Source organism: Psammomys obesus, unplaced genomic scaffold (assembly GCF_907164565.1).
Source record: "Psammomys obesus unplaced genomic scaffold, mPsaObe1.curated_primary_1811, whole genome shotgun sequence".
NCBI classification, from domain to species: domain Eukaryota; kingdom Metazoa; phylum Chordata; class Mammalia; order Rodentia; family Muridae; genus Psammomys; species Psammomys obesus.
In genome coordinates, this window is record NW_026590681.1 from 4442731 (window position 1) to 4514819 (window position 72089).

The following is a 72089-nucleotide window of genomic DNA, read 5'->3' on the forward strand; positions in this document are numbered from 1 at the left end:
AAAAATGAAAGTTTAAAAGCTGAGATTTTGATGGAGAAATCTGGGGGGGTGGGCTTTGAGTTTCATAGCCTGGCCTCTCTTTCTGCCCTCAACCCTTGACTCCTGTATGTGGAAGAAGTGTGATCCCTCTGCTTCCTGATCACCAGTCAGATCTCACACTCCTGCCTCCATGCCTTCCCTGCATAACCAACTGTATCCTCACCGGATCTGTGAGTTAAAGTAAACCCTATCTCCTTCAAAGGGAGACATAAAATTGGAAATACGTTGGGAAGTATCACAGAGGTAAGAAACCCCCCTCTTTTCAGCAAGACTGCATGTGGGTAACACAGACAGACACAAATGCATCATTCCTGATGCAATGTGGGCTCATCTCTAGTTTATATATATGCATGCCATCTTCACTTAACCCTATATATTTACATTCATGGATGAAAGTGTGACACATGTGCGTGTAAGCTCAATTCCTCTGTGTTTTGTGTCCAGATTTCGCTATGTCTTCAGCAATAAGGTCTTACCTTCAAGTTCTGGGAGGAAACAGAGTGCTTCATCAATAGTCTGTGTTTTGTGAGTCTCTGACACCCTTAGCTAACAGCTCAAAGGGAGGTTTTATGTCCTTGGCATTGGGATCACTAGAGAGCTACTCTCTGTTTAAGCAGGTGAATATTGCCTGTCTGGAGAGAAATGCAACCCTGTGCAGCTCATCTCATTGTTCCATGCTTCCTTTTATCTTCAGATGTGACTTGAACCTGACACTAGTGCTAACTGCATGGCATGTGATAAAGATCCTATTCGGGATACAATATATGCTTGGTAAAGGACACTCACACTTATGACAAATTATATTCACTTAAAATAACACCACAGACATGCTTATTATCACATCATTTGTAAGTCACAAACTGCATGGGCAGACAGCATTTTGCATTGTTTGACTTTGCTGCTGAGACTGAGAAAACCCCAAAACATCAATAGCTCTAAATATAAGTTCATTGTTGCTAGGCAGTATAAATGACTGTCAAGAGGAATGAACTACCTAGCTACTCTCAAATAAGGCAGGTGTGAGCCTCCTAGAGATCTAAGTATGATTTCTAATGGGAGAATGAGGAAGTATAACTGAGACTCATTACAGATAGTGTTAGGGGCACTGGTAAATGAGAACTGCTACTTATAGGAGACATAGCTTGTTAAAAGAAAAAAATGACTTCCACAAAGACATATTTCCTTTATTATGTGGCTCCAATGTTCGCAGAGGCTTACAAAGACTTATTATTAAACAAAATATCTGTTATAAACCTGACTTAGTTTAGACTTTCAGAACAATGATTTTAAAACATTACAGAAAATGTATGGTTTATATTTTTACTGAAAAAGTAAAAATTAATGATTATGACATCAACAATTTGAAGTAGGTACCCAAAGAGTTAGCTTCAGTCCCCTTGATTATCAGTTGGGAGCATAGTGTCACTCACGGTGTGGCAGCATTAACTCCCTGCCCTTCTTTTCTGAAGATAGTTTTATCTCCAATATACTATGTTCAGTCAGAGTCTAACGGTACATGTACCTGCAGGAGGGGATGGAATTCTGAATACAACTCATGTTCAAAATGTTTGAACAGCTGCAATATCTTTTGTTTGTTTTTGAATTTTTTCAAGACAGAGTTTCTCTTTGTAGTCTTGGCTCTCCTGGACTTACTTTGTAGACTAGGCTGGCCTTCCTCTCTCTGCCTCCCCGAGTGCTGGGATTACAGGCGTGCACCAACACACCCACCTGAACTGCAATATCTTAAGGCTACTACTCAGCTCTGTTTTTTTTTCATTATTTCTGGAACTTTCAGATTGCTGGTTTCCATGGGCCACTTATGTCTGCATTAATTTGTCTCAAGGGCAACATCAATATTTCTCAGCAAAGGAGGAAACAGAACACATGATGCAGAGCTTCCAACTCTGTGTGAAGCTCAGTACATATTGGAGCTGTGCCCTGGTTGGTTCATTGTTTCTGGTCAGTATGACTCGGCCTCTTCTATTACTGTCATACAAGGCTCTGGAGACACAGTGTTACAGTGCATTTTTTTTTTACTTCCTTACTGTCTTCGTTTGGTTAATATGTTCAGCTTTGGTCCTTAAATTTGCTGATCAAATCGTGGAGGGAAATTTTTATTAAATGCAGAAAGGACACTATTAATGAGCAGCTACTATGTGCACTAGGGTATGCACACAGGTGTTGTTTCATTAATCCTCTTAAGAGGATAGAAGTAAAACTCTTTAGCCTATTTTGGAGATGACGAAGAACTTGGTTCAGAGGAATTTGCAATGATTAGACTCCTCAGTGTATGCCGAACTTAGAAAACACTGGCCCACCATCCCCAGGGATTGATGCTGGAGCAAGTCCTCACAGCAGACTAGGAGCAGGAACAGAGAAAACCTGGCACATAGAGGCGGACTCGATAGTAAATGGAAATAAGAGGCTGAGGTTTGAAGCAGTACCAAAGCCTTAAATCATCACTAACTATTACGTGAGCGAGCAATCTCCCTCTATGTCCTCTAAGCTTCATCTGTGTGTGACTGTTGCGAAAGGATAAGGAGAGATGTCAGTTGAATAAGAAAAAAAGGACCAAGTTCTTGATGGGACTGATACCAATAAGAGGTGTTCAACAGTCAGTTTTAAATTACTCCATTTGAAAGCATGCTTTTATCAAGGTTTGGTTAGCACCAAAGGTTTATTTTTCTATTTAGTTTTCTTCCTTTTCCTAGATGTGTGCTTTAGTTTTAATTATATCATCTTTATGGATATGTAGTTGAAAAGGATGAAACAACATAAAATTTAAAATTTTTAGTATATTTCTATTTTTTCCTAATATAGGAAAAAAAATAGAAATTTTCTCTCCAGAGCTATCAAATTGCAAAGATGAGTTCAGGGCAGTTGTGTGGAGAGGCTCCTGAGCCAGGTACTCTGCTTGCATCTGCAGGGTGTGGCTGTGTTATGGGGTTTGACTAACCAGAAGACAGCATAAACACACCTTTTACTTTGATTTCAGCATTGGAGAACTGTACTCTGAAACATCAGAGACTAAAGTATGGAAAGAGTCAATACAGAATAAGCAACAAAATGGTGTTACACCCATAAAATATTTTTTTAAGCAGTAGTCTATTTTTCTTCCTTTTACACCCAGCTTAAACCAAAGTTTTCATGGTTCAAAGTGAATCAGTTCTACACAGCTTGACACAATTTTATTTATGGATGAAAATGATGAAGTACTTTCTATGGGTTTATAAGAGGAGGGGAAGTTTTCATGAAGATACTGCTAAAACACTGATCACATGCTTTTTTGAAATTTTCAGTAATTCTGCTAATCATAAAAGCATTTTACCTTCATTCAACTAATGACTCTTCAAAGGGGTATAACCTGTATTCAAGATTCTTTTTGATGAATAAAGCAGTGAAAAGCTGTTTCTTTTCTAGGGCAAGGAGCATGTTGCATGAGAGAGATGGAAGATGAATGAAGTAAATTAAATCTGTGTACAGTGTGTTAAAGAACAGCTTCACAGAAGATTGAGATAGAGCCAAGGAGGAAGGTAGGTTTTCAGGAATGAGAAAACAGATTAAAGTTATACTTTCTAAAAACAGGAAAATCTGCATGTGCTGAGGAAATAATATTGTGGCTGTCCAAATAACCTGTAATTAATATAAAAAATAAAAATTATTTAAAAATGATGAAAGCAACAGAAACAGTCTTCTCCAGAGCACAACAATTTATTTTCTTATAACAGCCCTGAAAAATGTACACACAAGTAACACTATACAGATTGAGCAGGTTGTACTGAATATTTAGACATATATATATAACATTCATTATATATAATATAATATAATATAATATAATATAATATAATATAATATAATATAATATATTTATTGTATACAGTGTATGTACTATACATATAAGTATGTAAGAACAAAAAATGAAGAATAGAGGCAATAAATTTAAAAGAGAAAAAAAAAGTAAACTATGGAAGACAGAAGAGAAATCAGATGCCAAGATAGCCATTGACTGATGAGGGAAGAGAAGTTATGTAGACAGAAGAGAGTGTGCCCAAAAGAGAAAGAGTGTATATGTGAGCTCACCTAAGAGGCTAGATGATTATGGGGGAATGAAGAAAAGTTTACATGGCTTCTGTGATGTAAAGAGCACAGGTTAAAGGGCATGGGAGGAGATGAGGGAGAGAGAGTGGGACTGGGAGGGAATGAAGGAGGGAGTACACCTGGGATACAAAGTGAATAAACTGTAATCAATATAAAAAAATAAAAATTCTAAGAAGAATTAACCAAAAATGTGAGAAAAAAAGATTATTGGGTTCTAAAGAATGATATAAAGCCATTCTTTGATGAGGCTTTAGGAAGTCTTAGCACTCAAAGATTCTTATTGCAAAGCTTAATGGCCTGACTGCCCTTTTTCCCTTCATCTATCATGGTGGAAGGAGAGAACTAAGTCTCCTAATTTTCCTCTAACCACCATATGCGTACCAACATGCACCCAAACATATTCACACACAAAACATATACACATACATACAGACTTATCCATATAGGACAATAATTTGAATGCTTTGAGAATGATGATGTGATGTTTTTGATAATGATGAAGTAGTGAAGGCATAAAGTTATTGTGTAATTCAAATGCTATTTCTGTAACCATTCTCCCATATCTGGTTGCAGCTCTTGTTCTGAGACTCTCTAGTTTCAGTGCTATGTAAACATTTTCCCCAATTCTTCCCAGACATGCAAATAAAGCAACTTACATCCAATCATGGAACAGGAAGAGAATAGGCATGGACATCCTGCCAGCCAGAGGAAGAGGATTTAGAGGAGGAATTAAGGAACTGAGCCTTGGGCAAGGTCCATGAAACATCAGGAGAAGGAGCTTCAAATTTCAAGTATCTCTAGGATGTGCTGGAAACAAACCAGATTAGCTTGGAAGGGTAAGAGGTTGACTCTGTGTCCTCAGCAGGGAGCAAACACTCACCAGTAACATAAGTTGTTTCTCATTTAAAATTGTCAGGTGGACACAGTGGCTTACTGGCTCAGGTCTGTAAATGGAATCAGTCAAAGGATACTAGTGCTGTTTACTTCAGAAGCTGTTTGTAACTATGGTATTTCAGGACAGAGGCAGTGGAACACATCTTTGGAATAAAGGTAGACATAAGGAAATTCAGTAGAAAAAATGTATTTTCAAAACTCGCTGGTAACAGAGTTTCCTATATAATAAAAAATAATTTTAAAAACAAAAAGAAAAAAATGAATAGAGTAATACGAGTAGAGCTGCTATGAACAAGGCTGAGTCAATGTCCTTGTTGTATAGTTGAGCATATTTTGGGTATATGCCTAGGATAGGTCTAACTAGATCTTGAGGTAGCACTATTTCCAGTTTTCTGAGAAAGCACCAGATTGATTTCCAAAGTGCTTGTATAAGTGCACATTCTCTCCAGCAATGGAGGAAGATTCTCTTTCTTTAGCATGTGTTGTCACTTGATCTTAGGCATTCTTATGGGTATAAGGTGAAATCTCAGGATGTCCCGTAGTGGAGGAATGGATACAGAAATTGTGATACATTTACACAATGGAATACTACTGAGCTATTAAAAATACAAAATCATGAAATTTGCAGACAAATGGAGGGAACTAGAAAAGATCATCTTAAGTGAGGTATCCCAGAAGCAGAAAGACACACATGGTATGTACTCACTCATAAGTAGATATTAGCCTTATAATATAAGGTAAGCCTTATAATATAAGGTAAACATACTAAAATCTATACTCCTAAAGAAGCTAAACAACAAGGAAGACCCTAGGTAAGATGCTCAGTCCTCATTCAGAAGGGCAAATGCAATAGATTTCAGAAGTAGGAGAAGACAGGGAACAGGACAGGAGCATACCACAGATGGCCTCTAAAAGACATTACTGATCGAGGTATTGAAGCAGAAGCTGAGAGTCAGAGCCAAACTTTGAGCAGAGTGTAGGGAGTCTTATGAAAGAAGGGGTAGATAGAAAGACCTAGATGTGGCAGGAGCTCCAAAAGACCAACAGAGCCAAAAAATCTGAGCCCAGGGGGCCCTACAGAGACTGATAACTCAGTCAAGGACAATACATGGAGAGGACATAAAACCCAAGCTCAGAAGCAGCCTATAAACTCAGTATCAAAGTGGGGCCCCTAATAAGGCATACAGGGGCTTTCTCTATCATGAATTCAGTGACAGGCTCTCTGATTGCCAACTCCTCAGGGGTGTAACCTTACCAGGCCAGGAAGACAATGTAGCCAGTACTGATGAGACCTGATAGACTAGGGATAGATAGAAGGGGAGAAGTCACTCCCCTATCAGTGGACTAGGAGAGGGGCACAGGGGAAGAACGGGGGGTGGTTTGGAAGGAGATGAGGAAGGAAGCCACAGCAGGGATACAAACTGAATAAATTGTAATAATGACAATAATAAATAAAAATTTAAAATTTCAAAAACGAATAGAGTAATAAATACTGTTATTGTGTTGTGAAGCTTATTATTGAACAAATATAAATGAGTTTCAATTATTTGTGTGATAGTCAGATTAAGAGAGAAACTGAGAAACACAGTTTTATAAATATAACTATAACAGAGTGATCTCCCACAAAGAATTCCTTCATATGGAATGGAATTTTCAGTTCTTGAACAATATTTTGTCTACTATTGTTTTTATAAGAAGAATCACAGACTCTGATGTCAATCAATTTATAAAGCCTTCTGAGGTTTATAAGCTATCAGACTTTTTTCTATGACTTTTTCAAATCCCTTAAATCACAGTCTTGCCTGATGTAGCAGGCTTATATAAAGCATGCTAAACACAGCAAATATTTCTGCACATGCCTGTATGAATGATCCACTAAAAGTGAATGTTGTTTTCCATTTCTTGTCATATAATCATGTGTCAGAGAAAAGCTTACCAAAAGTCTTGAGCTTGTGTAGAGTTGAATAAACCATCCTCAGTGCCCCTGTATCTCTGGGCTCTTAGTTTATAGTAAATGACGTCTCTGAAAAGTCATGTCTGACAAAATTACAGTAGCCTTGAACACATCCTCATCCTGGAAGACATTTATACACAAAGCATTTGTGGATGCTGAATCTCGATTTTTAAGTTTTATAAATGAGTCATTTAACCTCTTACCCTTTAAAGATAGGAATAATTTGTTCACTGGACTATTTCACCCACTGAAACAGCTATTGGTGAGATAATGTCTACAAAATAGAATGACTGTCTCAAGGAAAAGCAATTTGCTACATTTTGATCCTAGAGCTGAAAATGAAACAAATGGAACCAGAGATGGGGCATGAAGGCAAATGTCTGTGAGTTCACAGATTTGGGAGATGGAAGCAGAGGGCAATGACTTCACCAAACTGGGGTATAAGGGGATGCATCTTGCCTACAAAAGGGACTCTGCTAATCTGTGGTTCCATAACAGTTGAAGGAAAAGGCCTTGTCTTGCTTGCATGTATTTCTGATAATTGTGAATATTTTCTAGTTACAGAGAAATCTGAAAAGGCCCACAAGCTGTCCCAGGCAAACAAAAGGAGAGAAACACTTAGAGGATCAATTAACTTTCCTATTCTTTTGTGAGTGATACTAGTGTTTACAAAGGTCATCAAGGTACAAATCCCTGTTCCATTCTGAAGTTCTCTAACAAATCTAATCACTTGCCAGAGCCAGTGAATGCTCTGACAGCTCACTGCACTTTTCTAAAGCTTCACTCTGCTTGAATGCCAGTATTGCCTTCTGAGTGTGGTTGGCATATCCTTGTAGCTAAAGCTGAGTGGTCCTATTTCTCTCTTTCATCTTCCATATAAAAACCATACGTCAGCCCTGTTGGCTGAACCCTGATGTTTCCATTAAACCTTTGTTTCACGGCTACTGTCACATAGTCTCTGACACACTATGCTGTGTTATTGAGCATTCAAACAGCGCATTTCAAGCCTTTGCCTTGTGTGAATCACCTCTTCTATGCACGTCTCTCCCTTGTGATCAGCAGTAGTGCTAAGACGCTACCACTCCTCCCAACCACAGCCATTGGGTAGATTTTCAAGTTTCTGTGTTTCATTAGCTTCTTTATAAAATAACTGTGGTTAGACACCCATATCCAAACCAGCAATCTGCTTACATGGAATTTGTATAAGGGAAACATTGGCCCAAACTAAGAAATCCCAGCCTCTTTTTTCAGTCCTGGCTTTTGTCTAAGTCATTGCATGTTCTTACAACTTATTTCTTTTCTTTAAATATTTCTTACTGTTTTCGCTGATGGTGGTTTCTACCTCCTCATTTTGACCTTTTTTCCCTCTATACACATGGCAATCTTAATGTGTTTGCAATTACAAATTTTACTAATTGTTTGTACATTGGATGATGACAGCAATTGAAAATAGATAGATGTTCTATTTGTGTGATTCTCTGAAAAGTAACAATTCTTAGTAGACATGTGTCGAAATGGGGTGGGGGGAGGCAGTGTTCCTGTTAATGTAATTAAGTTACCTAAAGGCAGTGTGCCAATTAATGTAATGAAATTGCCTATTAAAAATGTCTTCTTTTCTGGGAAATATAGAGTCCCCAAGATACAAAGAGATAGATGGCTTCATTTCCATATGTAATATAGCTTTCCAACTCATTTCCTTCATGGACATTAACAACCCTAATACTTTGTTCACCAGAAAATGCCAGATAATTTTCAGCATTCATGGCTTGACCACAGCACAAAACAGAGATGTTATTAATCTACTATTATACTGTGTGCCTCCACACTTTGGTAGCTAAGGCATTTGGATTTATTTTTCTTTCTTGTTTTTTATAAATTTATTTATGTTTTATTTACTTTACATCCTTGTTGTTACCCCATCTCTCCTTCCCTCCCAGTACCACCCTTCTTCTCTCTTCTCCCCTCGCCTATTCCTCAGAAAAGGGGAGCTCCATTTCCCACCCAGCTCAGTTCATCAAGTTGTATCAGGACTGAGCAAGTCTTCTTCCCCTGTGGCCTGGTAAAGTAATCCCACCAGGAGGAAGTGATCAAAAAGCTAGCTAGCGAGTCCTTGTCTAATACAGTCCCCACTTCCCTTACTAGGGAACACACATGAAGCCTAAGCTGTTCATTTGCTAGATCTTTGTAGGAAGCTTAGGTCCAGCCCATGCATGGTCCTTGGTTAGTGCTTCAGTCTCCACAGGCCCCTCTGGGCCTTTGTTAATTGGCTCTGCTGGTTTTCTTGTGGAGCTCCTGTCACGACCATATCATTTTCTCTTTCCTCCAACTTTTCCACAAAACACACTAAATGTGACACAGTGTTTGGCTATACATCTCAGCATCTGTTCTGAGACAATGCTGGGTAGAGTCTCCCAGAGAACAACTCTGTCAGGTTCCTGTCTGTAAGCTTAGAAGTTCATAGTGTCAGGAGTTAGAATTCTCCCTTAGAGTAGGTCTTTGGTCGGGCCAGGCATTGGTTGGGCATTCGCTTAATCTCCACTCCATCTGCCCATCATGTAGGCAGGGCAAATTTGGGGTCAATGTTTTTGTGGGTCAGTTGGAATTACTCTTCCTCTACTAGAAGGCTATTCTAGTTAGAAGCTGTCCTCTTCAGTCTCTATGGTTTCTGCTACTAGGCATCTCTGCTTGCCTGCTCCCATGTCCTCCTAGGAGCCCCTAACTTAGGTCTCCAGCTTGTCACAGAGATGCACCACTCCACCTTTCTTTTTTCTCTACAGGCCTTCTGTCCTTTTGCCCACACTTTCTCCAGGTCTGATCTCAATCCTCTTAACTCTCTGCGTACCTTCTCCTACCTTTTCCCTTCTCTCCAGCCACTATCTGTCTATTTCATCTCCCCTTCCAAATGAGATTTATGGATCCTCCCTTGGATCCTCCTTGTTATTTATCTTCTATGGGTCTGTGCCTCATAGTATGCTTATCCTGTACTACATGGGTGAAATCCCCTTAAAAGTGACTACATACCATGTGTGTCTTTCTTCATCCGGGTCACCTTACTCATGATGATCTTTTCTAGTTTCACTTATTTACCTGGAAATTTCATGATTTCTTTGTGTAGATGTGCCACAGTTTCTTTATTCATTCCTCCATTGAGGGACATCTGAATTGTTTCCAGATTCTGCCTATTACGAATAAAGCTGCTATGAACATAACTGAGCAAGTGTCCTTGTCATATGGTGGCACGTCTTTTGGGTATGTGCCCAGGAATAGTATAGCTGGGTCTTGAGGTAAAGCTATTCCCAATTTTCTGAGAAAGATCCAGACTGATTTCCAAAGTGATTGTACAAGTTTACACTCCCACCAACATTGAAAGATCGTTCCCTTTTCCCCACATCTTTGCTCGCATGTGTTGTCAGTTGAGTGTTTTTGATCTTACCCATTCTGACAGGTATAAGATGGAATATCAGAATTGTTTTGATTTGCAGTTCCCTGATGACTAAAGACATTGAACGTGTATTTAAGTGCTTCTACACCATTCAAGATTCCTCTGTTGAGAATTCTCTGTTTAGCTTTATAACCTATTTTTAATTGGATATTTGGTTTATTGGTATTTCATTTCTTGAGTTCATTATATATTCTGAGTATTAGCTCTTTATCAAATATAGGATTAGTGAAGATTTTTTCCCAATCTGTAGACTGCTGACTTTTTCTTTTGATAGTGTCCTTTGCTTTTCATTTTTTATCATGTGGTTTTTGGAAAAAGAAGGATGAGTTTGGGGAGGCATTGAAAATTATAGGAGCCCAGTTAATTTTCAAAATTAAGGACTGATGGAAATGACAGAATCTTCAACACTAGAGCAACACACACACACACACACACACACACTCAAGAAAACCCTGAAAAAACTAACAATAAATATATCTCATAAATACCAGAGCATAACTCAAGAACAGTGTCTGGTCCTATGGTGAGCATGGAGCTGCAGCACCTCTGTGAGCAAGGAGAAGAGAACCTGTCTTAGGAGACACTGGAAAAAAATGTAGAAATGACAGATGACCAAAGCAGATACTGAAACTTTCAAACAATACATGCAAAATAAATGTGCTCTTCACCTTAAATTTGCAGCTGTGTGTTTCCAGAACATCAACTCCTCACACTCACATGTCTGTGCAGGATGATACTGTGCTTCCACGTGTAATTCTTTTGCGTGCCTCAGTACACAGATTAACCTTACAGTACACAGATAATTTGTTACACTAAATTCTGAAGATAAGTTTCATGAGAAAATCTCTCTGTTCTCATTCAGCATAAATTAACACTTGATTTATGATGAATCCGCGATTAATTCAATTTTAGGATGCCAGACCATTGGAAGTAGAGCTCAGAAAGCACCACATACTAATTAACCAAAGAGTGTCCCACAGCTTTTGTGTTACTTGTTTCTGCATTCTTGTTTGGTTTGTGTTTCTTTCCTTGTAATAAATTAAATTCCTTCTTAGCTATTTTTCCTCTACACTAAGGTAGGTAACACAAACACTACAGAGGTTGTTAGGTCATAGAGGTGATTCAACTGGCCTGCCCTTAGGGGCCTTTAAGGTCCTGACAACATCTTATGTCACTGACCTGGGTCCTATGTCATCACCTGAGTCAGGTGCTTCAGATAAAAATCATCAGCCACTCCCACTTGCTTCCTCTCTCCTTTGATTTCTCCCCCAAGGGGCTCTTACCTTCCCCCTCTCTTCTCTCCATGCTCTCCAACCATCTTTCTCTGTCTCTTTTTCTTCCCACAAAATAAATCTCTTTATATTTAGATCTATGTGAGGCATTTTTAAAAAATGTATCATAACAGAGGTCACCATAGAAAGGCTCACTTAAACATAGAGTCAACTATTTATACAAACATTACATGCTACAAAAGATACAGAAAATCAAATGCTGCTAAGAGTATGAGAATAAGTTTTCTTCAGGGACTAGCTACTGACTAAATTATTCAATCCCAAGTATTCTACATAGGCACAATGCTAACTGAATGTGTATGTGTAGGCAGGGGTGTAGGTATATAGGCACACACACACACACACACACACACACACACACATATTCTTATGGATTGTTTAGTCATAAGGAAGAAGAAGGGACTATGAATTTGGAAGGAAGAGGAGGCAGGAATGGGAGGAATTGGGGATAAGTAGTGGGATACATGGAAGTGCAATGTTAATTTATGAATTCTCAAATAAAGAGAAATACCAGAAAAAATAAAAGTGAGTATTATAGTTAATTTCTCACCACAAACTGCTAACTAAAAAGTATTGAGGTGATTAAGTATAAAGTTAAAGTAATGTCAATCCAAAACACCATGTCAAGAGGAAATACATTTCACAAATGCATTTTTTTTCAGAAAGACAAAAATAAGGTGGAAAAACCCAAGGTGTACTGACATACTTGTAATCTCAGCACTTTAGAGAGGCAGGAAGATCAGCAGTTCAAAGCTAGCTTCCTCCACATGATTTTCAGGCCAACCTGGGCTATAGCAGATGCTGTTTCAAAAAACAAACTACTTGTTTGATTGAGTCAATAAATAAAAGCAATGATCCTGTATTCTCAGAACACTTTTAGTGTAAGAAAGATTACAGGAAAAGGATTTATGACATGAGATGATTAGATGCACACAAATAAGTGTAATGCTTCAGAAATGACCAAGTGTAACATGTGTGCACAGATGCCTGACTTATAAAACCCTTTAAATTTTCAGGAATATAATCTAAAAGCAAGTGACATCCAGTGAAATTAGCCTTCAGACTGAATTATTTTTTTTTTAATTTTAAAACAAAGTGATATGCAAATAAGGCACACATGATTCTGGGGAGCCAGTGAGGGAAACACTCAGAATCTGGGTTGGTGCAGTGAGGGATACTGCTCCTGGATTCTGGGTGGGCAATGAAGTGCACTCTTAGGTTTGGAGAGGGCGGTGAGGATTACTTTTGGATTCTGGGCAGGGTGTGACTTTAAGCTCGCAGTGGAACAGGTGTTCACAGGAGCAGTCAGGCTGTATCCCATATCACAATGCCTTTCTTGCAGTGTCTAGACATGCTGTTCTGTGTTCCAGCACCCCAGCACATCCCAAAGTGCCAGTGTTCATGTATTTATCAGCAATTTGTCTGTCTTACACTTGTCCACACTGATGTAAGTGCTCTTAGGAAACATGACTACGATTAGACTCAGCTCTGGTACATGATAGACAAGGAAAGTCAAAGCATTTTCAGTTTCAGATACTTTTTTAAATTTTATAGTATATAATCAGCACACAACTCTACTGTAATTTGAGCAATATCTGTATAATATAATCTTATTGTTTTAATTATTCTAAAATGATAATTAACTCCCAAGATCCAAATGAATAATGAAAAGTATAAAACAAAACAATGAAAAAGTAAAAAGGTGTATTTTGATGTATTTAATTAGAGGATATTTAGATTTACATAAAGTGAGATAATTACTCCTGATCATAAATTTTGAAAACCGAAAAATGTATTTTAACAACATAATGAAACCTATAGCCCGAACTGGTTGAATTAATAAACAATTATAAAAATAATGTGAAATTACACGCATTTAAAAGAATTCAGGGCCACAATTTTATAGAAGTGTTAACTGAGTTTGCTTGGGTGAGAGGAAATTAGTCATCTTGGAAACATACAAATGTAATACATCATGATTAACTAAACAATTCAATTAAGTAAAACGAATCACACTTACTAAAAAGAAAATTCACTATTAACAAAAAAATGACACATTAAAAAGATGTTGACACTATCAGTAATCAAATTAATATAAAGTAAAGCCACTACAATATATTTCTACATAATTACTATAGTAGATAATGCTAGAATTTGTCACCACATCTGACAAGAGCATGAAACTACAATGATTATGAAGCTTCACAAGATATATAAAGCAAAGGAAGAATGAAAAACAATTAGTCAGGCCCATAAAAGTCAATGTTCTATCATATGGTACAGGTAATTCACTTTTAAGACTAACTGGAAAGCGAAATACAGTACCTTGTCTATGCATGCATATAATATTTTTTAACATCTTTGTTGTGTGTAAATTTAAAAATGAACTAACTGTGCATTATAGAGAAAGTTGATAGCCAATGGTGTGTCTATCTCATGCTGCAATCTAGGGACTGCACTGCAGTGAAAACTGTCATGTCAGTATATAAACTAGTTACACATAAGCACATATACATAGATATACCTCAACAAGAATAAATTTAAAGTAATTTTGTTCTAAAAATATGCTTGAATCCAAAGCCTTGCATACTTGTAATTGTATTCATGCAAAATTCATTTTTATTGAAAATGGATTCTTATACTAGATATCTCAACCACAGTTTCTCTTCCTATAAGCTCCTCAGCTCCTTCCCACTTCATCTGCTCTCCCTCCTTTTCTCTTGAGATAAGAGCAAGCCTCCAAAATATAACAACCAAAGATGACAACACAAGGCATAAAAAGACAGGACAAAATGCCTCATACCTAGGATGAGTAAGGCAACCCAATAGGAGAAAAAGAGTCCCAAGATCAGGCAAAAAGAGTCAGAGACATACTTGCTCCCAGAGTTAGGGGTCCCACAAAATTACCAAGCTACACGACCATAACTTGTATGCAAAGGACCTAGTGCAGACCTTCAAAGATGCTTAGTGCTTTGGGATTTCATGAGACAGAAGAAAGCAGTAAAATATACAAGGTACTCTTCAGATTCCTTTAGCTGCAATGCACTTACTCATAGATACACATTTCAATCAGCAAATTATTTCTAACTTGTAAAAAAAAAAGTGTGTTAAAATCATAACTTAATACATATCAATATTTTTCATAACATTGATAATCAAATATATATTTTAGTATATATGTAATTACTATATATTATATATAGAAGCAGAACCTTCAAATATAACTACTACTCAATGAAATTGATTATATACAATAGTATAAAAATCATGTCCTAAGAGTTATTTATTATTCGAGAAAAAGAAAGAAGACTGAAGAGCTACACAATATGCTAGCTAACACATGCAGCATACTCTAGAAAATGCAGAGGCATTGGGATTAAAAAGATATATAAAAATGGACCAATAACTCTTAGGGAGGGTTTATGTTAATTTATGAAAAACAAAAGTGAACTCTTTAATGTGATGGAGGAATTTACATCGTTTGTACGAAAGGACTTACCTAACTGCATGTGACAAGAGCCATAAACCTACCCCTAGAAGATGTGGATTTTGTCAGTACAAACTTTACCATCGTAAAACTGTCTTGAAGACTTTTTGTAATCCTGCATTAACAATGGCTTTTGGGGCTGAAGAAATGACTCAGGGGGTTACAGCATTTTCTGCCTTTGCACAGGACTCTGGTTCAATTCCTAGCACACACACAGCTAATCACAATTGCCAGGTGATCTGATACCCACTTCTTACCTGCTTAGGCTCCTACCTGATTGTGGTACACATTGAGAAATCTGTATATAACATACATATAAAATAATTCAATATTAAATATCAAACATGCTTCACCCCACGTTTGCACACGTGTTCCTTTGTAATGGATCTCATGGTCACTTTGCTAAAACAAACAACAGATGGACTTTTAGCATCCTGTGCTACCTCCAGCATAATAGACAGTTCTTGATATAATGATTGCAGTAGAACTAAATATTGAGGTCTCACATCACACACCATTCTTCTTGCTCTTTTCCTTTCAAAAACAACAGTGCAAAGCCAGTTGTTCTAACCAGATCCAGTGAGTCTTGGTACAATCTCAAGGTGCATTCGGGGAAAATTGTCCAGCCTGTTTTCCTTTGCACAAAATAGCTCTTAAACTCTGTAATTTGCCAAAACCCCTGCCTTGAGTAAATGAACATTATGAGTAATGGAGGGCTGAATAATCTGAATCCTCCAAAGATAGTCATATCTCTCAGAGATGTTAGCAATATAGAGAAATGACTACAGGGCCATGACTAAGATTTTAAAATCTGTTGTAAATCATATACTCAGTGAGGATAATCTGGCAGTATAATTGTCTTCTTGTAACATAATTAATCTTTACCATCTAAGTCACTGTTCTATTGCTGTGAAGAGATACCATGACCAACGCTACTATAGTGTCAGGGTGAGTACATTATTGTCAAGGTGGGGAGCATGGTAGCATGCAGGCAAGTGCTGGAACAGTAGCTAAGATCTACCTCCTGATCCTGTGGCAAAGAGAAAGGGAGCCTGGGCTGGGTGATGGGCTTTTTAAATCTCAAAGCCCACCCACAGTGACACATTGTTGTTGTTGTTGTTGTTGTTTTGTTTTGTTTTGTTTTTTTTCCATAAGAGCCATACTTCATAATCCTTTCAAATAGTGCCACTCTGTGGTGACTATGCATTCAAATATATAAGCCTGGGGGGGGTTCAATTCAAACTGCCACAATCATAGCTCTTTTGATGTTTCAGGAACTTGGTAAATAGCTCCCCTTTAAGACTTGTATTGACCATCTACTCTGCACATTCCTCTTATAGGCTGCAATGTACAAGACAATACTTGTGGAATATACTGTATAGCTATTTCTTTCCATGTGGCATATTACATCATGAAAGCTGTCAGTGGGCTGATTAGACTCCAGAAGTTAATGATACTTAAAGGTTCAGAAAATGTAGAATTTTACAAGACTCTCAAAGCCTACAAGACTCCCAAAGAGGGGAACCGTAAGATCTGGAGAGGACAGGAACTCCACAAGGAGAGCAACAGAACCAAACAAATCTGAGCACATGCGTCTTTCCTGAGACTGATATTCCAACCAAGGACTATGCATGGAGATAACTAAGACCCTTGCACAGATGTAGCCCATGGCAGTTCAGTATCCAAGTGGGTTCCATTGTAATAGGAACAGGGACTGTCTCTGACATGAACTGATTGGCAGCTCTTTAATTACCTCCTCCTGAAGGGGAAGCAGCATTACCAGGCCACAGAAGAAGACAATGCAGCCACTTATTGACTAGGGTCAGAAGGAAGGAAAAGAAGACCTCCCCAATCAGTGGACTTGGGGAGGGGCATGCATGCAGAGGGTGGAGGAAGGGAGGGATTGGGACAGGAGGAGGGAGGGAACCACAGGAGGGATACAAAGTGAATAAAGTGTAATTAATAAAGAATTTTAAAAAAAGACTCTGAAAAGAAGGCAGTTTTCTGAATGATTACCTATGGTGTGTGGGCTTTCCAGGGATGTAGATATTTCAGAGTCAGCATCAAGCCTTAAGCTCCGACCCACATCTCTGGATCACTACAGACCTGCATGTGGCTTACTAAGCTGGATGAGGGTCAATTGCTTCTCTAGCTTGTGAGTGATGGGTATTTATTTGTTCATGTTTCCCAATATGAAGTCACACAACATTTTATACAAGTTCTTGAACATCAACATGAAAGTGGCTTGAGTACTGCTCTCAGTTTCCTTTGTCTATGCAGGTAAAGTGTTGGCCAAGGTTGCAGTTTGGTCTTACATATCATATTAAAATGGCCATTCCCATGATGTAGACAGTGTGACAGAGATGTTCACAGCATTGCTTCCTCCTACAGATCTTTGATGTGTTTAACAACACCTGGCTTATCTCAGAGGGTGAGCCAGAGTGAACAAAGATCAAACAGATCTTGATCTCCCTGAAGACTTACTTTAAGGTTTTGTGTGTCACTTGGATTTTTGGTTTGCCAGAAGCAGTCAACATTGGTCCATATTAAGCACACACTGAGGACACATTCTATGGTATGCATGGATTTATTGCAAGATTTAACTCTTCTGACTTGTGTGATTTTTCTTCATTGGGGAATATTATGATTTGAAATCTTAAAATTTTACACAGATATACCTTGACAATGAACCCTCTTGTTTTCTGTTGAATCAGAACTTGTGTATACACCAAAACACCTCTGAGGATCAGGTTGAGTCCAATAATTATCTAAGTGTGCTTAGAATTATCTATCTATCATCTATCTATCTATCTATCTATCTATCTATCTATCTATCTATCTATCTATCTATCTATAATTTCATTCACATATACTATATTAATATAATTTCTGTCTGATTTTGCACCACCATTTTCCACCATGTGCCTTCACCCTTTTTAAAATTCATCCTTTTTTAAATCATTTTCTTCTTTAATTATTATGTATATGTGTATATACATATATATGTAAATCTATTGAATCCATTTAGTTTTGGCCATGTTTGTTTATTGATGTCCATTTTCTCCAGATATGACTTTCCCTTTCCAAGCAGTCCCTGATTGCTTGTAGCTCTTCCTTTTAGGGTTAGACCTTAAGATATTTTGCATATCCACACTGGCATGATAATGTCATGATGATGTCATTATTTCGGGCTTGTTTAAATAGTCACATGGTTGACATTTCATGTGTGTAGCTAAGTCTAGAAGACACTATCCAGCACCAGGTATCCTGCTCCTCTGACTCTTAAAACCTTTTTGTTACCTCTTCTGTGATATTTCCTTGATCTATGACTACAGTGGTTGTATTGTAGATGTAGTAATTAGATTTATGAGGACTGGAAAATGGGAACAGACTTTAACAAAGGAGAGAGCAGGGAGGGTAATACAGAGGTATAAAGAAGAAGGAGAGATAAATAGCACTAGGCTATTTGACAAAGCCACAGGGAAACACATCATTTTATTCTTTGATTTTATAGTTGAGTTTAAGTTTAGTTATATTACACAGGGTTACAGAGCTTCCCTGAAGAGCCATAGACTATGTAACAAATCCCCAGTACCAAGTCTGCAAAACTGATTTGCTGGTTCTGGGCATTCAAGAGCTTCAGAACATAGTATAGACTATTGCCATTGTGTTTTGTTGCCTACCAGAAATTGAAGGTAAGACTCTATTCCTGAAAACACCACAAACTTTGTACTCAGGATTAGAGAAACAAAGATGGAACTGACATGGAATCTTCTTCCCTGAGGACTGTGATTCCTAGTACCCAAGGATGTTATATAAGTTTCCAATGGAAAAAAAGCAATTCATAGTCTAGGCATCTGGAATGCCTATGAATCCAAACAATGATCAGTCTGCAAAACATTTTCAAGGGTAAATTAGCCATTCTTATTTTTAATTTTAATAATTTTAACTAATTACAGTTTATTCAGTATGTATCCCAGATGGAGCCCAATCCTCCTTTGCCTCCCTTTCCTACCATCCCTCCCTCTTCTTCTCCTATGCCCCTTCCTCGGGTTCAATGATAGGGGACAGCCTCTTTCCATTCCATCTGACCCTAAAATATCAGGGTCTCAACAGGACTGGCTTCATGGGCTATATCTGTACAGGGGTTCTAAGTTATCTCCCTGCATGGTACTTGGTTGGAGTATCAGTCTCAGGAAAGACCACTGTGTTCAACTTTTTTGGTTCTCTTGCTCTCCTTGTGGACTTTCTGTCCTCTCCAGATCTTACTATTTACCACTTCTTTCATAAGATTCCCTGCATTGTACCCAAAGTTTGGCCATAAGTCTCAACATCTGCTTTGATAGTCTGCAGGGTAGAGCCTTTCAGAGGCCTTCTGTGGTCGGCTCCTAACTTGTTTCCTGTTTTCTTCTTCTTCTGATGTCCATCCTCTTTGCCTTTCGAGATGGGGATTGAGCATTTTAGCCAGAGTCCTTCCTCTAGATTGGTTTCTTTAGGTGTACAGATTGTAGTAGGATTATCCTATATTATATGTCTATATGAGTGAGTATATACCATGTGTGTCTTTCTGCTTCTGGGATAGCTCACTCAGGATGATCCTTTCCAGATCCCACCATTTACCTGCAAATTTCATGATTTCCTTATTTTTCATTGCTGAGTAATATTCCATTGTGTAGATGTACCACAATTTCTGCATCCATTCTTGAGTTGAGGTGCATCTGTGTTGTTTCCAGGTTCTGGCTATTACTAATAAAGCTGGTACAAACATGGTTGATCTCCTTGTGGAGCTCCTGTCCTCTCCAGGTCTTTCTATCTCCCCCTTCTTTCATAAGATTCCCCGCAGTCTCAGTATCTACCCTGCATGGTAGAGCCTTTCAGAGGCCCTCTGCAGTAAGCTCCTGTCCTGTTCCCTGTTTTCTCCCTCTTCTGATGTCCATCCTCTTTGCCTTTCTGATGGAGATTAAGCATCTTAGCCAGAGTCCTTCTTGTTTTGCTTCTTTAGGTGTACAGGTTTTAGTGTGTTTATCCTATATTATATGACTAATATCCATTTATAAGTGAGTATATATCATGTGTGTCTTTCTGCTTCTGGGATATCTCACTCGGGATGATCCTTTTCAGGTCCCACCATTTATCTGCAAATTTCATGATTTCTTTATATTTTACAGCTGAGTAATTATTCCTTTGTGTAGATGTACCATAATTTCTGTATCCATTCTTCAACTGAAGTGCATTTGGATTGTTTCCAGCTTCCTCATAAAACTGAAAAGCTTCTGTAAAGCAAAGGACAGTATCATCAGGACAAAACAACTGTCAACAGATTCAGAAAGGATCTTCACCAACCCTATATCTGACAGAGGGCTATTATCCAGAATATATAAAAAACTCAAGAGGTTAAAAAACAACAGATCAAGCAATCCAATTAAAAAATGGGGTACAGAGCTAAACAGAGAATTCTTAATAGAGGAACATTGAATGGCAGAAAAACACTTAAAGAAACGCTCAAAGTCCTTAGCCATCAGTGAAATGCAAATCAAAACTATCCTGAGATTTCACCTGACACCCATCAGAATGGCTAAGATCAAAAACTCAAGTGACAACAAATGCTGGAGAGGTTGTGGAGAAAGGGGAACCCTCCTCCACTACTGGTAGGAATGTAAACCATTAGAACCACTTTGGAAATCAATCTGGTGCTTTTTCATACAATTAGGAATAGTGCTACCTCAAGAGACAGCTATAGCACCTCTAGGCATATATCCATAAGATGATCAAGTATACAAGAACATTTGCTCAACCATGTTTGTTGCAGCTTATTTGTGAAATTGTTTCTTAAAACACAATTAAGCAAGGATTAATTGTTTACTTTAGTTATAATTATTTTGCTAAAAAATTGGAACCAATGGAACAGTCAAACTAACAAAAGCAATTATCTCCAAACAGTTATCTAAAAAAATCAATGTTTTATCATATTCATTAGGATGACATAGAAACTGATTCACAGCATTGATATCTTCTAACTCAACACTCCATCTATAACACTTCTGAGAACTTACATTCAACTAACATTGAATTATTACCTAGTCTTTTTTTAATATTTTTTTAATCAGTTATATTTTATAAACTCTGTATCCCAGCTGTATCCCCTTCCCTCATTCCCTCCCAATCCCACCCTCCCTCCCTCGTCTCTACCCTGTCCCTTTCCAAGTCCACTGATGGGGGGACCTCCTCCCCTTTCATCTGATCCTGTTTTATCAGGTATCTTCAGAACAGTCTGCAAAGTCCTCCTCTGTGGCCTATATGTTTTGTCACTCATAGTCTCTTATTTTCTGTTCTAAATGATCTTTCTGCAAGGAGTTCACTTTGCTTACCTTCAAGGAAACTTGTACTCATAATAGAGAGTACCAGCTAGTCATAAAAGCACTTTGTGAAAATTCACTAATTTCTCTGGAAGAACTAGTTGTAATAAAGTCTGTGCCCAGGGTGTCTCATAGTACCATGCTCTCTTTGGATGTTATTCTCTCTTGTAACTTTCTGTTTAGAATCCTGTATTATTCATTATTAAATTTCCTGAGATCCATAATAGGGATTAGAGATAATAAGTTATCATAAACTAATATATAGTGAATTAGGCAAGGCTCCTTATGCTCCTCCCAATGTTTGGCTGAGGGTCTTAGCATCTGTTTCAATCCATTGCTTAGTGGAGCCTCTCAGAAGACAGCTATGCTAGGTTCTTAATGGAAGGACACTGTTGTTTGAGGTTTCAGTCCTCCTGGTCAGGATAGCTTTTCTGATCTCCATGATGATATATAGAACTCCCTTTCCCCAACAGCCCTCCTGTTCCATGACCGATTTCATTTGGAGAGTATCTTTGTCTTTAGATTCAGATGTCCCTAACCACATTTGATATATGGCCTTTGACACAGTTCCTTGCTAGTTACTCCCCCCACCTTTTGCCTATAGGGTAATTAGGTACTGTGTTTCCATTCATATGATAGCATTGTGCTATTTAATGGAAATCAAGCATCCTTGAAGTATAATTATATACACCTATCCTTAGATCCCCCAACCCACTACTCAAAAGGTATATAGCCTTTGTTCTCTATGACCCCCAGTACTAAGAGTATCAAGTAGATCAGCTTGTAGCACTGGCTGACCTGGAACTCACAGAGATCTACTTGTTCCTTCCTCCTGAGTGTTGGTATTAAAACGTCTGTTAGTTTACAGCACCCTAGACACACTGTTCTCACTACTCACAGTCCATATCCTCTACAATGTACCCATCTGCAACTCTGCTGTCTTAGTTAGGGCTTGTATCACTGTGATGAAACATTGTGAAGAAAGGAAATTGCAGAGGGAAGGCTTTTTTTGGTTTATACTTTCAATTAATTGTTCATTATTAAAGGAAGTTGGGACAGGAACTCAAACAGGGCAGAAACCTGAGACAAGAGCTGATGTAGAAACCATGGAGAGGTTTTGCTTACTGGCTTGGATCTCTTGGCTTGTTCAATCTGCTTTCTTATAGAATAAAATCTACTACCACCTGCCCAGGGACGGCACCACTCTCAGTGGGCTGGGACCTCCTACATTTATCATCAATTAAGAAAATGCCTAACAGCTCCCAGGAGGAAGAAGCAGATAGATCTCTGTGTATTCCAGGCCAGCCAGTGTTACACAGTGAGATTCTATCTCAAACATATATAAACACAATTTAAAATATTATCCTGCTGTATTACCAGTCATGAAAGAAAAATCATATAAACATATCAATATGTAAAAAAAAAATCATTTTGACTAAACTTATGATCATTTCCAAATTAAGCCATTTGCAAACTAAAATAATAAGAGTATTTACTGAAGTCCAAACAAATTGTTGTTTTATATCATTCTTAAAAAGTAAGTAATACAAGGGACAAGATGGCGGCACCAGGAGAACACTGCTTCTGAGGAGCAGGACAACATTTTCCTTACGGCGACCAAGAGACTGAACTCTGGGCCCTAAAACAACAGCAATCATGTTTCCCAGGTGAGAGGAAACCCCTACGGCGTGGGAATCAGTTGATCCAAGCTCAGGTCCCCCACCCAGAACTCAGAAGAGATCCAGGGTCCCATAGGCATTAGGTCGCCAGACCAGAGCCACATGCCTGCTTGTCTTGATCATCTTCCCAGGCTGATCAGTGAGCACAAAAATCACCAGAGACTGGGAATCCAGGTGCAAGAAAACCCCACAGGGAAGGAAGGAAAGAGTACTGACTTGGGTCACCCAGTCTTTTCCTGGTAAAAGTCTCACAGACCAGTGGGTAAGAGCCGCCATCACTGAACTTGGCTCCAACCACGGGCACAGACAGTTGCTGCATGCCCAGCTTTCTGGCACAAACAGAGTTGTGTGTCCCAGGGCACCAAAGACTAGGAGTCACTGTTGGTAGAAATCCTCACAGGGAACAAAGCAAAGGGGATGGACTTAGGACACCCAGTATATCACTGGCAAAGGGCCGGCAGACCCGCCCAACCCAGGGACATGCTGTGCACCAGATAGCCTGCTGTTATCAGGATAGTGGTATCCACCTGCCACAGATTACTGCTTGGGTACTGGGACACAGAGGCCCAACCTCAGACCTACAAAAGCCAGGAATCCTGGAGATCAACCTCCTGATACTGATTCAAAGGGCAACCAGTTATCCCTAACAAAACTAACCAAACCACAGGACACACAGGTTATAGCAGCAGATCACTAAATTTACAGCAAGAAACCCAGAAGCAGGGCAGCTGTCTTCAGGACTTCTCCTGGTGAGAGCAGAGCCCTCTTGACTAACAAGGACCATAGTTACCATTCAGGTCTCTGTGCCTGAGGTGGGGCAGCGGCAACTCCTGAAAAACAGCAGCCATCCAGTGACTATACCCAAAAAGCTGAGAAGGCTTCCTTCAGGAAAAAACATCTTTCTACCAAGAGGATTCTGTCCACCACAGGATTCCAGAAACCACCACAAACTAACAAGTAACAACTAAGATAGCCCAATGGGTAGAGGACAGTGTAAAAGCTCAACCAACAAAAGACAGAGAAAAATGGCCCTGGACACCCTAGCATAATTGAAATTCAAGATGACCTAACATCTATGCTCATGAAGAAGATAACACAGAAAACAAATAGAATGCGTAAAGACCTAGAGGAAGATGAACTCAAACAGATTATGACCATCCATAAAGAAATAGAGGAAGATAAAAACAAACAGATTATGGCCATCTGTAAAGTAATACGGGAAGGTGCAGCCAAACAGTTTGTGGCCTTTAGAGAGGAAATGCTTAAATCACTGAATGAAATAACAGAAACAGAAGATTGTTCAAACAAACAGCTGAAGGAATTGAGGAAAAACAGGAAAATACATTCAGACAGGTGAAGGACATCAACAAAACAGCTCAAGATCTGAAGATAGAATTGGAAAAATTAAAGAAAACACAAATGGAGGAAATTGTGGAGAGAAAGAAATTAGGGAAGAAAACAGGAAATACAGAGGTTAGTATAACCAATAAATTATAAGAGATGGAAGAAAGAATCTCAGGTGTGGAAGATACATGTATCTTCCATGTAGATAGATGTAGAAGAAATAGATGTATCTGTCAAAGAAAATGTTAAATCTAAGAAATTACTGACACATTTCTTCCAAGAAATTCAAAACAACATAAAAAGACAAAACCTAAAAATAATAGGAATAGAGGAAAAAGAAGATTCCCTGCTCCAAGGCCCAGAAAATATTTTCAACAAAGTCATTGAAGAAAATTTCCCCAAATTAAAGGAGACGCCAATAAGAATACAAAAGCTCTAGAGAACGCCCAATAAATTAGACCAGAAAAGAAAATCTTCCTGCCACATAATAATCAAAACAGTAAGTATACAGAACAAAGAAAAAATACTAATAGTTGCAAGGAAAAAAGGCCAAGTAACGTGTAATAGCAAACCCATTAGAATCACACCTAAATTTTCAACAAAGACTATGAAAGCCAGAAGGGCCTGGAAGGATATCATACAGACCCTAAGAAAACACAGATGTCAGCCCAGACTACTATACCCAGCAAAACTCTCAGTCCTCATAGATGGAGAAAAAGAGATATTCAAAGACAAAAAAGAATTTCAAAAATACCTACACACAAATCCAGCATTACAGAAGACAGTAGAAGGGGAAATACAACCCAAGAAAACTACCTACTTTCAAGAAAACACAGGAAAGAATTAACCTCACTACAGTAAAACAAAAAGGAACCAAGCACACAACTGTATGACCACAGCCAACATCAAAATCAAAGGAGCTAACAGCCACTGGTCATTAATCTCTCCCAACATCAATGGACTCAATTCTCTAATAAAAAGACACAGACTAACAGAATGGATGCATAAACAAAATTCAGCAATTTTTTTGCATACAAGAAACACATATAAGTCACAAAGATAGACATTACCTGAGAGTAAAGGGTTGGAAGACGGCTTTCCAAGCAAATGGACCCAAGAAGCAAGCAGGAGTAGCCATTCTAATATCTGATAAAATAGATTTTCAACTAAAATTAATAAAAAGAGATGGGGAAGGACACTTCATACTCATCAAGGGAAAATTCCAACAAGAAGACATCACAATACTGAACATCTATGCCTCAAATACAAGGGCACTCACATTTGTAAAAGAAACATTGATAAAACTTAAACCACACATAGATCTCCACACATTAATAGTGAAACACTTCAACACTCAACACTCAACAAAGGACAGGTCAAGAAAACAAAAATTAAACAAAGAAATAATGTCTCTACCAGAGGTCATGAATCAAATGGACCTAACAGACATTTACAGAACCTTACACCCAAACACAAAAGAATTTACCTTCTTCTCAGCACCTCATGGAACGTTCTCCAAAATAGACCATATTGTTGGTAAAAAAGCGACCCTCAATAGATACAAGAAAATTGAAATAATGCCTTGAATCCTGTCTGATCACCATGGAATAAAGTTGGACCTTAACAGCATCAGAAATAGCAAAAAACCTACACACACATGGAAACTGAACAACTTGCTACTAAATGACAGCTGGGTCAGGGAAGAAATAAAGAAAGTAAAGTCTTTCTAGAACTCAATGAAAATGAAGACACAACCCAAACTTGTGGGACACAATGAAAACAGTGTTAAGAGGAAAGTTCATAGCAATAAGTGCCTTCAAGAAGAAATTTGAAAGAGCTCATTCAAGCAACTTAATGGCTCACTTAAAAACCCTAGAAAAAGAAGAAGCAGACACACCAAAAAGGAGTAGACGGCTGGAAATAATCAAACTCAGGGCTGAAAACAATCAATTAGAAACAAATAAAACAATTCAAAGAATCAAGGAAACCAAGAGCTGGTTCTTTGGGAAAATCAACAAGATTTAGCCAAGCTAACTAAAAGGCAGAGAGACACCATCCAAATAAAAAAAATCAGAATTGAAAAGAGGAACACAAAGACAGACACTGAGGAAATCCAAACAATCATTAGGACTTACTTCAAAAGTCTATATGTCACAAAATTTGAAAATCTAAACGAAATGGACAATTTTCTTGATTGATTCAACTTACCAAAGCTGAATCAGGACCAGGTAAATCAATTAAATAGTCCTATATACTCCAAGGAAATAGAAGCATTCATCGAAAGTCTCCCATCCAAAACAAGCCCAGATGGTTTCAGTGCAGAATTCTACCAGACCTTCAAAGAAAAGGTAATTACAGTTCTCTTCAAACTATTCCATGAAATAGACAGAGAAGGAACATTACCAAACTCATTCTATGAAGCCACAATCACCTTGGGACCTAAACCTCACAAAGACCCAACAAAGAAAGAGAATTTCAGGCCAATCTCCTTTATGAACATTAATGCAAAAATAATCAACAAAATACTTGCAAAACGAATCCAAGAACACATCAAAGATATCATCCACTATGACCAAGAAAGCTTCATCTCAAGTATGCACGGGTGATTCAATATATGGAAATCCATCAATGTGATCCACCATATTAAGAAACTGAAAGAAAAAAATGAGAATCTCCCTAGATGCTGAAAAAGCATCTAGGATTTGACAAAATCCAACATCCATTCATGTTTAAAGTCTTGGAGAGATCAGGGATATAAGGCACTTACCTAAATATAGTAAAGGCAATATACAGCAAGCCTATAGCCAACATTAAACTGAACGGAGAGAAAATTAAAGCAATCCCACTGAAATCAGGGACAAGACAAGGCTGCCCACTCTCTCCATATCTCTTCAACATAGATCTGAAATTCCTTGCTAGAGCAATAAGACAGTTGAAGTAGATCAAGGGGATACAAATTGGAAAGGAAGAAGTCAAAGTATCACTATTTGCAAATGATATGATAGAATAGGTGAGTGACCCCAAAAACTCTACAAGGAACTCCTACAGCTGATAAACACCTCAGCAAAGTGACCAGATACAAAATTAACTCAAAAAAAAAAAATCAGTAGCCCTCCTGTATACAAAAGACAAAAGGGCTGAGAAAGAAATTAGGGAAACAACACCCTTCACAATAGCCACAAAAGATATAAAGTACCTTGGTGTAACCCTAACCAAGCAAGTCAAAGACTTGTAGGAAAAAAATTTCAAGTCTCTGAAGAAAGAATTAGAGGAAGATATGAGAAGAAGGAAAGATCTCCCATGCTCATGGCTTGGCAGGATTAACATAGTAAAAATGGCCATCTTACCAAAAGCAATCTACATTTTAATGCAATTCCCATCAAATTGCCAACACAATTCTTTTCAGACCTGGAAAGAAAAATTCTCAACTTCGTATGGAATAACAAGAAACCCAGAATTGCTAAAACAATCCTGTACAACAAAAGATCTTCTGGAGGTATCTCCATCCCTGATCTCAAGCTGTACTATAGAGCAACAGTTATAAAAATTGAATGGTACTGGCAGAGAAACAGAATGGTGGATCAGTGGAACTGAACAGAAGACCCAGAAATAAACCCACACTCTTATGGACACCTGATTTTTGACAAAGATGCCAAAACCATACAATGGAAAAAAGACAGCATCTTCAACAAATGGTGCTGGTCCAACTGGATGTCTACATGTAGAAAAATGAAAATAGATCCATACTTATCACACTGCACAAAACTGAAGTCCAAGTGGATCAAAGACCTCAACATAAAACTAGGCACATTAAACCGGTTAGAAGAAAAAGTGCAAAAGACCCTAGAACTCATTGGCACAGGAGAAAACTTCCTGAACAGAACACCAACAGCACAGGCTCTAAGAGAAACTATCAATAAATGTACGTCATAAAACTGAAAAGCTTCTGTAAAGCAAAGGACACCGTCATCAAAACAAAACAACTGCCTACAGATTGGGAAAGAAAATTCACAAACCCTTTATCTGACAGAGGGTTAATATCCAGTATATATAAAGAAGAAAAGAAGCTGAAAAGCAGTAATGCAAGTAATCCAATTAAAAAATGGGGAACAGAACTAAACAGAGAATTCTCAATAGAGGAATATCGAATGGCAGAGAAACACTTAAAGAAATGCTCAACATTATTAGCCATTAGGGAAATGCAAATCAAAATGACCCTCAGATTTCACTTTACACCCATCAGAATGGCCAAGATGAAAAATTCAAGTGACAACACATGCTGGAGAGGTTGTGGAGAAAGGGGAACCCTCCTCCACTGCTGGTGGGAATGTAAACTTGTACAACCACTCTGGAAATCAATCTGTTGCTTTCTCAGACAACTAGGAATAACGCTTCCTCAGGATCCAGCTATACCACTCTTAGACATATATCCAAAGAGGCTCAAGTACACAATAAGGACATTTGCTCAACCATGTTTGTAGCAGCCTTATTTGTAATAGCCAGAAGCTGGAAACAGCCCAGTTGCCCCTCAACTGAAGAATGGATGCAGAAATTGTGGTACATCTACACAATGGAGTATTAATCAGCAGTGAAAAATAAGGAAATCATGAAATTTGCAGGTAAAAGGTGGGATCTAGAAAGGATCATCCTGAGTGAGCTGTCCCAGAAGACACAAACGGTATATACTCACTCATATAGACATATAACATAGGGTCAACCTACTAAAATCTGTACATTTAAGGAAACTAATCAAGAGAGAGGACCCTGACTAAAACACTCAATCCCCATCTCGAAAGGCAAAGAGGATGGACATCAGAAGAAGAAGAAAACAGGAAACAACCTAGGAACCTGCCATAGAGGGCCTCTGAAAGGCTCTGCCCTGCAGACTATCAAACCAGATGCTGAGACTTATGGCCAACTGTTGGGCAGAGTGCATGGAATCTTATGTAAGAAGGGGGAAATAGTAAGATCTTGAGAGGACAGGAACCGCACAAGGAGAGCAACAGAACCAGAAAAGTTGAACACAGGGGTCTTTCCAGAGACTCATACTCCAACCAAGTACCACACATGGATATAACCTAAAACCCCTGCACAGATGTAGCCCATGGCATTTCAGTGTCCAAGTGGGTTACATAGTAATGGGAAGAGGGACTGCCTCTGACATAATCTGATTGGCCTGGTCTTTGATCACAACCCCCTGAGGGGGAAACAGGCTTACCAGGCCACAGATTATGACAATGCAGCCACTCCTGATGTGAAGTGATAGACTAAGATCAGAAGGAAGAAAGGAGTATTTCCCCTATTAGTGGACTTGGGGAGGGGCATGCATTAAGAAGGGGGAGGTCGGGTGGGAAACTGAGGGGACAAAGGAGGGGCTTATGGGGGGGATACACAGTGAATAAAGTGTAATTAATAAAAAAGTAAAAATATTTTAGCATTAAAGATAGTTAACTTAGTTATAAAAGTGATGAATTTAACTATCATCACAGAGAAATACACGTCACTGCAAAATATTAATGCAGTCATACACATTTAATCATAAAACCCCTTCAGTCTACCGTGCCTTTAGTAAATACTTTCATTTCAAACTGAATAAAACAATTTCATTGAAAAAAAATTAAGTAATACAATGATTTCTTTCTGAGATCAGGAACAAGACATGGATGACATCTCTGTCCGTTTTACATATGTATATATGTATCTATGATTGTAGTCATTGTAATTGACAAGAAAAGTAAAAATATCCTAATTTTTAAATTAAAAGAAGATATAGAATTTTATTAATAGATAAAATTTTCATTTATTATACATATAAAACATCAGTATATGATTAGTAGGTAACTTGTTTTGAAAATTAGAAATTGGATTGCATTACTTGCCTCGACTCTCAGCTGTCAGGAATGGTAACAGGGACTGGTGCCTGCTTCTCTTACCCTCATCTTCTAACCCATAGCTACCATGCCATGCGTGAGTCCTTCTCCATCCACATGGTCCAGGCTGCTGTCTAGATCAGCTACACCTGCTGGGAGCTCTACTGCCTGGAACATGACATCCAGCCTAATGGCAAGATGGCAAGTGACAAGACCATTGGAGGAGGTTAGGAGTCTTTCAACACCTTCTTCAGTGGACCAGCACTCTCATGCATGTGCCTCTGCAGTGTTCGTAGACCTGGAGTCCAGTTATTGATGAGGTTCGCACTGGTACCTACGCTACCTCTTCCACCCTGAGCAGCTCATCACAGGCAAGGAAGATGCTTCCAAAAACTACACCACTACAACACTGACAAGGAGATCATTGACCTTGTCTTGGACAGAATTTGTAAGAGGCTGACCAGTGCACAGGTCTTCAGGGCTTCTTGGTTTTTCAAAGCCTTGACAGAGGAACTGGCTCTGGCTTCACCTCCCTGCTGATGGAGGGGTTCTCTGTTAACTATGGGAAGAAGTCCAAGCTGCAGTTTTCCATTTACCCCACCTCCTCCCTGCAGGTTTTCGCTTCTGTGGTTTAGCCCTACAACTCCATCCTCACCACCCACACTATCTTGGAGCACTCTGATTGTGCCTTCATGGTAGACAATGAGGCCATCTATGACAACTCTGGTACAAAACTTGACATTGAGCACCCAACCTACACTAACCTTAACCACCTTATTAGACAGATTGTGTTTTCCCTCACTGCTTCCCTCAGATTTGATGGGGCCCTGAATGTTGACATGACACAATTCCAGACCAATCTGGTGCCCTACCCTCACAGCCACTTCTTTCTGGCAACATATGCCCCTGTCATCTCTGCTGAGAAGGCCTACCATAAGCAGCTTTCTGTAGTAGAGATCACCAATGCCTGCTTTGAGCCAGCCAGCCTCATGGTGAAATGTGACCCTCCCCATGGTAAATACATGTCTTGCTTCCTGCTGTACTGAGGTGATATAGTCCCCAAAGACGTCAGTGTTGTTATTGCCACCATCAAAACCAAGCTTACTATCCAATTTGTGACTGGTATCCCACTAGCTTCAAGGATAGCATTAATTACTGGCCTCCTGCTGTGGTACTGGTCTAGAGAGTTGCGTGCATGCTAAGCCACACTATGACCATTGCTGAGGCCTGGGCTTGCCTGGATCATAAGTGTGACCTGATGTATGCCAAGCTTGCCTTTGTGCACTGGTATGTGTGTGAAAGTATGGAGGAGGGAAAGCTCTGAGGCCTGTGAGGACATGGCTGCCCTGGAGAAGGATATGAGCCTCTGTATCATGTCAAACTCCCAAGACTCAGCTTTACCATTAAGCTGACAGGTATTGATGCTACTAATTATGTTATTTATTCTACAATCATGTCTTCTCAATGTGTGCCTGTAAGGTTTTTTTCATGATGTCTCAGAGTAAAAAGCTTTAAGGAACAAAAAAGAAAATTAGAAATTGAATTTTTAAAAGTATATGCTTTATTATTTCAGAATATCACATATACGAATGAGGAATGCATTTTAATTCTTTCCACCACACACTACTCTGTTCATTTCCTCACAGATTTCTTCAATTTGAGGAAAAGATATTATAAAACTTTATTTTTATTCAATTAAACATTTCAAAACTAGATTTTTTCTAGTTTATTTCTGTAACTAAGCATGGTTATCTCCCCAACATTGGAAATATTCTAATTGGCCACATCTTGAATGAGGACTATTCATAAATAATATGTTAAACGTGTAAAAGAGAGAGGAAGTGTGAGCAGGTGAGCAGAAAGATTTATACTCCCCAGGTCTAGTGTGGAGACTGTAAGAACACAGTGAAAGCTTCCTGTGAGGAGTCACAGCAATTACTATGGCACCGGACGATATATTGGCACCTTATAACTAGGCGTTCTCACATTATTATAATAAAATTTTCTATGCCCAGCCTTCAAGTTTTCAGTCCAAGAAACATGATTAAATATCTTATATTTTCTGTTTTGTCTTATTTATGCATCACTTTTAGCTTTTCTATTATTTTATTGAAATTTGATTCCTAACATGGCAGGCCCAGCTCACTGTGGGGAGCACTATGCCTAGGCAGATGGTCTGTGCTGTATCAAAAGGCTAAATGAGTACCCAGGAGGGCGGGAAGTAAGCCTATCAGTAGCATTTTCCAATGGTCTCTGCTTTAGCTTATACCTCCAGGTTCATGATTAAACTTCTTCCCTGGTTTCTCACAATAAGGTCAATAAATCATCTCGTGTCCAAGTTTCTTCTCAGGGTTTATTCTACAGAAACAGAAAATAACTAGGATGATATCTTTTAAACCGTCAGAATATCTTTTAATAGCTTGATTTAATATGTAGTATACATCTTGACTTTGTATATGAAAATACATGAACTATGGAAAAGTGCTTAATAAATTCTTCTTAAGTATTTACACTCACTTTCTGTGAGTTGTGTGTAGTATGAGCTGCCAATTGTCATGGAAACAGGCAGCAATGTCAAGTTGGCTCAAATTCAACAGTGTTGGCAATAGAATTTCAAGTTTACTGAGCAATTAGTCAAGCTGTGTTGTAGCAATTTATCATACTCCTCTGCCTCTATAAAGCTTATTTGATCAGAATTTCCTTAGTGTGCTGGGCAGACACTGGAATAAAAGCCAGACAGAGCTCTTTCCAGACTTAGTGTATTTTTCTGAAGTCATTGAGGTTATCTTTCAGACGTCTATGTGAACGTAGCCATTTGTCAAAATGAGAAGTGCCCAAAGATGTGTGAGTGTAAGACTAATTCACACACTGTTGATATAGCAACCATTCATACAGCTTAACATTGGCTTCAAGATACAAACCGTATACAGAAGAAATCTGAAAAATGTCTTAGCAATTCTTAGATTTATGATTCTTTCCCCTAAACAATTGATTTGGTTAGTCATTGTTTTAAAATGTATATATTTGTGTGTATGTGTTTGTGTGTCTGTGTGTATGTGAATGTCAGTACCCACCAATGTCAATAGAGGGCATCACTTCTCACAGAGCTAGAGTTACAAGTAGTTGTGGTTTACCTGGTTATGACTTCTGGTATCTGAACTCAGGTCCTCTGAAAGGTCAGCAATTACTTAACTACTGAGTCATCTCTACAGACCTGAGATTTGGTGAGGCATTAGAAATCTGTTTTTTTTTTTATTTTTATTGTTTTATTTGTATTCTCAGCTCCCATTGTCCCACTCCAAATTGCTTATCTAGGCAGATATGTATATATATATATATATATATATATATATATATATATACATGTATATATATGTATATATATATATACATATATCTGCCTAGATAAGCAGATATATATATAAGATATATATATACATGTATATATATGTATACATATATATACATATATACATATATATGTATATATACATATATACGTATATATGTATATATACATGTATATATATGTATATATATGTATATATATACATATATATATATCTGCCTAGATAAGCAGATATAAGCAGATATATATATAAGATATATATATACATGTATATATATACATATATATACATGTATATATATACATATATATACGTATATATACATATATATACATATATATATGTATATATATACGTATATATATGTATATATACATGTATATATATGTATATATACATATATATACATGTATATATATGTATATATATATGTGTGTATATATATATATATATATGGTTTTTTTTCTCTTTTAATACGATTCTCAGATATGTAGCAGAAAGAGCAAAATGGGACTGATACAATGCTTCCAATCGCTAAGTCCACTGCCATTGACAATCTTCCTTCAGTAAACCTACACCACAAACCTTCAAAAGCAGTACCAAAAACTAGGGACTAAGTGTTCATTTGCTTGAGGCTAAGGGATATGTTTCTCATTCAAACTTCCACACACTTTCCATCTGCAATGTTACTTAGAGACCAGTTCCTTACAATTGGGTCAGACATACAACTTGCTTTTAGATATTCTACTGTGACATATTTACTTAGTGAATACTCTATACAGCTGCCTTTATGACTGCACATCTGTAAACCTTAAGCAATGAATGACAAGAGTTTCGAGGCAAAATGAAACAACTGTAGCTTTGTCTGCTTAATCAATTGTAATAACTTTAACCTTTGTGTACATCCCTGCTCTCTATAGCCAATTAATTATCTATAAACTTCTCTAAATATATACATTGATTACAACTGTCTTTACTAAAGAGAAAATCGTTACTAAACCATTTTATTCCAGGGATTCAAGATAAAACCCAATTCCACCAGTGTTTCACTTTTGCTGAATTCCTCTCCTAAAAAATAAGTGTTAAGAGATTTTATTATTGTTATGGCAGGTAGAGCACCATAAATGAATGATGACATAGCCCTTGAAGCCACCCCAGGTGGACTTTTACCACAACTATGGGAGTTTCATCCTGCTGTATCAGGCCTTTATAATGCTGGCAAAAGATCTGCTAATATAGAGCCAGCCAGGCAAATAACAAAGGAAAAAGTGTTAAAGCTTGTTAGAGCTGGAAGGACTCTTAAGTGCTCAGACAACAACCAGAGCTCTGATTAGTGCACACAAGGATACTTATGTTTCTTCAAATTTCCTATATCACCAGAGTGAGGATGGAGTTTCCTGCCTCAAATTAAGTGGGCCATTTGCATGACCACTTGGTCTAGATGGATACAGACCCTGTGCATCCCTTGAAGAGATCTCAGTAATGGCGAAATGTGACAAAGTCTTGACAGTTGCCACCTGCTGAATTAAGACTGCCTGTTCATTTCTCAGAGTTAATGTGCCATCTTTTCAGTTCAATTCCCAAAATGCACTTTAGGAGTCTTCAGGTTTTCTACAATGTGGTTTAAAATTGTCAGACTTACACTTTCACCTGCTATGCTATCTATCACCCTTGTGGACAAGTGGGCTACTTCACTTCTTTCTGTTTGTTTTAAAGCCATTTAACAGCTCTACTTTCTAACACTCTGCTTTACTATAAAGTGCTATAAAGACAATAGCCATTGAAAACCAACATTAGACATTCAATGACACACAATTATGAGGAAATTTGTGATATTTAAAAGACTTTCTGTTCTGTGGGAATTTAAGGAATGTCATTTGCAGGGGAGGGACAAACATAAATAAAAATGTCTACTGCTGTGATTGAACTACAGAACATGGCATGACTGAGGAGCAAAATGAACTTAATGAGGTATTTACCTCTGTATTGCAGTCACTAAATGTGTAGAATGATTTGAAATAATTTTTCTAGCTTTCTATGAGTTCTAGACATTGTCTCCTCTATCCTTTTCTGCATTTGATTTGACCAAAGTATAAACCCAAACCTATATGAACACCTGATTTTTATGAAGAAACCAGAAATATACACTGAAAAACTATAGCATCATAACAAATTCTGCTGTTCAAACTAAATGCCTGCATGTAGAAGAATGCAAATAGATCCATACTTATATCCTCTGCATAACACATAGGTACAAGTAGATCAACTCTTCAACAAAAAAAAAGAGACACACTGAACCTGATAGAAGAAAGCTGGGAACAGCCTTGAACTCACTGGCACAAAGACTTCCTGAAAAGAAAAATGATAGTGCTGGGACTAAGATCAATAATTAATAAATGGGACCTCATGAAACTGAAGAGCTTATGTAAGACAAAGGACAGCATCAATTAAACAAAGTGGGATTTTTTTTCCTTTTACCAACACCACAGCCAATAGAGGACTAATACGCAAAATATATGAAGAACTCAAGAAACCTGATATCTCAGAACCAAATAATCTATTTTAAAAAATAGGTAATAGACCTAAACAGATAATTTTTCATAGAGGAATCCCAAATGGCTTAGAAACACTAAGAGAAATAGACCACATCCTTAGCCATTAGGGAAATGCAAATCAAAAGTACTTTGAGATTCTATCATAGTCTTGTCAGAATGGACAGGATGGAAAGACAAGTGACACAGCTCATGCTGGCCAGGATGTGGGGCAAGAAGAACATTCTTTTGTTGTTGGTGAGTGTTCAAGCTTGTAAAACTGCTTTGTAAATCAATATGGTGGTTCCTCTGAAAGTTGGGAATCAGTCTACCTCTGGACACAGCTATACCACTCTTGGAAATATACCCACAAGACATTCCATCCTGCCAAAAGGACATATGTTCAAACATGTTCACTGTGGTTTTATTCATAACAGCCAGAAACTGGAAAGAAGCTAGATGTCCCTCACCAGGAGAAAAAAAATAAAGAAAATGGGGTACATTTACAGAATGGAGTAGTACTCATTTAAAGAACAATGACATCATGAATGTTGCAAACCTGAAGGTGGAACTAGAAAATGTCATGCTGATGAGTTAACTCTGACCCAGAAAGATAGATATGGTATATATTCATTAGTAAGTGGATATTAGCCCTTAAGTAAATTATAACCAAGCTATAATTGGTAAACCCAGGGAGGTTAGTAAAAGAGGGAAGTCTAATGGAAAAACATGGCTCTTCCTGGGGTCAGAAAAACTGAATATATTCTACAGACTAACTGCAGACAAGTGGAGACACAAGTGGAGGTATTAGATTGGGGAGATATAGGGTACAGTGAGTGTGGGGAGCAATGGATGGGATTGGGGCCATTTGGGGGTGGTTTGAAAACCTAATAAAAAAGAAAGTTCCTAAAATGTATGAAGGTGATCTTAATGGGAAATATGTAGTCTAAACTGACCATCTCTTGAAGCCCAGCTAGGCTTTCAGTGGCATGGCTCATGACTAAGTTCATTTGAGTTGTTGGCCAAGGGCATCCTACAATAGTCGCAAATAACTCTGACCGTGAAATAGAATACAGTGCTTAACAGAAGTTTTAATTATTTAATGCTTTGAAAGAACCAGTAATATTAATTGGCAGTGGCTAAGCCTCTTTTGGAAATGGTGCTTGATTGCAATGCAGGCAGCTGTCCTTATGGCAAGGCCAGAGGTATTGGGTCACCACATGAGAAAGACCTGTGGGGATATTCATGAAGACTCTCCTGGCCTTTGTTCTCTTCTGCCTTGCATTTGGGTTTTTGGTTTGCTACTGGCAGTTTTTACTTTCACTTTGTCTGTGACAGAAGTTTCCCAGAATCAGAAAAAGAAGCATCAGGCCATGATTCACTGTTGTTTTTTTTGTTTGTTTGTTTCTTGGTTTGTTTTTGTTTTTACTTTTTCCCTGTGGATTGTGGGAATGGTAAAGATCACCACTCCTCTGCTTGCTAATAGTGATAAGGTGTTGAGTCGACGAAAGGGCCTGGTCTTGATACATCAGTTCATATCTAAATGTTCTTTCCAGGAAAGAGCTTGGTTCTGACAACAATTTGCCTACCAAAATGTTCCAAACAACTAGACCATCTCAACAGTTTAGGAAGAAACTGGTGGATTGTTAGTTTCAAGACTTAATGGGCACATTGAGAGACGAACCAAGCAAGAGTGATGAACTGACTCAGGGTACTAATTTGCTGAAAGCTTTGGACATTACAGGAATTAGATCTTCTGATTAGGATGTGGGGAGATGTTCCATGCCAATAAGTAAATCAGAACTTTCTGAGTATGTAGCTTATTGCCTCCCTATATTGTAACCAAAATTGCTGCCAACCATTGTCACTTTGTTATGTAGCAATGTGTTATGTTAGATACTAACTGCTTACTGAAGCCATGTTTCCTCTTTCCTATTACAGTTCATGAGTTAACAGGGAATCTCTGGGGTTGAGGAGGAGAAGGAAGGAAAAGGTCCAGTGTGTACATTATGGCACATGTTATCAGCTGTGAAGAAAAGGTGACCTGAGTTGTCTCAGTGCCAGAGTATGTGAACTGTACCTCTTAGTCCAAGTATTCTTTTGCTAATTCCACACTTCCTCCTTTGGGTTCTGAAGCCAGCCAGAGCTGGATACCAGCAATTAATTTTCATGATTACACCTAAAAATGAATTTGAAAGTTTATAACTCATATGTAGTCTGTGTAACACTTGAAACAGAGAATTTCTTAAAACAGTAATTAGAGCAGAAATGAAACATTTGCCATATGATGTTTAATTAACCGTCAATCAGTGAATTAATAAACAAATTGCATTGAGTACATGCAATTTTTATTTCATTAGTTACTGGAGGTTCTAGTGTTGTCCTTACATCTCTCTCAGTTGAGGCAAAACTGAATTTTTATTTTGAGCTTACAAAACATATAACCATTTCCTTACTGTTCATTATATGTGTCAAGTTTTTCTAAGAATCTTCTTAAGGTTTGAATATAAACTTTACCTAACAGGTTCATGGGATGAAGTATTGGTTGGTAGCTGGTGTTGAATTTTTGGAGTTGGGTGTAGGTGGATGAAGTGAACATGAGTAGAAGGAAGAAAGGAAGATTTACCTAATTTACTTAATATAGCCAGTTAACAATATGGCAGGATGTTATCAGCTGCGTGTTTCTATTATTATAACCTACCACCCAAACTAGGGCACTGTACGTGAAAAAAAGTTCACTTAGTTTAGGGTATTGATCCCTGTCATGGCTGTGACTCTGCAGAGTATTCCACAGGACAGCCTCACATTATGGTAGAATACTCATGCATCACTCCTAGGTCATCAGGATTTAATAACCAGTCTCTTCCCTAATGACCTATTCCCATTAATTTCTCAGTGCATCACTTCAGAATTTCACAGTCACATTAAGTTTTCACCACTCAGTGCATGGCTTGAGGGTGCCAACTCATATATGCAAGCCAAGACTCACTTGTCCTTGTGACAATGTAAATGACTATGAAAACCGAATCTAACTTGAATAAAGGTCCTACTTAATAAAAATTGCTAGCTGGGAAAAACAAACAAACAAAAAACATTACAATCTGAAGTCTGCTTGCTACTAAGTGCGTATCTGTTTGTACCAATATGCAGATGAAACTTTCTATGTCAAGCCACATGGTCATACATGGGAACTATCTTTTTTTAAGTTTATTTATTTTTTATGAATTATAGTTTATTCACTTTGTATCACAGCTGTAGTCCCCTCCTTCATCCCCTTCCAATCCCATGCTCCCTCCCTCATCTCCTCCCATGTCCCTCTCTAAGTCCTCCTCCCCTTCCATCTGGCCCTAGCCTATCAAGTCTCATCAAGACTGGCTGCATTGTCTTCCTCTGTGGACTGGTAAGGCTGCTCCCCCATCAGGGGGAGGTGATCTAAGAGCCAGACACTGAGTTCATGTCAGAGACAGTCCCTGTTTCCATTACTAGGGTACCCACTTGGACACTGAGTTGCGAAGGGCTACTTCTGTGCATGGGTTCTAGGTTATCTCCATGGTCCTTGATTGGAGTATCAGTCTCAGAAAAGACCATTGTGCCCAGATTTTTTGGTTCTTTTACTCTCCTTATGGAGCTTCTGTCCCCTCCAGGTCTTTCTATCCCTTCTTTTATAAGATTCCTTGTACTCTGTCCAAAGTTTGGCTATAAGTCTCAGCATATGCTTTGATACCTTGCTGGGTAGAGTCTTTGAGAGGCCATCTGTGGTAGGCTTCTGTCCTATTTCTTTTTTTCTCCTTCTTCCAATGTCTGTCCTGTTTGCCTTTCTGAGTGAGGACTGATCATCTTACCCAGGGTTCTCCTTCTTGATTAGCTTCTTTAGGTGTACAGAATTTAGTATGTTTATCCTATATTATCTGTCTAATATCCACTTATAAGTGAATATATGTACCATGTGTGTCTTTCTGCTTCTGGGACTTTCTGCTTCTGGATGATCTTTTCTAGATACCACCATTTGTTTTCAAATTTCATGATTTCCTTGTTTTTAATTGCTGAGTAGTATTCCATTATGTCAATGTACCATGATTTCTGTATCCATTCCTAAGTTGAGGGACATTTGGGTTGTTTCCAGGGAACCATCTTTGATAATAAAATACCCATGATTTTAGGATATTAAATGCCACATTGAAGTGAAACTCAATGTAAAAGTCTTGAGGCATATGATTTATCTTCCATCTTACTTTGTAATACTTTTTCTATTGTGCATTTTAATTTTTTTTTCTGAATGGAACACTGATGTTCATGTCTGAATGGAGCTTTCTAGAAGCTTGTTTGATCAAGCAATATTCCCCTTGCTGCAGCCACTTTCTTTTCGTTGTAACTATATTCTGCAAATTGAACAGCCAAGCAATCACTTATTTTTAAACATTTCTGCTCCATCCCTGACCTGAATTCTTCTCTATGTCATGTGAAACTGTTATAATATAGGACAGCAATAACTCATGTCAAAATGTTAAAAGAAAAAAATATCGAAGTGAAAGTTAGCCTATGAATTTAGTTTGTAGGATTTTACACATATTGGTGCATCAGCTAATAAAAAAACATAATGTTAATTTTGAAACAAGGTAGGAAAAATCAAATCTTGGCGAACACATTAAATCAGTCATATGCTGATCTAAGCCATAGAGATATTTATCAGGAAGTTGAGGGCCTACCTTTGCAAGTAATTGCTGTGGTGTGTTTTCATTTCCTCAAAAATATTACAGGCTGTGAATTAGACACCTTTGTTAACTTATCTAATTAAGGTTCCTGAGATCTAGGATGCACTTCAGAATTTTATTGTGACCTGATTAAAAATATATTAGTTGATAAAATGTATCTCTTTATGTGTAATATATTTTAAAAAAAGTCTATTTCAGGTATTCTTTCCAGGAAAGAATGATGGAAACAATCACCCAACTTACTATAGCCCTTCAAATGGGCTTCTGGATTTGGATTCCATATATTATGTTGTTCTTTTAAATAGTAGATAAAATATATTGAGATGGTCTACAAGTCCTTGTAGATAGTAGACTGGACCTTACAATTATAAAGTAATGTGTTACAGAGAACAAAAGGAGAGAAAATGTCTTCAATACTCCAATGAAAGACTGCCTAGACATAAAAGAAACATAGTATCAGACATGAAATAGCTATCTCAGGAGATTAGTGTTAGACTGTCACCATGCCTAAAGCTGCTGGAATCCTTTCATTAGCAAGATTCATCTCCTTGCTGTCTGGATTCTGAGAACATTGTTAGGATTAATGTCTGTGCTTTATGAGGGGGTAGTTGTGGGAAACTCAGGCATCTTATTCGAGTACAGGAACAAGAACTGCAGGAGCCTTGGTTATCTCACTAGATTGACATCTCTCTGTATAATTCCTTACCTATTCTGGGTGTAAATGCCCTTTTCCTTATCACCACTAAATCTGTTTCAGGAGAATTAGTTTTGCCTTTGATTTTTAGATCAAAATCATAAAATTTAGTAATAAAAAGTAAAATACAAATGATAATATCTTCTATATCACTTTTTTTTCTTCAATGACACAAAAATGATGAAATATGTACTTGCAGAAGTTACAATTCTATCTCCCTTTTGGGGTCTCAGCGAGGATATGATATTTTATATTGGCTGACACTCAGGAAGTGATAGAGTCTTCAAAACCATTACATTGTGATTTCAACAATCCTTTCATCAACCTGAAAGACATGTTGAAATCTTCAAATTGCTGAATAATGTCTTTTATAGTTTCAAAATTTAAAAGGAGACCATGGAGATTATCTAATTTAGTTTCCCACTTGAACTTTAGTCTCATATGAATGGTTTAGGTTGTAGTACAAAACTCAGATATCTTGAGGAACCAATTACTCAGTTACTTTTTTATGTGCCCAATTATTTCATGGTCTTTGATTGTCAAAATATGTGTATTTCTCTAGAGCTTGCCCTCAGTTTTACAAGAGCTCAGGTCACAAAGAATGCCAGGCTTCCTTCTGCAAGTCTTTCCCAGGCTGTACTTAGCCTCACTTATTCGCTTTTTCTATAAACAGTTTAAACAGATCACTGCTCTTGTTGGTTTTCTTTGAGCAAATATCATCTTGGCTACATATTTGCTGCAGAGTGCTTATCTGTGAAGATTTTGTTCTATCAAAGACATTCTCATCACTATTCTCATCACAGAGTGTACAATGGACATACTGGCTGGGCTGGAGCTTTGAGTATTCTCAAAAGACTCCTTTTTATCCCATCCTCCTCATGTAAGAAAGGCGTAGGTGATTCAGTTAGAGTTGAGCCTTTGTCATGGGATCAGGGCCTCTATACGGAGAACCTACACAGATACGATTTTTCTCCTTGCCACGTGAAAACATAAGAAGACAGGTGCACCCAAACTGGAAAGTTGGTCCTCACCCCATGCCAATTATACTGCTGCCCTAATTTTGGAATTCCTAATTTCCAGAACTAAAAGAATGCTTGTTTCTAAACAACCCACCCATACCATTTGCCTATAGCTTCCAGAGCTCACATCAACACTATTTATGGAGACCAATAACTCTGCCTGTAGACCACTAACTCTGCATCTGATAGCATTCACAGTAAGTAGTAAGGGGTGTCAAGCAGGACACAAACAACTCCTATATTACTGTCACCTGAAACCACTAGTGTTTCTCTGCCCTTCCATTACCAAGGAATTCAGGCTTTGCATTCCAAAGGTGATCAAAAACTGTAAATGCTGGAGAATTTTGTCTTTATCTACTCACTTTGCTTAACTATAAATGCTGGGGGGATATTATTTCTGACTACTGCTTTGACATTTTTATCTCAACATTTCCAACTCTTTTGTTAAAGCACTTACCAACTCAGGGAACCATGAAAAATGTAAACAGATGAAGTAACTTGAATGAAGCTTTGCTATTAAAGTTGTTTACCTTGGTGCCTCCAGGCTAAAGCACTGTAAGAGCAAGCCAAGGGTGTTTTCTCTTGTAGTATCATTCCAACAACTCTAAGTCTTCTGACTCAGCTCCACAATAGAAGGGTTAGCCGTGGCCAAATCCTTACAGACCCTACTTTCTGTTTCTTCTAGGTGATGTTTGATTCTTCCTGTAAGAAAATTTGAGTTTAGACTTCACTTTTCAAAAGGGTCTGCGATCTATTGTGGATGGCTGGAACATCTGAGACAATCACCAATAGCAACTGTATAAGGGAAATATGTACAGACATCAAGTCACGAATGGAACAAACACATTCTTAATAGTTTTATTCTGATAGGAGCTTGGTAGAAGGGCTGTAAAGATAATGACAGTAAATGTGGAATATGCTTCATGTAAACTCAGCAGACCTTTATATCATCTATGTGTCCATTACTAACTGGCCTTGAGGAACCCAAGAACTTCACTGTGCTTCAGTTTCTTAGCTTTGGCATTGATTAGAAATGTTACTATACCTCAGGTTCTTGATCCATAATGAGCATTTGGGGATAATAATGATTCTTGTTTAGTGCGTATGTGTTTAAAGGGAAGAAAATGGAAAAGTGGTCAAGAATTTTGTCACATGATATGATCATATATATGGATATACATTACACATAAATATGTTAAAATTTTTGCTATTTTCAGATATAGCCCCTGTCTCCAAAGTTTGGCTATGAGTCTCAGCACCTGCTTTGATACCCTGCTGGGTAAAATCTTTCAAATGCCCTCTTTGTTTTCTCCCTCTTCTGGTTTCTATCCAGTTAGCCTTTCTGGATGAGGACTGAGCACCTTACCCAGGATCCTCCTTCTTGTTTAGCTTCTTTAGGTGTACAGATTTTAATTGGCTAGCTCTTTGATCACCTCCCCTTGAGGAAGGGGCAGCCTTACAAGGTCACAAAGGAAGACAATACAACCAGTCCTGATGAGACACTACAGGCTAGGATCAGCTGGAAGGGAAGGAGAGATCCCCTATCAGTGGGCTGGGGGAGGGGCAGGGAATCTTAGGAAAGAAGTGGGAGACAGTAAGATCTGGAGAGGACAGGAACTCCACAAGGAGAGCAACAGAACCAAAATATCTGAGCACAGGGGTCTTTCCTGAGACTGATACTCCAACCAAGGACTATGCATGGAGATAACCTAAGACCCTTGCACAGATGTAGCCCAAGGCAGTTCAGTATCCAAGTGGGTTCCATTGTAATAAGAACAGGGACTGTCTCTGACATGATTGGCAGCTCTTTAATTACCTCGCCCTGAGGTGGAAGCAGCATTACCAGGCCACAGAAGAAGACACTGCAGCCAATCCTGATGAGACCTAGGATTGACTAGGATCAGAAGGAAGGAAAAGAAGACCTCCTCTATCAGTGGACTTGGGGAGGGGCATTCATGCAGAGGGTGGAGGAAGGGAGGGATTGGGATGGGAGGAGGGAGAGAACCACAGGGAGGCTACAAAGTGAATAAAGTGTAATTAATAAAGAATTAAAAAAAATAATAATAAGCAGCCAGACAAGGAAGCAGATATCTGTAATCAATAGCACTTCAGAAGCAGAGAAAATCCAGAATTCAAGGTCAGCCTCACCTACAGAAGACACTGACTTGAAAAATCACTCAATAAGTAAAAACAAAACAAAATACTGTAATTTTGAGCAAATAACTTAGTTGTTCAGCTTCCATATCAGCAACTCTGAGGAAATATAGTTCTTGGTAGACCAGAGTAATTGTGAAGTTATAGTAAAATTATGTAAGCAAATCCAGCCCAGAGATTTTCCAATTAATGCAGAAAGTGTGATTTTTATTAATGGCATTTATTTTCTAACATTGTATAATTTTATCTGCTTTATCCAATGTAAAAGAAATTTTGTATTAAATGGAAATAGTTGTTCAATGTATGGCCAAAAGTTACACTGTCACGATACCCTAATTAACAGATGAACTACTGACAGTGGAGTCTGTTATGGAAAAACAAAACAAAACAAATAATAGCATGCAAGTTTTACTTGCTTTAAAACTATTCAATTTATTTTGAACATCTATGTAAATTTTAATAAATATATCTTTAATACTAGGTGTACTCTGATTTTAATGAGATAAATTTCTATGTAGAATGAATGTTTTTCATTAAGATTATATTTCTGGCTGGGCATGGTGGCATGGGGCCTGTGATCTCAGCACTCAGAGAAACAGAAGCAGTCATACCTCTGTGAGTTGAAGAGAAGAAAAAAAGGATTATGCTTCTAGCCTTAGATTTGATAGAACATCAAACTGCATGTTGTAACAGGCAATGAGGAATTTCCAGTCACCCTCTCCAACTACTCAATAGTCTAACATGCTAGGCAAAAACAGAAAACACGGCAATGTTCTATAAAGCCAACAGCCCCAGTCTTCTGAGGTAACTAGGTGAGGGGAGTATCTTGTTTTTCACATATGGTGATGGATTAGGGCTAGAAATAACTTCTTTAGAAGAGATGGTGTTACATCAGAAAAAAAAATAATTTAATGTTAAGTGTACTGAACGTATTTACATGTAGAGTTGGGATTTATAGATTTACAAAGATACACATATATGCATGAATGTAATTTTAATGAAACATCATGTTGTTTCACAATGCATATTAATAGAGGTTAATTGGTCAATATGATACAAATTGCCTAAATTGTGAGGGTCATTATGTTGGTAAGCTGGGCTAATAGGCCAGAGCTTTTAGAGATTTTCCTGTCTCTGCCTCTCTTAGTGCACCTGGCTTTATATAGGTTCTAAGGATTTGAAATTGGTTCCCTTGCCGGTAAGACAAACATGATATCCACTCAGTCATCTCCAGACCTAGTCCTTCATATTTGATAAATACGAATTGCTTTTCAATTAAGAATTTACAAACAAAACATAATAAGTTAAATTAAATGATGGTAGAAAATTACCCACAGATGAACCAGTTTCTGTAATTTTCAGACACAAACATTAAAATACCAGTGGTAAAATGTGAAGGAAAATAAATGGTATAATTTAGCATTTTCTAAAGAGAGTAGAAGCCATTTTTAAAGAAGTAAACTCATATTAAAAACATATTGAGCATTTTACATGAAGAGAAATCAGAATAAATTTGTAAACAGAACATTCAGTAGAAGAGGACAGTGCACTCGAAAAATATCAGCTGATATTAAACAGTTAACAAATGAGGAGGTAAATTGAAAAGATCTATTAAAGAACTGTGGTCTGATGGGGAAGTCTTCCCAGGCATTGGGTTGTCCTAACGAAAAGCAAAGGAATTGATTTGGAGGGTCAAGTTGAAGGTTTATGTAGAGTTTTCCAAAATTTAGAAAGCAGCACTGCCAAGTAATCATGTAGTTTTAGCAAATGCAAGCCAAATGAACTCAAGAAATCATCCATTTTTTTATAATCAACACTAAAACTAAAACCAAGGAAGAAAATAGCAAAATAGTCATTAATAAGACACAATAACATACAAAAAAGGAAGTTCATTAGGAACTGCTAAGGAGAAATGATGGAAATGAGACAGCCCTGTAAATACGCTTTAGAAAATAACTTAAAATCAACAAATATTGATCATCTTACTCTAGGTCCTCTTTCCTATTTATCTTCTTTAGATGTACATATTTTAGTATGTTTATTTTATCTTAAAGGTCTATATAAGTGAGTATATACCGTGTGTGTCTTTCTGCTTCTGGGACACCTTCACTCAGGATGATCTTTTCTAGATCCCACCATTTGCCTGAAAATTTCATGATTTTCTTTTTTTTTAATTGCTAAGTAGTAGTCCACTGTGTAAAAGTGGCACAATTTCTGTATCCATTCCTCCGTTGATGGACATCTGGGTTGTTTCCAGGTTCTGGCTATTACAAATAAAGCTGCTACAAACATAGTTGAGCAATTGTCCTTGTTGTGTACTTGAGCAACTTTTGGATATATGCTTAGGAGTGGTATGGCTGGATCTTGAAGAAGCAGTATTCCTAATTGTCTGAGAAAGCAGCAGACTGATTTCCAAAGTGGTTGTACCAGTTTAAGTTCCCACCAGCAATGGAGGAGGGTTCCCAATTTTTCACAATCTCTCCAGCATGTTAGAAAGAGGCAGGAAGGAGATGAGGGAGGAGATGATAGGATTGGTAGGGAATGATGGAGGGGGCTATGGCTAGGATACAAAGTAAGCAACCTGTGATTAATATAAAAAATAAAAATTAATAAAAAAGAAAAAGACAAAAAAAGAAGTTAAACACCAACAAACCAAGTAATACAACTAAAAAATGGGGTACAGAGCTTAACAGAGAATTCTCAATAGAGGAATATCAATGACAGAGAAACACTTAAAGAAATACACAACATCCTTAGTCACCAGGGAGATACAAATCAAAACAACCCTGGAATTTCACCTTACACCCACCAGAATGGCTAAGATCAAACACTAAATTTACAACACGCTGGAGAAGATGGAGAGAAAGGGGAACCTTCCTCCATTGCTGGTGAGAATGTAAACTTCTACAACCACTTTGGAAATCAATCTAGCCCTTTTTCAGTTACCACTCCTAGGCATATATTTGAAATAAATATTTTTTTAAAGGGCAAAAAAATAAAATAAAATCACCAACTATCACCCTCAAAATTTAAAATGTTACTGACGTCTTAATTTAGCGTTGATTACATAGAATATGTGCAGTGACCATCTGACTGACGAATGTCTCTGGATTATTACATGGTTAACAGCATAAACTCACATATTATTAAATGGCTGTTATTAAATAGCCAAACCATTGCGATTAGCATCTCTACTTCTTTAATGTTGATCATTTGAGTTGTAAATGGCTAGTCAGGTGTGTTCCCAACCCACTTTCATGTCCTCTTGCTTCTGCTTAGTCACCCACTGTGTTGGACCAGGGATCCTCACATGGGTATGGATGGGATGGTAACCACTGGAGCATAAGTAAAATCTTCTATTTTCACATATGTCCAACTGTGGTGTACAATACTGTGGGTTTTATTATGACATTCCATTCACACAATACCTTATACCTTGCTATGAGTCAGCCCACCTAATCCTACCAGTTTCCTCATCATATCTAAGTAGTCCCACTTTGAAAATCTGCTAACTTGGCTCCACATTTAAATTTTTCACAAGTATTGATAAAAATAAAACCGTAAAGATAATCCCAGCCAATGGCAATTTTTATAGATATGATCCCTTGATATAAAAATATGTTCAGAGTATTTAATCGTTAGAAAATATTTTAAAATGTAAGTATATTATTATTGGATTCCTCAGGAATGTCCTCCCCCCAAATTGAAAAGTAATTGAGTCTTCAGAAAGAAAACTGATACATGTGATGCTAGAAGGTTGCTCAGTAGAAACATCCTAAGAGCCAGAGGAAGTCTAAATAGAAGCTTTAGTTAGTACTCATACTCTAGGAAAAGATAACAATTGTTCAACAAGCTTTTAAATACCTATGGGGGTAGCAAACACATAATACAAGGTCATAAATGTTGTTTATTCATAGTTCAAACTGTAATCTATATGCAATAAATATATGTACATCAATGATTAGGAGGGAACATCACAGGATGATTTTCTCAGTAAAAATTTGAGTTCCTATACACATACATGGTACAGGGTTCACTTACACTATGGAAACAAATCTCTCTCACTCTTTCTTTCTTTATCACTCTCTCCTTTTCTTCTTTTTCTTCTTCTTCTTCTTCTCCTCCTCCTCCTCCTCCTTCTTCTTCTTCCTCACCACCCTCCTCCTTTCCAACTCATCAGCAGTAGTGAATTGTTCTAATTACAGGGACCATATTATTTTCATACTATCCCATATTTCTGACCAGAGACCAATACTTGGGGGTAAGATTCTGCACAGGTTCATGGTATCTAAAGGCAACAGTTACCCACTTGTTTTCACATACTGCTTACCAGTTGCTATGCATCAAACAACATCTTCCAGTTTAACTCATTAAACATAATCACGTAAAATGGCAAATTACCTATGTTTTTTCTTGTGTTCAGTGTGTAAAGTGTATCACTTAAGTAAATAACCAGTGTATAGAAAACAACTGGAATAATTACAAAAACTCCAGCCTCAATCTGTAAACAAATGGCAAGGTACTTTATAAAGGTGAAAAATTATTCACATTGATGACTATTTTAGTTCCGTGTATATAAGATGTCAATACTCCATATATGTTTCTAGATAACTGTTTACTTATGTTTTACTCCAGTGTAATAAATAACACCATAATGTAATATGTTTTTCTAGCCAGGAAAACCATGTGTTTTTGCTAGAGAATTGTAATTTACTTTGTTTTTAACAAATTTGATTCCAACACTCCCTCATGCTTTCAAATCAGTAGGTGTTTCTTTTAAGTAGGTAGCAATATAAAAAGTCTTGTTTGCTGGCTAATTTTCCAACAAAAAGGAAATATTTTTTCTGTTATTTCTTTCACTCAAAAAATACTTAGACTAAAATGTGAAAGATGAACAGATAATGCCCACAATTAACCTGTAAGCCCCACCTGCCCTGGCCAGAAACAGGTATCTCTAGAATGCTGGGAGTTATAGTTCCTGGAAAATAAAAATGCCTCATAGGGAAGTATGGTAGCCTGTAAATTTGTCCTTATAAGCTCTTGCAGGACTTGTCTCATGACAATTCTCATTTAATTCTGGGAATGGTCCTGACTGAAATCGATTTCTTGGTCAGTATTTAATAGTTAATAATGCTTGTTTAAATTTGGACCAAAATGGAGGAGTTAGTTTTTTTGGCAAATTGCAGGACTAACACAAGGACTCATCTTTCTAAGTTTATGATTATGATTCATCTACCTCCTCAGTTTCTGGTGAACACAGCAGCAGTGGGAGCTCCTCCCTGGACTCTGTTTCAGACAGATCTAAGGTGGATTCTATGGCACCTGTCCTGTTGTCAAGTGCCTTGTGCATTTCCACCTTTGGATGACAACCAGGACCCACTGAAACAATGGGGATGTATTGTCCTGGTGTTTTATGTTATATAACAAAAGTAAAGATATCTAAAAATTTTCAATATGGTCACAAACCTGAAGGAAGGATATTGTCCTGAGAAACTGTAACTTCATGAAATTCTTTCAAATGAAACTGAACCCTTACCAGAAGGCAGAGAACTGAGCTGTTGGAGACATTGAAATAGTGACCTTACCTGTTGTGAGAATCAGTGAATGCTCTCCTTTTAATTTGTTCTGTTCCATATTGATCTAAATATTATTTTTAAGTTTTCTGACACATTACAATTCAAATTTTATTATAAGAAAAAGAGCTCTTGAGCTACCACATAATATTGGATGTTGTTGAGAGTGTTGAGAGCACACATCTCTGGAATGTAAATTTTAGTTTTGTCCTTAAAAGCAAAATAATTTTAAAAGGGTAAAGAATAAAAAAATAAATAAATAAAAAGAAGAAACTCACATTTTCTATTTTAACTTATTAAAAATCATTTCAATATATTTTCAAGTTGTCTGTTGAAAATGTTTTAATTTTTGATTGCTTTGATAGCTCTGATGCATATGGACCCAGAACTATGCTTGTATTTCCTGGTCTGACTCTAGGGTAGTGCTGCTGTCAATGTTTTCCTGGGCAGTTTATTATTTTCATCCCAGAAAGAAAGAATAATGACAGGCCAAAGACACTATTCGAGAACAGCTGGTTGAACCAATGTGTTTACTGAGAATACCTCGGGAGTGTGATGACAGAGAGAGCAACATTTAGGAGAGACCACCCAACAAGGTTGTAATTCACAGAAGCCATGTTACTCCATTCTCCTGCTCAGCATGCAGAGGTTTCCACTGAAGAGCCTTCCTATTTCAGTAGTAATTTACCATTTATAAAAATGCAGGTAGGCTCCTCACCAGCCTTGTGAGTTTCATGAATCTCTTGAACCTCAGAACAAAGGAAACAGTTATACACAAAAATGATATTCTTTCATGATATAGAATATAGATGCCTCACTGTTATAATCTAAGATTTTTTGAGTACTTTCTATTATGTAAAATATTTAGTCTTCATTATAGCAATAAGATTTTTTCAAATAAATTGCATTGACTTTATAAATCACAGAGACACCCCCACATTTCATCTCAGGACAGGGACAGGGCACAACATTCTGAAGTAGGAACCTCCAGCCTCACTTCAGATTTTGCTAGACTTTTCATCTCCTTATTTCTAGGCACGGCATCATTTAAACAGAGTCTTCAGATCTTAGAAGTTTATAAACTAGGGATAAATGAGCATGTGATTTTAAATGGCACAATCCTATTTGAGTTTTAGGAAAATACCTAGGTGACCTTGTGAAATAATGATCAGAAGTACTTTACTTGACTATCATAAGTAATGATAGTTCACAAGTTAGGATAATACAATCCAGACATGAACTGGGGAAAGGTGATGGATGGACAGTAGAGCTCACTGATGAAAAGGAAATAGGACAGGTCTTGGAATATACAAACAAAATATATCAAATATCAGGCTATATACTCATAAAAAACAGTGCTCAAATAGTGTATGTCTTCAGGGATGAGGGCTCTGCTTAGAGAAGGAAGCATTTAAAGATGAAGCACAGTCCTCATAGCTTATATTATGTAATGCATATTTATCATTTATACATATATAACATATATAATATGCATATGTGGGCACGTGAACAAAAATCATATTATGATAGGTAGCCTGTCTTAATATCAGCAAGAGTTATTTTACTCATATCTAGCTGTGTTCGCAGATACAATGCAAAGAATATGGCTCATTGTTCTAGTTCCATTTCTATTGCTGTTATGAAACTCTGAACAAGATAATCTTTAGAGATAAAAGGAGTTGCAGGGTCTAGTCTTTCATTTCAGTCAAGTCAAAGCAGGAGCCCAAGCCACAGCTTGTATCACACCCAAGATCAAGAGCAAAGAGAAGCACAGACACCCACGCTGCCTGCTGGTTTGCTCTCAGTGGTTTACTCCACATTTAGATTGTTCAGGTCCCAGTGTGTGGAATGTTGCAACAAAGCGCCTTTCAGATAAACTTTTAATCAAGACAGCTCCCGTTGACATGCCCACTAGCTAATCTGGTCTAGGCAATTTCTTAGTATGGTTTCTCAAGTCTGACTTTTAAAATGGTCACACTGACATTCAATGATGCAGTCATTTGAGACAGGGCTGCCCTTAGGTGCCGGATTATGTGTCTGAACCATCCTAACTGACAATTATTATTATTATCATCATCATCATCATCATCATCATCATCATCATCATCATCATCACTTGAATGCTGATATAAAATAAGCTCAAATGGATTCTACCTGTCATTTCATATTTTACATCAATGCCCATGTCCACAGTTATTCTGAATACCACAGGGGGTTTTGACCATTTCCTACAAATTCCCCCTTCCAATGCCCTCAGAATATCAGTGTAGTCATGGGGGAGAGGTCACCTCTGATTTCCTTTCACTGGGGACTCATGCTTGCTATAGATGGTGCTCTCACTGCCCACCACGTTCTGGTTAGCTGTGTGGATACACACATTCCCTGGTACTACTGCCATAACAATTCCTTAGGTGAGAGTTCAGATCAGCTTCTTTGGATATTATCTGCACAGTTCAGTAGATCACCCTTCCATATTCACAGAAACTGCTTGCTGAATAGGAAGTGAACTGCAATGATGCACAATTTCACACACTGGAAGCCTGTCCACACACATCCCTGTAGGTAGGATCTTACATGAGAAACTTTCAGTTAAGGATCAGTGGTTTTTACTTGTCCTAAAACAAGGTTCCCACTGGTTTACCAGACTTCCTACTGTGATAATACAATCAGGAGCTCCAATTTGTGTCCAAAAAAAAAAGGTTGAAATGTTTCATTTTCACAGGAAACTTAACAGTGGGAGCTCTGAGTGTTTGCCATGGCAACATGGGTGTCAGAAGTTGAAAACGCTGGTAGCCTCCCCAAGAAACTGTAGCGGTCTAGCTCTCTGAACAGAGGTGAAAAGAAGCAGTAACCCCAAATTCACTTTTTCTTTCCTTGGACTAAGGCGCTGACATCAGAAACTATGTGGAGTGTGCCCTTTGGAAACTCAGAAATTCCTGCCCCAGCCCAATCAGTTCATGTAGACTTTTTTTTTTTTCTTTCCTGTGGAAGATGTTATTTCTTTGTAGGCTATCACTCTCCCACCAGGAAATGAAGCAAGGTTCTAATCCCTCAAATCTTACACCTCAGGGGCTGTGGATTTATCCTGCCTGTCATGCAGCCTCAAAGACCAACTATGGTGGTGCATACCTACCATCCAAGCCCTTGAAATATGAAGTCAAGAGGACTGGAATTCTAAGTCATCCTTGGATGCATAGATAGTTTGAGAATAAGTTGAGATACTTTAGAGCCTGTCTCAAAACTCAATCAAGTAGTTAATCAAAGAACAGATGTGGAAGAGTCCAAAATGGCAGTGACCATCTAGCACTGTATCTGAGGGACACAGTATCTGAAACTCCAAAATTGGTGAGTGAAAGGGCAGCTGAAGCCAGAACTTTGACATTGAGGCTTCCTGGGCTAGAGGGGACAACCCATGAGCTGAGACAGTATGATTCCAGATCACCGTGGAAGTCTCCAGGGCCTGAGAATGGCAAATATTTGACCCCTTGCATTTTTCCTTGCACCAAGCATGGGCCTCCCTCACAGGAGGCAGCAGTGGTTGCCCCAAGCACTGGCCTCCCTGCTTGTTGACTGAGAAGGCAGAGGCAGCAGCTCCAAGTACAAGTCTCTTCTACCCAGTGGCCAAACAGTGGACATTACTGGGCTCATGGATCTCCTGCAATCTCATTTGTCCCTTTAGGCCCAAATGTGAGAATAGAAAACAGGGGGAACCCCTGTGCTTACTGATTAGGGCTTTGAGTTAGTGAGTGTGCTTGCAAGTGAGTGTGTACAGAGCCCAAGATTCAGGTCCCTCTACCTTAGCAGCCAGACATCTGCTACCTCCAACTCACACCCCCACTGTGGACAACATAGGGATCCCTGGGACAGTGTTCTCAACATTGAAGCCTCTGTTCTGTGGGTCTGCCATTGGAATTCAAGCAAAGAATTCCTGGAGATGAGACAGATGTGAATACCAGGAGGAGAGTATAACAGGCCTGTTGGCCACTGAGGTATTCAGGGCACCTGCACATGTGCATTGTGCATGTAAACAGTGCCAGCACCCACTCCTGCACTTAAGCTCCACCCTTCCAGGCATCTACATGCTCGAGCACCCTGTTTTTTAAGGCCCACTACCATGCACATGCCCACGCTTGCACACATGCCCCTGGGACCTTCCTCCAATAGATACAACTGAAACACAAACATCCACTCTAAAACTGGCACACCCCTCTCATCCTCCTGAAGAATAAGCCAAACAACAAAGACAGATGGACACAGTCTGAAGTACACATTCCAGGAACAAACAGCAAAGGAAAGCAGATGACTAGAGGTCTGTGTAAAACACATCCAACAAAAATCAGGACATCATACTTCAACAGCAACCTTAAAAATCAATGGATATTCTAATGCATCAGATACAAAGTAAAATGATCTCAAATCTATGCTTATTCAGTTATTAGAGTCACATAAAGAGGAAACAAACAAAGCTCTCAAACAAATAGAGGCAAATATAGCCAAACAGATAGAAGCATACGTAGAGGCATAAATAGAGAAAATGAAAAAAAAAAAAATAGAGGCCATCACGGAAAGACAGGAATCCACATGTAAACAGATGAAGGAAACAGTGCAAGTTATGCAAACAAAATTAGAATCAATTAAGAAAACACAAACAAAGAAAACCGTGGAGGTGGAGAACTTAAAGAAAAGATCAGGAACCACAAAGGTAAGCATCACCAAGAGAATACAAGAGATAGAACAGAGAATCTCAGGCACCAAAAATACAATTGCAGAAGTTGATAAAACTCTCAAAGAAAAAGTAAAATTGGAAAAGTCCCAAACACAAAACATCCAAGAAATCAAGGACTCCATGAAAGGACAAAATGAATGAATCAAAGGAAGAGTTGAAAAAGTAGATTCCATGCTCCAAAGTCCAGAAAATATTTTCAAGAAAGTTATAAGAAAATTTTCCCAACTTAAAGAAAGTGATGTCCATAAATATATAAGAGGTCTACAGAACACCAAATAGACTAGAACAGAAAATAAATGCCTCATGTCACATAATAATCAAAACACTAAATCTACAGAATAAAGAAAAAATATTAAAAGCAGCAAGGGAAAAAGGCCTAGTAACATATAAAGGTAGACTTATCAGAATCATACCAGACTTCTTATCAGAAACTATGAAAGCCAAAAAGGCCTGAGCAGATGTCATATAGACACTAAGAGACCACAGATGCCAACCCAGACTACTGTACCCAGCAAAGCTTTCAATCAACATAGATAGAGAAAACAAAATACTCCATGACAAAACTAAACTGAAAAAATATCTACATAGCAACCCAGCCCCACAGAAGATACTTGAAGAAAAACACCAGTCCAATGAAGTCAACTACACCCAAGAAAACATAGGATACAGGTAACTTCACAACAAAAAAATTAAAAGGAAACAAGCATTGAAACACAGTAACACAACCAACTCCACAATAAAAGTAACTACCATTCATTGGTCACTATTATCTACCAACATCAATGGACTCAACTCTCTAGTAAAAAGACACAGACTAACAGAATGGGTGCAGAAACAAGATCCAACATTCTGCTGCATCCAAGAAAACCACCTCTGCAACAAAGAAAAAAAACACTACCTCAGAGTAAAGGGTTGGAAAAGGTTTTTCAAGCAAACAGACTCAGAAAACGAGCTGGAGTAGCTATCCTAATATCTAATGAAGTAGTCTTTCAACCAAAATTAATCAAAAAAGATGAAAAAGGGCACTACATACTCATCAAAGGAAAAATCCACCAGGAGGACATAACAATTCTGAACATCTATACCCCAAGTACAAGAGCACCTACATCTGTAAATGAAAGATTATTAAAGCTTAAATCACACATTGAACCCAATATCTCATTGGTGGTGTAATGCCAGGTTCACAGAGACCACCAGGAGATGACTCAATGCAATAGCAAGAGAGTTTTATTACAAGAGCGATCGAACTCGGGACCCAAGTCCCACTGATGCAGCCGTAGAAAAGTGGGACCCTGAGTTCTGAGTGACCAGAGTTTTTAAAGGGAAAGTATGTGATCAGGGGATTTCCATGACAACAAGCAGGGGAGCACATGTTTCCATGACAGCAAACAGGAGGGCATATGCCTTGAGATTACAAGATTAGGTAAAAGTTAGAGGTGCAGGGTGACCGTGTCTGTGGCACAATTGCCTAAGGCATATGCCTCCTCTGAGGCACAATTGCCTAAGATATATGATCACAATCGCTATTCTTTTAAACTATATCTAAAACATTGGGGAGGTTTCCCACCCGATTCTTATTGATTATTGCCAGGAAGATGGTTTCTATTTTTTATGAAGTATTTATGCTGTGATATTTCTGGCAGGTTGTTGCTAGGAGAGTTAACTCTGTTTTCTGCCAGGTGCACATTTTGTGATATTTCCTGATACCTCAATTCAGCTCGCAGTCAAGATGGCTCTTTATTTCAAAATGGAGTTATACTCAGGCTAACACCCAGGCTAACTTAAATTCTTTCGTGAGGAGACTTCAACAATTCACTCACACCAAGGAACAGAATATTTGACAGAACCTAAACAGGGAAATATTGGCACTTACAAAATCCTAAATCAAATGGAACTAATAAATGTCTACAGAACTTTTCACCCAAACTCAGAAAAGTATACATTCTTTTCAGCACCTCATGGAAGCTTCTCAAATATTGACCATAGAGTCGGGCAAAAAGCAAGCCTCAACAGATACAAGAAGATCAAAATACTCCTTGTATCCTATCAAACCACCAAATCTAGACCTCAATAACAAAAGAAATATTATAATGCCTAGAGACACATGGAACAACTTTCTACTCAATTACAGCTCGCTCAGGGAAGAAATGAAAAAAGAAATTAGAGACTTCCTAAAATTCAATGAAAATGAAGGCACAACTACCCAAACTTATGGGACACAAAGGAAACAGTGTTAAGAGGAAAGTTGATATTACAAAGTGCCTCCAGAAAAAAGTTGGAGACATATCATATAAACATCTTAACAGCATACCTCAAAGCCTTAGGGGGGGAAAAAAGTAGCAGCCATACCCAAGAGGAGTAGATGTTTGGAAATAATCAAACTCAGAGCTGAAATGAATGAATTAGAAACAAAACAACTTAAATAATCAATAAGAACAAGAGCTGGTTCTTTGAGAAAATCAACATGATTTACAAACCTTGAGCCGAACTAAAAGGCAGAGAGAAAGTATCCAAATCAGGAAAATCAGAAAAGGGGGCGGGGGCATAATGATGGACAATGAGGAAATCCAAATAATCATTAGGTCTTACTACAAAATATGAAAATCTAAACGAAACGGACAATTTTCTTGATTTACCAAAATGGAATTTACCAAAATGGAATCAGGTAAATAAAATCAGGTAAACCAAAATAAATATCAGGTAAATAGAACAAATAGTCCTATATATCTCAAGGAAATAGAAGCAGTTATCAAAATTCTTCTATTCAAAAAAGCCCAGGGCAAGATGGTTTTAGCATAGAAGTCTAGCAGATCTTCAATGAAGAGCTAACACCAATACTCTTCAAACTATTCCACAAAATAGGGAGAGAAGGAACATAACCAAACTCATTCCATAAAACCACAGTCACCTTGATACATAAACCACACAAAGATCCAACCAAAAAAAGAGAACTTCAGACCTATCTCTCTTTTGAACATTGATGCAAAAATACTAAATAAAATATTTGCAAACCGAATCCAAGAACACATAAAAGATATCATCTACCATGACCAAGTAGGCTTCATCCCAGTAATGCAGGGGTGGTACAATATATGGAAATCTATCAATGTAATCCACCATATAAATAAACTCAAGGAGAAAAACCATATGATCATCTCCTTAGATGCTGAAAAAAACATTTGACAAAATCCAGCACTCATTCATGTTTAAAGTCTTGGAGAGAACAGGGATACAAGGCACATACCTAAAAATAGTCAAGACAATATACAGCAGGCCTATAGCCAACATCAAACTAAGTGGAAAGAAACTTAAATCAATCCCACTGAAATCAGGGACAAGGCAAGGCTGCCCACTTTCTCCTTATCTCCTCAACAAAGTACTTGAATTTCTAGCTAGAGCAATAAGACAACTAAAGGAGATAAAAAATATATATATACAAATCAGAAAGGAAGAAGTCAAACTATCACTATTTGCAAATGATATCATAGTATACAGGAGTGTCCCAAAAATTCTATCAGAGAACTCTTTTAAGTAATAAACACCTTCAGCAAAGTGGCTGGTTACAAAATTAACTGAAAAAATAAAAAAATAAAACCAGTAGCCCTCCTGTACATGAAAGAAAAAAGGACTGAGAAAGAAATTGGAGAAAATATACCTTTCACAATAGCCACTAATAACATAAAGTACCTTAGTGTGACTTAAACCAAGGAAGTGAAAGACCTGTTTGAAAAAAACAAAAAACAACAAAAAAAAAAACAACAACAACAAAAAAAAAAAAAACTTCAAATCTCTGAAGAAAGAAAGTGAAAGAGATATCAGAGGATGGAAAGATTTCTCATGCTCATGGATTGGTAAGACTAACATAGTGAAAATGGACATCCTGCCAAAAGCAGTCTAAAGATTCAATACAATAACAATCAAAATACCAACACAATTTTTTAAAGAACTTGAAAGAAAAATCCTGAACTTCATATGAAAAAATAAAAATCCCAGAATTGCTAAAACAATCCTGTATAACAACAGATCATCAGGATTATCTGCATCCCTGATCTCATGCTGTACAACAGAGCAATAGTAATACAAATTGCATGGTACTGGCATAGAAACAGAATGGTAGATCAATAGAATCAAATAGAAGACCCAGAAATAAGCCCACAGAGCTATGGACAATTGCTTTTTTATAAGGAAGCTAAAACCATACAATGGAAAAAAGACAGCATGTTCAACAAATGGTGCTAGTCTAACTGGATGTCTACATGTAAAGAAATACAAATAGATCCATATTTATCACCCTGTACATAACTAAAGTCCAAGTGGATCAAAGACCTCAACATAAAACCAGACATACTAAATCTGTTAGAAAAAAAGGTGGGAAAGAGCCTGGAACTTATTGACACATGAGATAACTTCCTGAACAGAATACCAACAGCACAGGCTCTAAGACCAACAATCAATAAATGGGACCTCATGAAGTGGAAAAACTTTTGTAAAGCAAAGGACACTGTCATCAGAACAAAACAAGAGCCTACAGACTGGGAAAGGATCTTCACCAACCCTATATCTGACAAAGGGCTAATACCTGGAATATATAAAGAACTCAAGAAGTTAAAAAGCAACAAATCTAGTAATACAATTAAAAAGTGGGGTACAGAGCTAAACAGAGAATTCTCTGTAGAGGAATATAAAATGGCAGAGAAACACTTAAATTCTCAATGTCCTTATTCATCAGGGAAATGCAAATCAAAATGACCCTGAGATTTCACCTTACACCCATCAAAATGGCTAAGATCAATAACTCAAGCAACAATACATCCTGGAGAGGACAAGGAGGAAGTGGAATCCATCCTCCATTGCTGCTGGGAATGTAAACTTGTACAACAACTTTGGAAACCAATCTTGAGCTTTCTCAGAAAATTAGGAATAGTGCTATCTCAAGATCCAGTTATACCACTCTTAGGCATGTATCCAAAATATGTTCAATTATAAAACAAGGACATTTGCTCAACCATGTTTGTTGAAGCTTTATTCTTAATAGCCAGAAATGGAAGCAACCTATATGTCCCTCAACTGAGAAATGAATACAGAAATGGTGGTATATTTACACAATGAAGTACTACTCAACAAATAAAAACAAGGAAATTATGAAATTTGCAGACAAATGGTGAGAACTAGAAAAGGTCATCCTGAGTGAGGTATTCCAAAAACAGAAAGACACACATGGTATATACTCACTTATAAGTGGATAATAGACATATAAAATAGGATAAATATACTAAAATCTGCACACCTGAAGAAGCTAAGCAGGAAGGAGGACCCAGCGTAATATGATCAATCCTCATTCAGAAAAGCAAACAGGGTGGATATAGGAAGAGAGAAAAAACAATAAACAGGACAGGAGCCTACCACAGAGGGCTTCTGAAAGTCCGTACACAGCAGGGTATCAAAGCAGATGGTGAGGCTCATAGCCAAACTCTGGGCAGAGTGCAGGGAATCTTATTAAAGAAGAGAGAGAAAGACTTGGAGAGGACAGGAGCTTCACAATGAGAGCAACAGAACCAAAAAAATCTGGGCCCATGGGTCTTTTCTGAGACTGACACTTCAACCAAGGACTATGCATGGAGATAACCTAGAACCCCTGCACAGTTGTAGCCCATGAAAGCTTAGTCTTCAAGTGGGTTCCCTAATAAGGAGAACAGGGGTTAAGCGGAACTGACATTAACTCTGTGGCCTGCTCTTTGATCACCTCCCCCTAAGGGGGAAACAGCCTTATCAGGCAACATAGGAAGACAATGCAGACAGTCCTGGTGAGACCTGTAAGGCTAGGGTTAGATGGAAGGGTGGAGGACCTCCCCTATCATGATCTTGCATAGGGGCATGGAAAGAAATGAGGGAAGGAGGGTGAGATTGGGAGGGGATGAGGGAGGGGCTACAGTTGAGATACAAATTGAGTAAACCATAATTAACTAAAAATAAGTAAAATTTAAGAAATAAATTTAAAAATGAACTGATAAAATAATAAAAATAAAAGCTCTTACCCTGTAATCAATGCCTGTCTCACACACTGCTGCTCTCTGAGGTTGGATGTTTTAACATTCACAGTCAGTTTGCTCTGTAAGGATCTAAGGTTTCACAGGAAATGGCAGAGGAAATTCAGATGTGCAGAGCTTGCCTGAAACTCTTTGCAGACTATCTCTGCTGTTGTGAAGAAAGCAAGACAGTAATGGACCCCTCAGAAATGGGTGAAGGAAAAGTAAAGGGATATAGAACCTCCTGTGCCCCATCCTTGCACAGTGCACATCGATCCTCCCTTGTCTTCCTACAAGTCAGTCCAAAATATCCTTTCCTGCATTCCTGTCTGCCATCTGCCGACTAAACTATGTGCACACCCTCAACGTTATACCATTATTGATCTCACTACTATTATATATGTATACATATGATATATATAAATATAAACTAATACATATTAGTTTATTTATTTTACATCCCAAAGGTGCCCCATCCTCTTCCCCTTCCCAGTCTCCCCACTTTCCCTCCTTCCCTTTCCTCTTCTCCGTTTCCCCCAGAAAAGTGGAGACTCCTCCCCCCTTATTAACCTTCCCCAGCACATCAAATCACATTAGGATTAAGCATATCGTCATCCCCTGAGGCTAGGCCGGGGAAAGCTGCCAGGGAAAAGTGATTCAAAAGCAAGCAACAGAGTCCCTGTAAAAAACAGACCCCGCCCCTCACCAGGTTCCCCTTATGAAGACCAGGTCGCCTGTGGGCTCCATGTGTGCAGGAGCCTAGTTGTTGTCTCAGTCTCTGTAAGCCCACATGAGACTGAGTTAATTGTCTCCGTAGGTCTTCTTGTGGGCTCCTGTTCCCTCTATGTCCTTCTATCTTTCTCACAACACTTCCATAGAACCTCCAGAGTTCTGCCCAAGCTTGGCTGCAAGTCCCAGAATCTGTCTCAAGTTGCTGCTGACTGAAGCCTCCCAGAAGATAGTCAAGTTTAGTTCCTGTCTGATAGAATAGCAGAGTATCTTTATTAGTGTTGTGGGCTGACACTCTACTATGGTGTGCGCCTCTGGCTGGGCCAATTATTGTTTGGACTCTCCCTCAATCTTTGTTCCCTCGTTATCCCTGCACTTCTTGTAGGCAGAATGAATTTTAGATCACAGGTTTTATCGGTGGGCCTTTGTTCCCCTCCTTCCAATAGTCCTGCCTGGCTAGAAGGTGATCTTTTCAGTCTTCATGTCCCCCATATTAGGAGTCTCAGTTATAGTCACACCCATATCATCCCAGGAGCCTTCCCTGTGACATGTCTCCAGCTTGACAGAGTTATAATGAGCCTATATTATACATTGATCAATAAAAATCACATATGAGCATTTTAAAATTTCTGATGTAGGACATATCACTCAATTTATAATATATTTCAATATATATTTTTTCTTGAATAAGTTTTGGCAAATATTTGTTCTAGTAATATTTTAGTATCTTATCTCTTTTGAAGTTTTCAGAAAATTAGCCTACATCTAATTCTTGCCTGATTTATCATACAGTCATACAGTCTTTACAGACCAGAGGGTTTTAGTGCTATAATAATAGCTTTCTGTCATTTCAAGGCTTCAAAATTAGTATTTAGCTTCCAAACACTATCTGTAAAGAGTATTTATACATAACAGAGGCAGAACAATTGGTCTGTGTTTCTATACTTGTCCCTACCCCGTGATATTGAGACTGATCATTAATTCTTTTATTAATTAATTTCAGCTAATTTATCAGTGTTGTGAACAAGCTGAGTTCAAAATGACATAGAATTTGAAGCTATAGAAATGCATGTCTCCACCTTCCAATGTTCCTAAACACGTTGGTAGGTTTTCTTTCTCTCCTCAAGGGACTTCTAGAAGAAGCCCATTTTGCTCCACACAGCACTAATGATGGTCGGGAGGCCAGCAGGCACTGTGGTCTACCCTTGATGCAACTCAGACAAGATTTTCTTCCATGCTGCTTCATCTAAACCTTGTGGCTTTTGGGGTTCTTTGTTTATTTTAAGAAAAGAACTTTAGAACTGATCCTACTTTTCTTATTGTCTGTGGTACCTTCTCCTGGTACAAAGTACTTCAGGTTCCTGCTATGGTTTGGAGTAAACTGTAAATTAAAAACAACAACAAAAACCCTAAATATGGCTTCTTCATGTTTCTATTGGCACATGCTAATTTATTTTCTGTCAAGAACATTTTTGGACTGTTTTCTATCAATTTAATTTTATACTGACTTTAGCAGTAATGGTATATCCCCACTACTTTTCCTCTTTGGGTCCATTATTTTAGGATCTGATAGAAAGCCTTGCCCTTTTTATAGCCAATACATTTTAAATATCAGGATGCAAACCTGAGGTTTATCTGTCTCAGGAGTGTAATAAAAGTAAAGGCTTTTTCTCAGGTTTACCTTAAGAATTGTACTTAGTTTCACAGTCTCTCAGGAACCACTTCTTTTTTCCTTAGTTAGAAAAACACTTAAATAGGAAACTGGTTTACCCACTCCTGAAATTACAGCCAAATAAATCTTCGTATCCACTTATATCATCAAATATAATTTTTACTATTTTCCAAGCTTGAGTGAATGAATTGTTCAAGGGAAGCTATTGTGTTGATTCTTAGTCTATTATCATGCATCTCTAAGGAACTTTGGACCAATCTTACTCTATAGACACATAATCACTGCAACTTAATGGACTCTTGATCCTAAAAGGCTAGAACAGATTTCATTGTAATGACCACCCATTTCTGTTATTAAAATTTACATATCAGTTAGCACAGGATGGACAGTTAGTGGAAGTAATATGTGATCTGTTAACAAGAGACTAAAAGATATAAAAACATTAAGAGATAATATTATTAATTGACTCTGATTAAAGCCATCCTGAGTGAGCTGTGTGCAATAGCCTATGTCTATATTCCCAGTCACTAGCCCAGCTGCAGATAGAGTATCACAACCTCAAGTCCAGCCTGGGAACCATAACAAGACTGCCTATTTACAGCAGGAATATACGAGGAAGCCACGGATCAAACTCAGTGGTACAATGCTTACATCAAATATGTGAAGACTTGGAGTTGATCTCATCTACAAGCAATTGATTGTATAACTGTAGTTCCTCTCAATAATGGAGCAAGCATTGAAGAGACATGCACTAGTCAAAGTGAGTGAGTGAGCCCATGGCAAAGGATGAGACACCAGGAATTGCCAACTGGCCTCAATCTGAAAGAGAACCAGAAAACATGGAATCCCAGGTGGCTCCTGGAAGGCAGTGTGTAGGAAGACAAAGAGTGAAGTGAGAATGAGATGATACCCTGGCTTTGTATATGAAGAATGTACAATAGGAGGGCTGGGGAGCATGTCTACTTTGAGAAAGCAAGGGACAGCAGCACATGCAATTAGTTCTGACCTTGAGACATGACTACAGATTGCAATCCAAATAAGAGAGTTAGACTGAAACAATTAGGTCTAGAGTAGCCACAAATATGACACATGATTTGAAGGTGCTATTTTTTTTTCTAAGAATACCCATCTTACTTCAAATCCTTATCTTGTTTTGTTGTTGGATTTTTGGTTTGTTTGTTTGCTTCTTTTTTTTTTTTTTTTTTTTTTTGATAGTCTCTCTTTGTAGTCCAATTGTGCTGCCTCAGCTCCTCAGTGATAAGATTGCTAGTGTATGCTACCATGCCCTCAGGGGCACATTTGTACTAGCAGAGAAGGAAAATGGATAGAGGCATGCAGAGATTATTTGAGCAGCTGTGGGTTTCACTGTGGTTGAGATGTAGGACCAACCTTGATCTACCAGTCACAAAGATGCTCTCTTGACTCTGGCTTTCTTTTAACATAGTCCAAAAGTCTAGTGACGCAACATAGGACAGAGATAAAATACCAAACCAAATATTTTACAGTCTCAAAACAAGTAGCCAGGCACAGTGGCACACAGCTTTAATCCCAAAAGTCAAGAGGCAGGTGAATCAGGTGAATCTCAGTGAGTTTCAGGCCAGCCTCATCAACAAAGTTATCATCTGGAAAGCCAGAAGTACAGAGATCCTGTCTCAATGCACTCTCTTAAGCCAGAAAGTACTCTTTTTGATATGCTGTAAGTGGAAGGCTTAGATGTCCCTTGCTTGTTCATTGCTTGTCTATAATGAACCACTGTGATGAGGCCATCTTTAAAGGACAATGTATTAGAGCTAAGCAGTAAATTCTTATACATATCTATTATTTCCGAAAGGTAAATATCACAAATACCAGTTGTCTATATACAAATTTTCAAAGGCAGCATAGATCCCTTAAGGGATAATAAGATGTTTTAAAATAAATTATTTTGTTAATTATTATTTTATATACCCCCACAATTTGTGCCCCCAATGCCCTAGCATATTTTGCAGCCAGGAGAAATTGTACATCAAATATTTTGTGATTGTATTAGTATTTATGTTTCTCTCACTTTGTAACCTGCAGAGTATGTTTCCATGTTCCATGTTAAAGTCTCTAGAACATAAGGGTGATGGTTTTATGTGGACATCAGATTGCCCTATTCATGGTCAATCAGTTATAAGGGTATTGTCTTCAGCATCTGGGTCCTACTCTCAGTTTGTGGGGAAAAAGCCCTATGTCTTATCAACAGCCTCAGCTTAAAATAATTTTTTTAAGCGATAACTAGGTCTGAATAAATAAATTATGTTAAGAGCACTAGCTGTTTTTGCAGAGAACTTTTTTTTTTTTATTCCCAGTGGTGACATGAAGGGAAACCACTATATATAATTCCAGTTGCCAGCGATTTGACACACTTTTCTGGACTTTGCGGGCACGAAGCATGCTTGTGATACATAGGCACATTCAGGAAACCACTAACATACAAGAAATAAAAATAACCAACTAGTACCTGACATTGGGTTAATATAAAATATCATAAAGATCAACATTTTCTAAATAGGTAAATGCTGCCTTATCCAAGAGGCAATTTCAGTGGTTAACTTGGTGTTTGTGAATAATCTCCACTATAAGTGTTTAGTGCCCTGTGTCATATAGCAAAGTGTTCCTGGAGACAGGCTGTCCATGTGACTAACTCATGCCATAAGAACAGAAAGTCTAAAGTGGTGTTTGAACGAGTTTTGATATTTTTGGAAACAGTGCCAGAAGTACTTGAATTCTGAAATTTAGTCAAATGCACTATGAAAAATCACCACTGGCAAGTAGTAGACCCTCACAATCATGATACGTAATTTTTTTTCGCCAAGCACCCATACATCATTGGGCAGAGATTTATTTCTTCAAGAGTTTGCTTAAATTTAGATGCTAAAAAAAATTTAGATGCTTGCAGGAAATCTATACTCACAAAACAGTCATATGGAGGCTTTACATGGATGGATGTCTTGGCAGAGTCGTGGATCTCACATTGAATTAAGTTCACAATTTAATAAGAATAATTGCTCATGTAAATTAATACAAGAAGAAGGTGAATTCTCAGTGTATACATCTTTAAAACAGCTTTGTTTCTGATTGTAGCATTATAGAATTCTGAGTTTCTTCAGGATCAGGACTCTCATGACACTTTCTACACAACCTAATCTTAGTCTCAGCTGGCAAGTACTGAGGCTGAAATTCATTTCACATTGTCCTGGAAGTATTATCCTGCATGTTTCTTTAATCTTTCTGTGGTTCACTGAAGGAGTTTGACATAAAGTGGAGTCATGCTCAGCTATCTCTCAATGTGATCATTTTTTTCTTTCCTTGATTCTTTGCTTGTTTCTTTCTTTTGGCTGTGTTTTAATAAGAAGAGTAGAAATAGATAGTAAGACAACAAACGCAGAGAGTATGCTGTCTTGGGCACTGGGAAGATTGCTTTCTCTATTTTCTATGGTAATTTTATCAATTTTAAAGTTTATCTTTTTATTCAACAGTATTACATTCTAGAAACTCTTGTACTCATATGCTAAAAAGGCCTTAAAGCTAAAAGGTAAAAGAAATCCATACAAAATATAAACTAAAGCATAAAGATGGTGTGATATTGAGCAAAGAGAAGAAAGATTTCCATAGGTGAAGAGAGGTGGAGTAGGGGAGGTATCTGTTATACTGAAAAGCAAGGATTTTCTGGCCTCGGTAAATAACATTCAATAAAGACTGGTTGGGTTTTAGAAGCACAAGGATTAGAAAATGCTATCTCCAGTTGAAGAACAAAGACATAAAATTAACAAGAATTTCTATAAATTCACAGTGAACTTTGAAACAGAAGTTCATTGGTTTAGGTTATGAGTATATAAGCTTAGGTCTAATGTACAATCACTAGCTAATAGGAGAGAGAAAGTCCTTTATTATTATTATTATTATTATTATTATTATTATTATTATTTTAATTGTGTGGTTTCTGGTTTCTATGATGCTGCCTTGGAATGTCCCATTTCCAGGAAAACACAGGATCACTAATTGGTCCACATAAATTATTACATGAAAAGAGGAAAGGACACAAAGTTGAGATGATATGGATGGTGAGCAAGATCTTGAAGCAGTTGAAGTCTAATGGTGAGTGAATGTTATAAAAATTTTTATATGAAAATTTCAAAAAGTAAATAAAGATATTTTTAAAATGGTGTGCTAGGTCTTAGATTTGGTTTCCAGCATGAAAAAAAAATGTTCACAAATTAACTCATGGCTTGCTGTTCCAGAAAGGCCTGTTGAGAGCTGTCTATCCTTCTCTTTTGAAGCCCATTTCCATATTCTTATATAACTGATTGATATTTTTTTTTACCCTTTTCCAGTAATCACTATTCTTTGCTTATAATTCAACTTTGAAGACTTAGAGGTCTTGGAGTGTAGAAATATCTTCTTTAGTAAATGTCAAATGCCCTCTAAATGAGATAAGAGAAACTTAACTGCCTCTCTTACTTTTCCACCAAAGTCATTATTGACAGGGGGAGGTTTTAGTGTGCGAGAAATTCCTCCCTGGTGGAGTTCTGATGTCTGATAATTCAATTCTACACACTTTTTGCACCAGGAGATTCAGAGGAAATCCCACCAGCTCAGTTTCTCCCTCTTTCCATAGGTTTTGATTTTAGCTTCATTAAACAAACAAAAAATAAAATAAAATAAAGAAATTAAACATTATTAATTTAGTAAAAATTTAATAATGATTGTTGTAATTACATTTTACATCAAAAGTTTAAGTTTACTATTTTAATAATCCTTCGAAATACCTATTTTTCATCTAGAAATAGTTGATATTCATGTGTGATCTATAAATACTTTAACCAATGGTCTAATGAATAACCAATAGGAGGTGTGCCTTTGAATGTGGTTTGTTCACCACTGGCTCATGTGTTGAAAGTGTGGGACCCAGTAGGTTGAGAAGTCATGTGGAAATGATAGAAGACAGGTGCTAGTAAGAGGAGCTACTTCATTGTATGCATCTTTTGGAAGTCTAGTGTAATTTGTTTCCTGCCTCTTTACTGATCATTTTCCTTTCTCTTTACCTATTCATATCATCTTAAGACTCACAGACCCTTAAGGAAGAAAGTTAGTTGACTATGGACAGAAACTTCTGCATTCATAAATTCTTTTGAGCTGAGTTCCACATGTACTTTGTCATAGTGACAGAATGTGGATTTTCAAGCAGATGCTCTTGGATGAAAATATTGGTTCTGTCTATATAATTGGTAATCTTACCTAAATGTACGACCAGTAGTTTGTAAACCTAATACCTGTCCCAGTCATTTTGTAAGCACAAGTTAAGAAGGGGTTGTCTCTGACATGAACTCAGCAGCCTGCTCTTTAATCAGCTCCCCCTGGGGGAGGGGGACAGCCTTGCCAGGCCACAGAGGAAGATGATGCAGCCAGCCCTGATGAGACCTGATAGGCTAGTGTCAGATAGAAGGGGAGGAGGACCTCCAATATCAGTGAACAAGGAAAGGGGCATAGGGGAAGAAGAGGGAGGATGGCTGGGACTGGGAGGAAATAGAGGGGACTATAGCCATGATACAAAGTGAATAAATCATAATAAATAAATAAATAAATAAATAAATAAATAAATAAATAAATAATGAACTTAAAAAAATATTACAAGTTCTCCACTATTGCCACCTGCCTTTGAGAGGTTTAGGTAAGAAAGGGGGCTTCAATCAGGATATATAATGAATGAATTGTGAAAAGATTAAAATTAAAGAGAAAGAATAGCACAAGTAAAATAAACTACAAAATTTTAGGAAATTATTTTGTTTCATAAGGTGATTCTGTGTTAAAAGTTGTAAGCTTTAGTTACATAGTAGTCGAAACTAGAACTATTAAGGGACTATCACTCTGTTTTCAGTGTCCTGTGGAAGTCCAGGCATTATTCCAGTTAGCATAGGCTGCTGCAGCTAAGGAAGCAATGAAGCAAACATCTAGACCAAAAGATACTAAGAATTTTGAATGTAAGTATGAAAGAGAATAACACAGATTCCACTTTGGAAAACAGTGGAATTCATAAGACAATCCACCCATCGAGTCGTTTTGATTTGCATTTCCCTGATGACTAATGATGTTGAATATTTCTTTATATGCTTCTCAGCCATTTGAGATTCCTCTGTTGAGAATCCTTAGGTTAGCACTGTGCCTCATTTTAAATTGGGTGATTTGGTTTGTTGGTGTTTAGTTTCTTGAGTTGTGGCACCTGCCTTTAATCCCATCTCTCAGGGAGTCAGAGGCCAGTGGATTGCTCTGAGTTTGGGGCCAGTCTGGTCTGTAAAGCAAGTCAGTTATGTACTGGGAATACAAATGAATGAGCATCCATCAGAGTATCCCCAAATGTATTTTATCCTTTTGACTGAATTATGTCAAGGGAGAGACCCTTGGTTCACAATTCAGTGTGAATATATAGGACTGGTGGAATAGTTGTTCACATATATTGGAAAATGTAGATTTCTGATGCTGAAAATTTAACATATTTTACAGATTTACTTGTGTAAAATTTAAATTCTTTGACTCTTTTCTTCCATGTGCTGTGGGAAATGTGATATTTAAATATCTCTTTGAAATTATAATCTTGATGGAAAACTTAAGATCTTCCTAATGTGACACTTTATACTTAACATCAGGCTTTGTCACATTAATAATATAGGATAAACATACTAAAATCTATACTCCTAAAGAAGCTAAACAACAAAGAGGACTCAAGGGAAGAAGCTGAAACCTCACTCAGAAGAGCAAACAGGAAAGACATCAGAAGTAGAACAATACCAGGAACAGAACAGGAGCCTTCCACAGAGAATCTCTGAAAGACTCTGCCCAGAAGGGTATTGAAGGAGATAGTGAGACTCACAGCCAAACTTTGGGAAGAGTACAGGAAACCTTATGGAAGAATAGGGAGATAGAAAGGCCTGGGACAGAAACTCTAAAAGAAGAACAACAGATCCAAAAAACCTGGGCTCAGGAGTTCCTGCAGAGACCAATATTCCAACAAAGGACCATACATGGAAAGGACCTAGACTCCCTGCACAGAGAAAGCCCATAGGTTGCTCAGTTTTCAAGTTCATTCCTTACTAAGTGGGGCAGGCTCTGTCTCTGACATAAGCTCAGTGGCTGTCTCTTTGATCACCTCCCCCTAGGTAGTGCAGCCTTGTCAGTCCACAAAGGGATATGATGCAGCCAGCCCTGATGAGACATGATAGGCTAGGGTCAGATAGACAGTGAGGAGGTCCTACCTTATCAGTGGACTAGGGAAAGGGCAAAGGGGGAGAAAATGAAGGGAGGGTGGGACTAGCAGGAGACTAGGGAGGGGGCTACGACTGAGATACAAAGTAAATAAATTTTATTAAATAAATAAAGGAACAATTTCTTTCTAAATTAATCATTCATCGCAAAACATTTTTTTTCTTCTCCACTTTGTTTTTGTGAAAGAGCGCATAGATGAGAAATGATAGGTCAAAATGATTTTTCCATTGGTAGTAAGGCTCATTTATGCTCATCTCAGGTTTTGCTCTTCATAGTTCTTTAAACCAGTGGTTTTCAAAGTTCCTAGTGCTACTGCGATTTGATACATTTAATACAGCCTCATGTTGTGGTGACCCAACCATAACTACTAATGAAGCTCCTTCATAACTATAATTTTGCTACTGTTATGAATTGTAATGTAAATACCTTCATGGAGATAAAAGATTTGCTAAAGGGATTGTGATCCACAGATGTAGAAGCACTACTTTAAACCTTTAAATAAATATTTGCAAATAAATGTCTGCTGTTCAGAGAATAGCTTGCATCCTCAAGAGAAGAAAATACTATTTTCTCTAGATAACCAAAAGGCTGTGAAAACCCAGGAGATCCCATGAAAGAGAAAAAAAAAATGCATCGACAGTTGCCCAGGTGCTCAGCATATTCGTGCATAAACTTTGATGCACCATTACTGAGCTGACTCCTTTCCACGGACCTAATTACCACTTCACTTTTATTCCAAAATTGTCTCACATTCATGCAAATAAGCTTGCAACATCTGTACTCTTTATGTCTAGAGAGGTTTTTATACTCTTAATCATCTGTGGGATAAAAGTGAGCCATGAAACAGCCACACTTATCAGTAATAATAATCTCTCATGAGCATTTATACATTTTCATCATCCAGAAAGTACAGAACACTCATTTAAATAATTTTGTCATAGAGTGTATAGGGAATGAATGATCCTTGCACATGTTATTGGGCTGTGAGTCTCTCTGAAAGATGGAATGGCATGAATATATAGCATTCATATGAAGGCCCTAAAACCTAATGATGAAACGAGAAATTCTGTCAGTATCAAGAAAGATCATTCTGAACCCAAAGAACAGGAAATGGACTGGTAATCATAAGAATTTACACAACCTACCACGCATCTTCCTCTG

At 37.8% G+C, this 72089-nt stretch overlaps 1 pseudogene; it reads left to right on the plus strand.

Moving 5' to 3' along the window:
- The first annotated feature begins 30545 nt into the window (after positions 1–30545).
- LOC129677725 (tubulin alpha-1A chain-like) lies at positions 30546–34441 on the plus strand (annotated as a pseudogene).
- Positions 34442–72089: the final 37648 nt, after the last annotated feature.